Source organism: Gobio gobio, assembly GCF_949357685.1.
Source record: "Gobio gobio genome assembly, chromosome: 1".
NCBI lineage: Eukaryota > Metazoa > Chordata > Actinopteri > Cypriniformes > Gobionidae > Gobio > Gobio gobio.
Genome location: NC_137097.1, coordinates 51,473,058 through 51,544,802, shown reverse-complemented (window position 1 = coordinate 51,544,802; position 71,745 = coordinate 51,473,058). Strand labels below are relative to the sequence as shown.

Genomic DNA, 71,745 nt, shown 5'->3' with positions numbered 1-71,745 from the left:
TGTTGTCTTTCTGTCTGTCTGTCTATCTCTGTCTGTCTGTCTTTCTGTCTATCTCTGTCTGTCTGATTTTTTTAATGCATTTTGGGATTGCGTTGCTGCCTTAAAATTTGGCCAAAATCTTAGGGGGCAGAACAAATTAAGTTTCCTACCATTTTTGAAACAGCCTTCGTGTCTGGACTGCTGTCTACATCTATTTTAAAAGCCCATAAATACATCAATTAATGATATTAAATGTCAGTTATTAAAGTGAAAGAGAAGAATATTACTGTACAAAATGAACTGTGTCAAAGTGTTTTCCAGAGGAGAAAGCCAAGTTAATATTGTCCAAACAAACATATTGAAAGTTTAATGAGCATATTCATCGTTCATCACACTTCTCATATAGTTTGAAGTCAGCACAAATACATAGACTAACAGGTGTACGAATGGAGATGCATTTTTCTCTCATGGATGGATGGAAAAAGTCATTAGTCTAGTTCTACACCAGTTAATATGTACATTCTGTCTGATGGGTGTCTGTGTTTGTACTGCTAAATATTATAAAACAAATAGATTGTGAACCTGGCTACCGCGTGTGTTACTCAGTGCATGTTCGGTGGAAGGTGGTTCTTTGTGCTGTAAGAAAGGTGTATAAACGAATGCAGACAGAAAACGTCAAAAGTTGAAATAAACTGCTGATGACGTTATGGTGGAGGCTTTAAATTGCTGTTCAAATATGACTTCACCGGACTGAGTCTCTGCCAGTGACTGTCCTCCCGTGAAAAACAAACTTTTATAAATGCTTAATGTGGAACTCTGCATCTACACATCCTACACTGGTTTGTATTATTCCCCTTATATATATACAAAGCTTCACTAGCAGGATATTTACACGGTTTGTAATTAAAACAAGTTAATAAAACATAAAACTAACAAGCAGAGCTGTCTGGACTTGGGGTAATTACTTTTTAACCTTATCCACAACAGAGTGTCCCTGTCCTTCCTCCATTGGGCTCTTTTCATCACAGGACACGGGCTGTCTGCTCTCTCCCTCTCACAGGTCTCAACCCTAAATAAGTTAGACTTACTCATTAGACAAATGCCTGCTTAGAAAACAGAACAGTATGAAACTGATTTTTTTTCTGAATCTTTGCCAACAGGAGCTACTGCAGTGACTCACATGGTGTTTTTACTGCTATAAATCATGGCACTTGAATTTCAGTGTGAGGTGGAGCCCTGTCTTGAATGTCAGGCCATGTGTTTAAGCAGAAGCAGACTGGCCTAAACGGATTTTTGGGCCAGTGCTCAGCCCTCATGCAGACACCCGTAAGTAAATTAGTAGCTCTGTTTAGAGAGACCTTTAATAATGTGTGAACCTGTGTGAAAGATGTTCTACTGTGCACAAAAATATAAATCACTTGAGATTTTAATATCCTTATTAACTATACTTTTAAATAATAATAATCATCATCATTTGTGTTTGTGATCTGTGTAGTGATTATGTGTATTATTGCGATATTGTTTCATAAAATTATATTATATTGCATATTTTTCAATAATGACCAACTGACTGTACATTATCCCTTTTTAGATAGCTACCCAATATTCTTTGTACAAATAAATACATGGACATATGATAGTGTTTTAGTATAAATTATTTTATAATATTACCTGTATATTATCTTTCGCTAAGATAAATGGCCACTACAACAAAACAAGCAGCCTACACTCAAAACTCACTTTTTTATGATATACACATTTCAATTAATAGAAAAATTCCATCAGATTGAATTGAATAATCCTTACATATTTTAATTGATTAAGGGTTGTTCAATTATTCCATTAAAATATGTAAGGATTATTCAAAATGTGTAAATCATTAAACATAAAAAAGAAAGAATTGGTGTAAAAACAATAGTAGGCTACTGTAATATTGAAGTCCTTGATGTAATTTTCCATACAACCGATAATGAAGACATCAGATGGTTTTCAGTTACCCGGATGAGCTGATATACATCGATGGTCAATATTAGAAAATGGCAACTTATTTCAATGGTCCACTTTAGACATTTTACTAACTATATGTAACTTTGCACCTACATGTCAATTACCAGCCCTTACTGTATTAGTCTTATTAATATCTGCTAACAGACATTCTGGCTATAAGCAACTACATGACAACTTATTCCACTAACCCGAACACCTAACTCTAACCTAACAGTCTACTAATACTCCAATAAGAGTTAGCTGACATGCAGTTGCAAAGTTACTTATAATTAGTAGAATGTCTAAAATGGACCATCGGAATAAAGTGTACACTATGTGACCACCATAGGCGTTGTCTATAGGGGCATATCACAATAAACATCTGAATGAAGCTGTCTGTCTTCTTCAGGCTTGGTAGAGCATGAGGAAAAGAGCTAGAAGGGGACGAGTAGTGAGAGAAAGGGCAGGTGATTTGGTCAGGGGTGCCCAATAGCACCGCAGAGGGCAGGGCTGGTCAGAGGAAACACGAGGGCTTCCAGAGAATAAATAAAGGCCAGGCGGGCAGATTTGCCAGTGGGGCTGCTTTCAACTCTCACTTCACCTGTGTGCATTTCTGGCTGTTCACCGTCACCAAGTCTGTCTGTCTAACTGCCAACATGCTGGTCCGGGCACTCCTGCAGACCTCACTGGTCCTGTGGCTGGTACAGAACACCATACAAGGAGGTAAGTTAGATGTGTCTTGTTGAAGTGGCTCAAGGGTGGGTGGAAGAATAGACAAATGAGGAGAATTTGTGAATGCAGGAGTGGGAAGAAAGAAATGTAGTGGAATTTTAATGGAAGAGAATCGCTCTGGTATCACAGCGGTTCTACGGTTAATCCCATGGGCTGACTCATGTACTCAAGCCTTTCATTGTGGCTTCAAATGTGATTTGTGGTTTTGGTTTCTGAGAATTTTTTTTATTATTATTTCAACTGGCACTTTATTTTAGATCAATAAGTAGAATTAATATGTTTGTGTCATCAAGGGAAGAGACCTTCATTCAATGCTTTTGCTCTCTGAATATCACTTTGAATGTCTAACAGTCTGGACAAACTGACAGCAGTTTGGTAATTAAATGTAAATATGCATGAATCATATCAATAATATAATAAAAATAAGGAATGGCAACATTTCTATATACATATACTATTTAAGTCTTTTCAACTTAAATTACGTTAAACTGACTTAAAAAAATTTGTTGTATATCTTATCTTAACTTATTTTGATGAGTTAAAACAATATATGAGTAAAAACATATATTGTTATAACTTATTGATCACATATATGTATATACACTGCAGAATTGCATATAATTGATATATGAGAATTGCAATAGCATAGAAATTCACAAGAGGGGTTGGAGAAAATATATATCTAATTAGACTTTAACACCCATTTTTATACGTCTCACCCACCAATGTCAGGCTGTGTTGGTGCAATTCAGGGTAACTGAAATCAGTTTGCATACCATCTGAGACTAAATATTTTAACCAAAACAAAATAGTTGGATCGCTGAACAAAAGTGGCAATAGTACAACCTTTTTTAACCACATATACACTCTAAAAAATGGTGCTATTTGGCACTAAAAGTGGTTCTTGGTTCGTAATCATAGCTATATAGCACCATATCTTAACAGGTTCTGTATATGGTAGCGGTGCTATATAGCACCTCAGTCATCCCAAAGAACCACTTGAAGCACGATTTGGTGCTACACAGCACTTAAAGTGGTTCCCCTATGATTACGAGCCAAAGAACCACTTTTAGTGCTATATAGCACCTTTTTTTTTTTTTAGAGTGAAGCCCCTATATGGACTGGACTTTTTATTAAGATTTATTGTGTGCTAAAACATATTTGAAAATGTAATGCACAAAGTTATATTATAAAACTATTAAAAATGAGGGTTATTGAAACATTGACACGATTTAATTAAACATCATGTACATTTTTGCATATACTATAATGCTACAAATGCACAGGTTTAGAAAAGGTTATCTTTTTCCCCATATAATATTGCCAGTCCTTTGTTGACTATGACATGAAAACGCTTCATTGAGGTGTGAAGAGAGTCAGTATAGTGAATCAAGGCAAGTCTTTCTCTAGTTGATGCCAGGAAGGAAAGTCTGGGCCACTCCTAATAGGACACTAAACCGTTATCTCAGTCAGCATGACACTGGTTATATGATGGTATTATGTCATCGAATTTCCAGCCAACAGTCAAGGATGTTTATACGTCAGACTAAAAGGTGTCTAGAAAATGACGTAATAAAAAGCACACAACGACTATATGTTAAATGTCTGAAAGCTCCGATAAATAGAGAAAAAAACACCTCTGGAAGTGAGTCACAGCTTGGCGTATCTGAGTTTGCCAGGATCCGCTCCAGCCTCCATAGCCAGCTTGAACGCTCGTATTTCATGTCTGAAGATCAAAACCTTGGGCAGGACAGGTGACAGCGGTGGTCAAAATTTGTCGACCTCATGTCAGTGCTGACTTTATACGACCGATACACAGTCAGTCCATTTTGTCCTACATCAATGGAGTCCATAGCATCAATGGAGGCCTGTTCCAAAAATGTGGAGATGGCAGACATTCGCACTGCATCTTTTATTATGTCAGATGGCAACCATGGAAGTTTTATAGGTCGATTCTAAGAATTCAAACAGTCTCACAGAGAAGTCAAAAAGAATCAAGCTTTCTACACACATATTTGAGTTTGTGCATCAGGAAGTGCCAAAATCTATTTGACTACCCTTTTCTTTTAGACCTGCCACTGCTTTACGATGCCCCTGCCCTTAAAAAGCGTATTGTGATAGTACAATAATGTTAACAGATGTGCCGCAAATATGTATTTGCACAGTATACAAAGGTTTGTCAGAAAACATGGTACCATCATGGTAAATGTCCCAAAAAATATGGTATTCTATGGTTATTCTTTACTCTGAATGCATTTACACAGTATATATTCCCCTTGTTTTAAAGGAGTTAGGCCACAGAACGGAGCCCTGGGAAGATTGGCGAGTCGAGGTATATTGCAATCTTTCATTTCTGTATACATGTGGTGTATCTTTGAGATATTACAGAGGGTTAAAGGTCAGAATATTACATCAGATAATGAGTTTCATCACCAACCCTGACTTCTTTGTAGGTCCTGGTATCGGTGCAAAGACCGGAGGTGAGTCTGTCTGCCTGAATCGGATGGATGCTGTTTAATCCGATTAGCAATTTTCTTATGTCAGTACAACAGTTCTCTAATCTCAATTACTTTCATTTTCTGTACTGTCCTATGTCCAGTGGCTGGTATTCTCGGAGCCCGTGGCTATGGGGCAGGCAAGCAAGGAAAGACAGGTGGTAAGTCCATCAACCTCTGACCAAGCTGAGATGAACATAAGAACAATAATACATCAATAAAGACAAGCCAAAATACATAGAACTGACTTTGAAAATGTTTTAATATGCCATGATTGTTAATCTTTTGGATTCTTATACCGTTTTTTTCTTCTCCCAAACAGCTGGCCGTTATCTTGGAGGTGAATTTATCTATTCTTCTCTTTTATTTTGTGTACCCTACCATTCAAAAGTTTGCGGTTAGCATTTTGAAAGAAGCGTACTGCGTACTGACCTTAAACATTTGAACGGTATAGTGCATAATGCATGCAAGCATGTGTGTGTGCAGTAGCCTGTGTTATTATGTGCATATGTGCTCAATGTGTGTGTAGTATGTGTAATGACTATGGTATCTGTTAGGGGCAGCATACAGACCCACTGCGATCAGAGGAGGCCTGAATCAAGGATATGGAGCACTCGGTTATGGAGGAGGTAAAACAGTTGTTCCTAAATTACCATAATGGGCCGCTATCAATTTTTAACGTCTGATTTATTATTCTTGCATCTTGCATCACCATGGTCCGACTGTTTTTGTCTTAGCCGGAAACCTTGGAACCGGCCTTGGAACTGGACTTGGAACTGGACTTGGAACCGGCCTTGGAGCTGCCGGGCTGGGACTCGGAACAGGGTATGGCCTAGGCAACGGGCTTGGAGCAGCCTTTGGTTATCCAGCAGGGAAGTTCGGAGGAAGAGGTGAGAGCTACTCATATGCTTTGTATTCAGGATACATAACTACTCTTGCAGCAGACTAATTCACTGTTTGATTTGGATGTATTCTAGGTTATAACAATAATGGCTATGGAGCACAGCTTGGTGAGTGTGCGCACCATAACGTCCCAAAATCAATAAACGTTATATGACACATTACAGTTTAATGCCACAGTTGTCCGACCCAGAGGTTGTGTAGCAGATTGAATCTGATCTAACCAATCAATCACAATTTGACCTTGCACTGTGATTAAAATCTTTCACACGTGGTGATATATGCTGTCCATTTGCTGTGATTAGGTGTCATATTTTTGATGATTTAGATTGTGTGGGAGTGGGAGTTTTGGTTTCAGCTTCAACTAAACAGGCATTTATTTCTTATTTCTTTAACCTTGACATCTCTCTTGTCTTGTTGCCAGGTTACGGTGCAGGAGGATACCCCGGTGCTGGACGCGGTATGTAAACTCTCCCAGTTGAAAAATGTGTGTGTGTTTGAACTCAGGGGTCTGAACAATATTTCGTCATTTAGGCTGTTACAACCAACTTTATCCACTTTATTTCAGGAAGCGGTTGAATGTTTTTGTTCAAATAATATTTTCTTTATTTCAGATTTCTGCTGTTATGGGACTCTAGTGATAAAGTGAAAATTTGTGCAAAACTCACAATATAGCAGTATGTAGTAGTAATTTACGTGCACCAAATGTGTGTTTATTTAAACCCTTGTGGCATTTCATAACTAAGTATTTTTTTTTAGGATGACCTATGTTATTCTTTTGAAGGGGGGACCTTTAACCCCTCATTGTAGGGAAACCCAAATTATATCTTTGATTAATTCAACTGCTATAATTTTAATTAGCTACATTCAACAAAACTGAAAAAAGAAAAATAGGCCTATAAGTTCATAAATTTAAATAATCAGTAAGAATATTTCAAATGTCATCTTTTCACATTGCATGTTATGAACTCGTTAATCAAATAAATAGGTACTGAATGCAATAAATATTAGGCTACTTTTAGTGCTTTTTAATAAGCTACTGACCTTCATTTTTAAATGCTAAATTAAGTACTTAGTTTTTTTACACGGTTGATGCAGTACCTCTGTGTGCCACTGACAGGCGCTGCAACCCGGTAAAGTCTCAGATGTGCTTGCATCGCTTAATTGTTTTCAGAATCATTTATATACTTTTATCATCGTTTTACTATATGCTTGCATGCATACCCCAACCTCTCAAATACATTTCAGTGCTTTGGAAAAAGTGACGCTGGTCACATGATTAAATGTTGTGGATGTGCTAGTGAGAGAATATGCATAGGGCCTATGTGCTATCAGGTAGGCTATAGGTGGATGTGGTTGTTTCTTTATAATTGCTCATCGTATTTGTCATGGGTGGAGTCGGTTTGTGCATAGTCTAAATGATTGCCCTAAGCAAACATTGCTATGAGAATTTAAGTCACTTTCTTACCTTTGTTTGTTGTTTAATTGCAGTAATCGTATGTGTGCTTAGCATCAAATGAACATTCTGTGTTGAGTCAAAGCTTATTCAGATTTTTATGATATGGCACAGGAGGAGCAGGTGTTTCTGCTGGTCAAGATGTGCGAGCCAATGGTAAATTGTTCACTGTTTTTCTGTTCTTGCTGACTATTAATCAGTGTTGTAATGTATGATTTTACAGTAGCCTATATGTCAGAGAACAAAAAGGCTCATCCCCTTCCAGATTAAAGGGTTAGTTCACACAAAAATTAAAATTAGCCGATGATTTACTCACCCTCAAGCCATCCTAGGTGTATGACATTCTTCTTTCAGATGAATAAAATCGGAGTTGTATTAAAAATGTCCTGGCTCTTCCAAGCTTTATGATGGCAGTGAATTGTTGGGTCATTTTTAAAGTCCATAAAAGTGCATCTATCCATTATATAACTGCGCCACACGGTTAATAAAGGCCTAAGAAAGTCATATACACTTAGGATAGCTTGAGGGGTTAGTAAATCATGGTCTATTTTTTTGGGGGGGTGAACTAACCCTTTAAGTGTTTCAAAGCTGTGTAATTGACAGTAACAGAATGATTTTGTGATCTTCAGGATATGGTGTACAGGTTGGCACACCCATAGGGCAAGGCTCAAAACCAGCAAAACTGGGTAAACCCTCCAGAGTTCCTAACTCGTTCTTCTTGCATTTCTTTTAGGGATGATTGCTGTTCATAGAAAACTCACATTCATACATGCATACACAAAACTGATAATCTCATGAGAGTAATGATGAGAAATTATTTAGAACAGTTTTACCCAAAACAGTAGAGATAAAAAAGGAAGGCCTATACACGCTGCAAGAAATAATTTTCTTCCTTAGTATTTTTGTCTTGTTTTTCTGTTTTGTAATAGGGAGATTCGTCTTCAAGCATATTGTTTTATAGTCCCTGAATGCTCATGTAGGCATGCATGCTATCTTGGCTTGTTGCGTTGTTGACTGCGTCTGTTTGAGCCTGACTACACTGTCTCAGTGCTGCCATTTTTGAAGGTTTAGAAAGTGATAGAGCATAAAAAGGACTCAAACCAGTGGGTCTTCTAGATCCGAGGATTTTTCGACCCTGCTCCTGGAGACTCACTGTCCTGCAGAGTTTAGCTCCAAACAATCAAATACCAGCTAATCGAGGCCTTCAGGACCGCTTGAAAATTACAGGCAGGTGTGTAAGAACACCTGTAAGAGTTGTGTAAACTTGGCAGGAAAGTAGGTTTCCAGGAGCAGGGTAGAAGACCTCTAATCTAGATTCCAGCATGCAGAGGCCTATTATTTTGCCTATGCAAAAAACTATTGGAGGAAACATTAACAGAGATCTTTGAATCGGCTGGTATTGCAGGCATGACTCAAAAGCTTCCCATACAAAACACACACACACACACACACACACACACACACACACATATGTTCTCACTTGCTCATCATCAACAACAAAAAAGTGTAGGTCCTGTAAGCATAGGTTGTTCAACCCTATGGATAAAACTGTTTCAGATAGGACCAGACAAGTGCATAACAAACACTGTAAAAATGGATATGACCAAGAAGTCATGATAACAAAACTCATCACAATAATTTAAGCAATTTCAATTTGTATACGTTATACAAGATTCGACTAAATTTTTCATGTCAGTTTAATATAATTTATGTTGAAATGACTTATACATCCAATCCTTATACATCCTTATAAATAATTTGATTATACTTAAAAATTAAGGCTGCAACTGGGCTGGAAATTTTGTACAGTGTATTAGTGGTACAGACCGATTTGGATGTCAGAAACGTTGCTGTTCTTGTGAAAATCTTGATTTGAAAAGGCCTGCTTTGAGTGGCAGATTTATATGGGGTTATCCACAGCTAATGTCAAAATATCCACCTTATTTTTCAACGCATAAGTAAGCTATTTCCTGTGAATGTACAAGGCTTCCAATTCATTATGGCAAATAACTAGGAATAACAGCTATAATAAGAACAGCCCCAAGAAATAGATGAGGCATTAGGCTTGTGTTCAACAAACCAGTACATTAACTCTTTACAATTAAGTCTCGTTGAGTCTGCGTTTACTAACATAAACTAAAAATGAACAATAAATTGTTGTGTTAATGTTAGTTAATAATAACATTAAACATTAAATTCATTGTTAGTTCATGTTAACTAATGTAGTTAACTAATGTTAACAAAAGAAACAGCTAATATGACAAAAAATAAGGTTGACTAGACCTATAGAAAGCAGTTCCGTTCAGTGCCATTCTTGTGTCTATGTTGTTGTTGTGTTTCTGTTGTGTTATTCCATCATACCGTTCTGTCTCTTATCTCGCGGCCGTGAGTCGTGACACAATAGCGTTATCCTCTTGTACATTAGTGATCTTTGTCAAATCAAGAATCAATATCCTATGGAACTTTCTATAGGTGTTTGAAAAATCAGAAAGCATGCTGCTTCAATACTCAGTTGTGTATTGCAATTGCAATTGCTGCTTTTTATCTTTCTCACCCTTGAAATCATTGCTTCCCGCTGATATGTCTGTATTCACAGGTGTTGGGCCTACAGGTGGCCAGCTCGTGTCACAGGGAGAGAGGGCCAATGGTAAACCTCAGTACTTCCATGTGTGACTTTCATGCTTTTTAAAGCTTTTTAAATGTGCTGTTCTGAATTTTTGTTTACAGTATTTAAGCCATTTACACTGCATGATACCCGAATGTCACACAAAACCATGCAATCCCATGAAAATAAGCACAAATTACCTTTTGGTTGGTATATCGCTCTCTGTTACCTCACTATGCCTATTTTGAAATGTGAAAACAAATATTTGTTTCTTCGATTTCTCTCCTGCAGAGTTCCATTTCTTATGCTCTTGCATCATTGGCAGCTGCTATGTTTATAGTATCTTGTTATCGAACGTTAACTGGTGTTGTGATGTTTAGGTTATGGTCATGGAGGGGTCCCTAATGGTCAGGGTGCTATAACCAATGGTAAACCTCATCCCAGATGTATGTGTGACTTGGTTTTTGCATGATATTAATTATGGTAGCTTCTCTGTTTTAATATGACAGATGTAGTAAATGGTCAAATATGTACAGTATAGTTAGTATAACGTTCAAGCAAGGATACATTTTGAGTAATGTCTGTGGGACTGGTATAGTAACTGTAGCTGCGGTCCATAGGTTTCCCCTCAAGACCAGGAGTGACCAATGGAATGAGGGCTCAAATTATGGGTAAACTCACTCCATCAGCTTATAGCATTTACCTGAATTAATGCCAATCAGAACACATCAGATTTTAGAACATTTAAAATATTTAGTTTCAAATGCTTCTTTTTGTGCCCATGTACACTAACGTTCAAAGTTTTGGGGTTGGTAAGATTTTTTTAAAGTCTCTTAAAGTATCTATTTGATCAAAAATACAGTAAAAAATATTATTAGAATTTAAAATAACACTTTTCTATGCTAATATATTTTAAAACGTAATGTAATGGCAAAGCTGGATTTTCAGCATCATTGCTCCAGTCTTCAGTGTCACATGATCCTTCAGAAATTATTCTAATATGATGATTTGCTGCTCAAGAAACATTTTATTATTATTAGTTGAAAACAGTTTTGCTGCTTAATATTTTTGTTGAAACTGTGACATGTTTTTTTAATCAGAATTCTTTTACGAATAGAGAGTTCAAAAACAGCATTTAATTTTTTTAAAATATTTTGTAACATTATATATGTCTTTACTTTCACTTTAAGATCAATTTAATGTGTATTTACTACATTAAAAAAAAATGAAAACGTAAAACTTCTCTGACCCCAAACTTTTGAACGATAGTGTAGATTTCTATGGATCAAATGATCAAATACAAGATCCTGTACTTTATGTAGGTAACTACTGTTGTAATCTGTAGGCTATGGTCCAACTGCAGATATGACTAATGGACAAGGAGTTATAAACAATGGTAAAGCCTTCACTCTATTTGTCAATAAAGCAAGTTTTTATCTCCTTAGTATCGAAACTGTTTGGTGGCATACACACCACAACTAGAGTATGTGGTCTGGAATCGGTTACAAGTTTCTGTAAATAAACGTTTTACAATGTGCATTGGAAGTAAAGGGATGCATGAAAAAGAAATTGCACAGATAGATGATGGGAACTATGTTGGACTGTCAGTGTTGAGATAAACCACTGTTGTGATACAATACAGGAGCAGTTTTGCCCAGCAGACAGGGCACCAAACCATCAAATAAGGGTAAACGTCTTCCACATTAAAATGTCACCGATTTATGGCCGAATGCATGTCACGAGGTGGTGTTTTCCCCAGTCTAAAATCAATGCAGTACTCAAACCGCCATCAAATGAAATGAAAATATGACCTATGACACATGTGTTAGTGATAGTGGACTGGAAAATCCACCCCTCATCTAGACTCATTGCAGCTGCAGGTCTATGAATAAGTGCTTTTCTCTAGCACAGCTGTTCAGAAGGGTTTGTGTGTGTGTGCTGGACTAATGCCTCATCTATTTCTTGGGGCTGTTCTTTTTTTCTGTTCACTTTTCTTTTTATATGCTTCACCTGAGCCTTTATCTTTATATCTACCTCTGTGCTGATGTGTGTCCAATGCATGCTGCATTATCTTTTCTCCCACAGGCCACATGAATGGACTAGTCACACTGTGAAGTATCTTGCATGATTACTCTGACCCACAGGCCCCTGAATGATCACAGGATTCTGTGACGACCATGATTTTTATTCAAATTAAAATAAATAGTGGCCCAAATTTTACAGTTATCATGTTTTGTCCACAGGGTATGGCCTTGGTGCTGCTGGCTATCTTGGAGCTGGATTTTCTGACGGTTATGGAGCAGGTATGTAGCCAAATATTGTTTAGTTCCCAGAAGACACATTATCATAAATATATGCTATAGCATATTCATACTTTGGTAATAGCTAACTTATTTACTTTATTGCTGATGCAGGTCTTGGGGTAGGTGGATATCCACAGGGAGTTAGAGCGGGAAAGCAAATTGGTAAGTAATGTGTATTTCTTCATTATATAGAGGAGACCGGGCTAGTTGTCACATTGGGAACACAAGGGCTACTGATTATTTGCCACAAGGGCTAGCTACATTAAAATGATCAAAAGTGACAGTAAAGATGTGTAATGTTACCAAAGATATTTATTTCAAACCAGTGCTCTTATTTTGAACTTTTCATCAAAGAATGATGTGAAAAATCACGATTTCCACAAAAATATTAAGCAGCACAACTGTTTTCAACATTGATGATAAGAAATGAGCAGCAAATCATCATGTTAGAATGATTTTTGAAGGATCATGTGACACTGAAGACTGGAGTAATAATACTGAAAATTCAGCTTTGACCACAGGAATAAATTACTTATTTTAAAATATATTCAAATAAACAAAGTTGTTGTGAATGGTGATAATATTTTACAATATCACTGGAAAATGCAGCCTTGGTGAGCATAAGAGAATAGAAGAATTATGGTTTCTAACACCTAGTTCAAAAATTTCATTTTTGTGAATTCTGTCCACCACACAAAAATTCTAATATGTTATTTTTTCTATAGTGTTGAGTAAACAGATCATGTCACATTTGTATTGGGGCAAGTTGTCACGTTTGTGTCACCTTTACATTTTTACTATTTTATGAATGGTTTTACATTTCATTATTTCCCTGTTTAAAATTTACTTTATACAATGTAGGCTTCCATTTGTGACAACTCGTATGCAATCTATAATGCCCTAAAATATTTACTGTAGTAAAAAAATGTGACAACTACTCTAGGCCTGTCCCCCCTATATAGACAATTTAAATAATGTCCAAGTGTTTCTTCTGATAACTGTTTCTGTTAGTCTCTGTTGAAACTATTTGTAATATCATATATTGGTGCACTGATGCATTAAGCACAGAGTGTCGGATCAGCAGCCTGCTGGTTCAGCACAAAGCCAAGAGCCACTCTGGAGGGAAAGTGCTCCTCTAAGACCTCTGCGTTTGGGTGCTTGCAGAAACACGTGCATGCTTTGAGTAAGAACCACCCAAAATTTCACACTCTGGTGTACTCATTTGTTCCGAATCATCTTGGTAGCAAAGTGGTTTACCTTGACTGAGTAAACACAGAGGTGCTTCCTGTGTTACTTTAACACATCACCATTGTTTTCCAGCGCTGAGTGTTGACTTGAGTATTGTTTTCTCAGCAGGCTACAGCAATGGATATGGCAGTGATGTTTATGGCACAGCGGACGGTTACGGGGCAGGTGAGTCGCACTGGATTGTTACGATGGACCGTGTCCTAACATCACACTAACATATAGGCATAATTATAATTGAGTGACAATTATAATTATGTTACAGGACCTGCCTACCCATCAGTGTTAGCTGATAATGTTGGCCTGAACGGTGTAGCTGGTAAGGCTGAAGGTTGTTCGTGTAACCAACAACGTTGCATTCACACTGAAGAGAGATTCAAAACACCTGCAATGCAGCACGTCATCCAGTGTTTAATTCCCTCTGTCCTGTGAATCTTATTAAGTTTAATCTGGGTGACTGAAGTTATCTGAACTGCAGTAGCTTAACCACTAGAGAGAGCAGATGTTGCCTTTGCAAATGTTTGTTATACTAAATACTAAGGTGGTCTGACTAAGACTGTAATTGGCTATTAGAATACTGCTAGCAGGAATGGTAAACCAAGTGTCTTTGTCTACATGAACTAGAAGCAGCATAACTCACAGAGGTCAATGTCTCTTCCAGGTCTTGGAGCTGGAGGCCTTGGAGGTCCCGGGATGATAATGAACCCCGGCCTGGGTGCTGATGCCAAGTCTAGAAAGTACGGTAAGAAAAAGACAACTGAAGACTCAGGGTCCAAAATGAACCAAAATGTACAATGAGATTCATTTAAACGCACTACTATATACATATAGTTTCTGAATCTTTCCAGCTTATATGACCAGTGTTGAGTCATGCTGATGTACATTATGTCCTTCTTAGTGGTTGTGGTTGCTTGATGCTGTCATACCTCTGATTTGTCTAAAGGGGCTGGTGGAGTTCTTGGATCTGCCGGATCCTTGCCTTACGGAGGCCAGCCTGTGGTCTCAGCTGGACTTGGCCCTCAAGGCAAGACTGGTGGTTACGGTGGAACTACATACGGAGGAATTCCAACCCTCGGGCCAGACGCTGGTCTGGGTACGTGCATTGCACATGTTTGTTATTCAAATGCAACATGCAAATCCTGGCTTTCCTGATGCTTTGCCTGAGGATTTGACTTGCACATGAAAATCCCTTGGGAGAAAAAGAAAGAAGAAGATTTAAACAAGCAGATAAAATATATGAATAAACCAAATATGATCATTAAGATCAGATACCTATATATAAAAGAGAAAGTAAAGATGGTCTGTCTCTATTAGGTGGTACAGGTGGAGCAATGGAGCCTTTAGCAGGTAACATTGTGGAGTTTTAGCCAATGTATTTATAAAATTTCATACCAAAGTCACTCTTCCTTTATAACAAATTGCTACTGGCACAGGTGGAGCTGTAGGCCAGATTCCTTACAGCGCACCAGTCATTTCTGCTGGGATTGATGGTAAGTTGGTAAGAGAAAGAGAGAAAGAGAACTGGACTGTCTGATTGTGATACAGGTGTTAATGTGTTGCCTTTCAGGTGATGTTGGTTATCCTTTTGGTGCTGAGCAACTCAATCTGGGCGCTGATGTTACAAAGACAGCTGCCAAATATGGTGAGCATTTTTGTTAGTTAACTTGGAGAGTTGCAGTAACTCAAAATTGCTCTTTTTTTTTTTTACCTCTATGGGTCCATTATTATATGACCACTATGGATTCATCGATTTATTCTATTATGATCATTACTTTTATGTTAAGGCTGATAACTGATCAGTGGCTGATATTAAAACCAAAAACAAAAAGCTAAAATCCTATTTTAAATGTAAATTTAGGCATCTCAAAAAATAATGTACAGAATGAAAAATGGATATTAATTTTGAGATTTTCTAAATATTGGTTTTTAAGTGAGTGTTAGATGACAGGAAAGGTCATTTAACTGTACAAATAAAGAAAATTAGCATGCACTTAAAGGGTTAGTTTACCCGAAAATGAAAATAATGTAATTTATTACTCACCCTCATGCCGTTCCACACCCGTAAGACCTCCGTTCATCTTCGGAACGCAAATGAAGATAGCCTACTTGTGTTGAAATCCAATGGCTCAGTGAGGCCTCCATAGGGGGCAAAGCAATTTACACTCTCAAGATCCATGAATGTACTAAAAACATATTTAAATCAGTCCATGTGAGTACAGTGGTTCAATATTTATATTATAAAGCGACGAAAATATTTTTGGTGCGCCCATAAAACGAAATAACGACTTATATAGTGATAACCGATTTCAAAACACTGCTGCATGAAGCTTCGGAGCGCATCAAATCAGCGAGTTGATTCAGTGGATCGGAGCGCCAAAGTCACGTGATTTCAGCAGTTTGGCGGTTTGACACGCGATCCGAATCATGATTCGACTCGCTGATTTGATACACTCCGAAGCTTCATGCAGCAGTGTTTTGAAATCGGTTACCAAAAATATTATCGTCGCTTTATAATATTAATATTGAACCACTGTACTCACATGGACTGATTTAAATATGTTTTTTAGTACATTAATGGATCTTGAGAGAGGAAATTGCTTTTCCCCCTATGGAGGCTTCACTGAGTCATCAGATTTAAAAAAAAAAAAATTCTTAATTTGTGTTCCGAAGATGAACGGAGGTCTTACGGGTGTGGAACAGCATGAGGGTGAGTAATAAATGACATTATTTTCATTTTTGGGTGAACTAACCCTTTAATATCCATTTAATACACTACTGTTCAAAAGTTTAGGGCCAATACGATTTTTTGTTGTTGTAAGAAATGAATACTTATATTCAGCAAGGATGCATTTAATTGCTCAAAAGTGATAGTAAATACATAATAATGTCAATTATTATTACTAAAGCACCAAAGCATTATATTATAATGAATTATGAATGATCATGTGACACTGAAGACTGGAGTAAAGATGCTGAAAATGCTTTTCCATCACAGAAATAAATTACACTTCCCAATACATTTAAATAGAAAACTGTTCTTTTTTTAATTACAATAATATTCCACAATTTTACTGATTTTACTGTATTTTTATCAAACAAGTTGAGCTTTGGTAAGCATAAGATTAAAACTGAAAAAGCCCTAAGATTTAAGTTGTAGTATATGCATTAAATATCAAATATAGACTGATTAAATAGTTAAATAATGTATAATATGGACCATAACTGACCATCTGTCTGCGTTCTTGTCTTGATCATTTCTCCACAAACATGTTAATAGCTAGCAGACATCATTGACTAAATACATAAAAGCCTTTGACTAATAGCGAGTGTGATGACTAATCATTTCTAGGCACAGGCTATGCAGCAGCGCTAAGTACTGGTGGTCAAGGTTCCTATGGTGGTGAGTAATAAAGCGATTTCAAGTTTAGTTTAGAGATCTAACCTTATTCAATCTAAAATCTGTTCAATCTTTCTTCTACAGGACAGAAGGATGGAAGCAAGCTTAGTGGCATTTATGGGAATGGGTACAAAGGTAGATGATGTATTAGATAATCAGTATTCTGGACTCAGTATATTGTTTCTTCTATCCTTTCTCATTTATCACTTCTCATCTTCTCTGTCTTTTTAGGTTGATTTCCAGGGCCATGCCGTTAACCTCATCAGTGTTTTTTTTGGCCCCTTTTCACCTAGTGTTCCTCACCGTTGTGCAGTTTTGTGACATGTTTTTGTCTGGCATATTGTTTTAGCTCTACTTTTGTGCCCATTTGTGTGGGCATGTGTGTTTTGTGTGAATGTGTGGTTTTGATGTTTATTGTTATGTCCCTTGATGTTTGTGGATGTTCCCCCAGTCTGTTTATTTGTCTCGTCCAGTGGCGTGTTTCATGACCTTGTGTGTCTCTGTATCTAACTAAAACATGCAAAGCATTTCATTGGCTGTTATTTTAATTCTTATGAAACACTAAATATTCCACCTTCTAATCTGACTCCCTAGTGTGTGTTTTTTTTTTGTTGACAACTATGCGATCATTGAGGATGTCATAAAAATGATGGGTGATGATAGGGGTTGAATCTGCGCTATTAGCATCAGAACAACCCAAGAGATGGTTTTAAATTCTATTGTGAGGACATTTCTTTTTGTCTTATCAAATTAAACATTATGTAATGGCTCAAAGCGACAGAGTATAACATAATGATAATCTTGTGAGCTCTCATATGGGTGTACATACTGCTCTCAATTCTCATCCGTCTACAGGAAAACCACACAACAAGCATCCTGTGACACACTGGTGAGACACCACGTAAGAAAAAAGACGAATCAGAGCCGTTGTTTAAGCGAGAAAAATAACGATTCTGTCATCATTTACTCGCACTCATGTCACTCATTCCAAACCCGTTTCACTTTTTCCCCCAAATCTCTCGGTGCTTTTTTGGCCTGTATAATAAACGTCAGTGGGGTCCTGTATTGTTTTGGACCCCATTTATTTTCATTGTATGGACAAAAACAGTTCAAAACCTTCTTCAAATGATCTTTGTGCGCCTTGCAGAAGAAAGAAAGTCAAGGTGTGTATATGGTGACACACTTTTTGTTTCTGGGTGAACTATCCCTTTAAACAAAGCAGATGGTCAGAAAAAGCTAAACAAATACAACTCAAAGCAGATGATGCGTAGCCTTTTGAGCTTTTAATGACACAGAGCATTACGAATATTTGCATACACAATAAAATGAATAATTGTCATAGTGTAGGTTATGAAATCATGCTACTTTCGATAAACATAAAAAATGATGATAAATAATACAGTGTGCAGACTGAAAGAGCATAATAACACAGTACAGTTACAATGTATATGATGTGTTTTTGAAAAGTGCAAGCATGGAAATACTGCAATAAAGCAAGCAGATAATAAATATGTATTGCGCATGGTCTCTAAAATGGAGAAATATTAAATTATATTACGTATGTCTCTCTAATAGTGATATATACAAGAACAAATCAGGTTGTATTTCGAATAGTCGCATAATCAGATCCAAAGCCAAAACTTGCTACAAAATAGTTTTAGCACTGTAATTTGCCTTTTGATAAACGTAAAGTCTGTCCAGAAGCACTCCCTTGCTCATTAGCATTTCTGCTGGCACAGGTCGTGCATTTCGAGACACATATACCTTCTCCAGTTGAAAGTTCATGGGAGAACCCACATACTTTGCGCAATCGGGGCCAGACAAACTTGGGGCGCATGTCACTTCTGTTTTGTAGAACAGCACACCGTGATTTAAATTGCAGAAATTGTCATTCTGACCTGCTTTTATGGGTACTTCACAGGTTCCCAGCAAATCATCATCCCATTTACTATCTTCATCCCACACCTCCAGTCTCACCTTGTCATTCCCTGCCAGGACAACATCACCCAGGTCAAAGGTCCTCCCCCAGTAGGGTGAGTTGTTATTCGTGATCATATCGGTGCGCCCGACCTGCAGGTTATGTTTGTCGAACACTTTAACGTATCCATCTGTCGCTGTGGTTTGGTCACCCCACAGACCTTCAGCCTTCACGATTGTGACCTTTACCCGAGAAAGTCCACGCTTGGATGGGCAGCAATCTGGAGTGACCCCCGGATTGTTGCGACAAGTGCAGGCACATGGATTGTTTGGGTTGGTTTTGACGCCATCCTTGCAAGCATCTGTGCAGTTCCTCCAGAGGGACTTTTCCAAAATGTAGTCATGGATGGCTTGGCGCAAATGCTTGCGCACTGGATCTTTGGTGGGGATCAGCTCGTGTAGCGACTCCAGAGAGTAAGAAATCACATCTGGGTTTTGCGGAAGGGATGCAAGCCATTCTTTGTAAGCTGCCGGGTCTTTTCCTCCAGAGAAAAGGAGCTCGGGCTCTGTGGTGTGACCTCCAGTGACATCTGTCAGCCTTTGAATGGAAAAACAATGATAATTTGGGATCTGCTAATTAGGGATGCACCAATAGGCCTATTCAAATTCTGTCTAGTAATTATTTTTGATGTTCACTGCAAAAAGGGAATTTCTTACTCTGTATTTTTGTCTTGTTTTTCACTACAAATATCTAAACATTATAAAAATCAAGATATATTGAGAAGCAAAATTACATAGTAAGTCTGGTTTTCTGATAAATGTATCAAAATTAAGTGAGTATATGCTTAAACTTTTTTACTTCTTTTTGAAGTTTTCTTCTTTTATTTGTAATTTTGCAGATCTGATAATTACATAACGGTGTTGTTAAATTAGTGTTTTTTAAGGTTAACTAAGTGAGTGTTAGATAACAGCTAATCTAAATATAAGATGCGATATGGTACCAATACATTGTGCATCACTACTGTTGGTTTGAACGAGCAAGGACAATATATGCATTATAAGCTACTAACTACAAAACATAGTGCGGCCTCATTTTAACCCACCTGTCATTAAAGCGGCTGGAGAAGCTGCTTTTGTGCTCTGTTTTGTCCTTGTCTTCACTGCAGTGCTTAGATTCTGCTTTCATATCTACTTTGCCACGAACGTTGGCATTTGCCTCCACGTCCAAGCATATCTTCACTTCATCCGCACTTAGGCCCTGTAGAGCCGCCTCACACTGTCTGATACTGGTCACAGACTGGACGCTTCCACCAAGAGTTACCTGGGAAAATCAAAACATTTAATCTATGCACTTCTAATAAAGGATTTGACTTGAATTATGTTTTACTGTTGAAGCATTTTGAAGCAACACAAGTTGGGTGAAACCAAAATTACCTTAGTGATGTAATGGGTTCCATAGATGTTAATAAACTTGTAGAAACGCGGTTTGAAATCAAGATTGTATGTCTTGGGAAGCTCCTTCACAGAGCGCTTGAACTCGGGATGGAGAACAGGCTTGTTGGAGACCCGGTAGCTGTAGGTAGACATTGAAACCTCACATTACAGGCGATAGAAGAATAATCTATAAAGTATTCAATAGTCAAGGAAGGCATGAATCAGTGAAACCCAATATATCACACCTGTAAAAGGCACAAGAAATAGTTTGACTGGCGAAATTGAACTTGTCCTTTTTGGTCTTCTCCATCGAGTACTCTGCAAGCTTTGATTTAGTTCCAGCCACAATGAGTGAGGCTGTATTTTGGCCAATATCTATCCCCAAAGTTGCACCCCAGTTATTCTCTATAGAGGAGGCGCTGGCGCTGACCAGTTCCTCACTGGACTGGTACAGGGAACTTGATATTTTTATGCTGCACTTTTGGCTGGGTCTCCAGTCCACCACAGATATAGGAAGCTTTTGCTTTGCCCCGTCCATGTAGGGGTTCTTGCAAAGAGTGCATGATTTATCCTTCCGCCTCCAGACATCCGTGTTAATGACAAAGGCTCCCTTGCGCTGCATCTTGGTTACATCGTATCCTTCTCCGGCAAGGTTGGACCCAGGGGCGAAGTTTGCTTCTGCGCATTCATTCGGCTTACCTTTAGTGCATGACTGCACGATGGGCAGAAAGAGGTAAATAACAAGCCCAGCCCACATCTCTGTAAAATGGGTTGAGATAAAGGTGTATGGATAGTCTTCTTTCCTATGAAAAAAATGAAAGTTATCCCTTTTTATTGGAACTTCACAAGGCAATATAAAATTATACATTCAGTGTTGAGTAAAATGACAGATTTAAACCCACCCACTCAAAATTCACAATTATTATAAAGACAATTACTTTTTACATTAATAAAATATAAAGTAAAAAAAAAACCTCCTCTCTTCAAAATGTATCTTATCTCTTCCTATTATGTGTCATTAGAAATCAATTGTGAATCACCACTAGCATCAGGAGAGCAGGGTAATACTTTGATATAGTCTAAAAACATAAGACTATATCAAATAGACTATATATTTTTTTTTAAATGAATATAGTTTATATATATATATATATTCATGTAATGTAATAAAATTAATATTGAGATTAAACTTAATTATCACCACCAAATGGAATTGTAGAGTTTAACTAACACTTCTGAAGTAAATAAAACATGAATTATAAACTGTACTCTCTAAAACATAACTAATGTTGTAATATTAACAGGACTGTCAGGATGGATGCCTTATGCTTCAGGTTTTTTAATAACAGCGGGTTGTGGATGAAAAAGGGTAATCATATTGTGTAGTAGTTAAGATTATGAAATTTTTGAGACAATTTAGTGGATCTTGCCTACAGGGATCAGAAGGAATAATATAAAAAAAAAGAACACATTATAGTTGCTTATTTCTTTTGCATTACATCATAGGCATAACAAGCTTAACCAGCAAGAAAAAGCACTATGTTCTTTTAAAGGTGATGTAAAAGTCTCTTCTTACCTTCAGCTACTCTGTTTTGTCTGACGGGCGTTTGTGTGTAATGTGTGAGAGGGGTTGTGCGACATATAAACCTATGCTTGTGGGTGGGCTTTACCGTTATGTGCAACCAATTAAAAAAAAAGACACACTCATCTGTCGTGGGTAAGTGAGGATATGCTTTTTTAGTTCAGAGGAATTATGCGGTCTCAAATAGCCACTGTAGAGCTGAATGCGTTCTGTGGTGAAATGGGGGCCTAGACAACATGTCATTGGAACATGTGAGCATTCATTCACACAATGACCTGTGCATTGTTAAAACATGGAGCATGTAGACACTGACCGTAACACAAAATTAGTCAGATCAAAACTTTACTAAATGTTAAATGTGCTTTAGTGCTAATGTTAGTCACGTAGTTCCTCTTGTGGTATTAAACCTACCTTCCTACACGCTTTTCACAGTTCAGCAACCAAAAAACCATGCAAGACATGAATCACTTCAGAAGAATCACTTTTTAAGTTTTCATTATTGCTTTATTAGACACACAAATTAGCATGCAAGTAAAAAATCTGAAAATATAGAGTGAAGAAGGTTGCACTTTATTTTAATAGTCTACTTTCGACATTCTACTAACTAGAAGTAACTTTTCAATTACATGTCAACTAATGAACTCAGAGTATTAGTTGACTGTTAGGTTAAGGTTACAGTTAGGATAAGCAGAATAAGTAGACTTTTACTTGCGAAGTTACTTCTTGTCAATAGAATATCTGTTGGGAGACCATCACATTTTAAACAGACATATCAATCAGTATCAAAGATCTGAATAACATAAAGAAAACAAAGAAAATGTCAATTAATGCCAATTATAAAATGCAAATGCTGAGAAGCAAAACACAAATTTGTATACTCTAAAAAATGCTGGGTTAAAAACAACCCAAGTTGGGTTGAAAATGGACAAACCCGGCAATTGGGTTGTTTTAACCCAGCAATTGGGTTGTTTTAACCCAGTGAATGGGTCGTTTTAACCCAGCGGTTGGATTAAATGTTTGCTTAAAACAACCCAATCGCTGGGTTTTTCAACCCAACTTGGGTTGTTTTTAACCCAGCATTTTTTAGAGTGTATTTTTTAAAATCTAATGATTAAAATTATATTTAAAATGTTATTATTTATTAAGCATTATTATATATTAAGCATTATTTTAAGCTTTCACAGAGTCTGAGTTTTTCTTTTAGGATCACTCTGACTGAATTGAAAGCGGCGCTCATCCAAAAGCACCCCCATTTTCATCAGCGCGTCTTTCGGGATGGGCCGGGCATGTCGTGACACGTACATCTTCTCCAGATGGGAAGACATTGGAGAGCCAACGTAATCTGTGCATAAGGGGCCAGCTAAACTAGGAGCACAAGTTACAGCCGTGTTGTAGTACAGCAAACCATGGTTGAGTGAACAGAAGTTGCTTTTTACGCCAGCTGCCAGTTGTATGTTGCACGCCCCCAGGAGGTCATCGTCCCACTTGTTGTCTCTATCCCACACCTCGAGTCTCAGGCCCCCGAACTGAGAGAGAACGAAGCTGCCGAGATCAAACTTCCAGTTCCAGGTTGGTGAGTTTTGTTTCCAAATCACCGGCGTCTCCCCTAGAAAGACCTTTTGATTTCTCAGGACCTTGACATACCCATCAGTCTGCGAGAAGTAATCTCCCCATAGACCTGTCGCCTTTGTCACAGTTACAGTAATTTGAGCAAGTCCGCGCTGTGCGGGGCAGCAGTTTGCTTTTACAGCAGGGTTGTTATGACAGCTGCACACACAAGGTTCCTTGGGGTTAGTTACAATACCAGCCTTGCAAGGTGAGGAGCATTTCCTCCAAAGGGCCCTCTGCAGTATGTAGTCACGAATGGCTCTGCGCAATTGCTCATATTTGGGGTCCTTGACTGGCAGCAACATATGGAGGGGCTTCAGTGAAAAGGAAATCACATCTGGTTTTTCTGGCACTGAGGAGAGCCACTGATTGTAAGCACCAGGGTCATTGCTGGCTGAGAAGAGAAGCGCAGTGTCTTGAGTGTGGCCACCAGTGATTTCAGTCAACCTTGTAAAAAAAGGGGAAAAAATTAAATGTGAACCCCCTCCCCTATTATATTGTATTATAATTATATATTATATTGTATTAATTATATTACATTATAATACAAACCTGTCACTAAAACTGTTAACAAAACTGTGCGTGCTCAATTTTTTGTCTTGGGTCTGTTTACAGTGATTGTATGCTGTGTCTACACTGATCCTCCCCTTTACACTTGCAGATGCCTCGACGTCCAGACATGTTTTGACCTCATCCATACTGACGTCCTGTAGAGTAGCCATGCATTGTTTGACACTGGTCACAGATTGCACAGTTCCACCCAGTTTCACCTTTACAAACACAAAACAGTAACGGATGTGTGATAGATGGAGAGCAATAGTGCGCAAGTGTAAAAATAAAAACATACCATGCAGTATGTATAAGCATTGATATTTCTTTGGATGTACCTGGACAATGTAATGCGTGCCAAACTTTTCAACAAGTGACAAGTAGCTTTCTTTTGTTTGGTTGTCATATGTCTCTGGAAGGTTTGTGAATTCGTGGTTTAGTTCCCGATGTAAAGGAGATCGGCTGGCAATCCTGTAGCTGAAGACAATAGTTTATATTTGCTGCGCATTAAAATCTACATACAGCCAACAATAAACCATGATGCTCGTCACAACAACTGACCTATATATAAGTGGTCCCAATTTATATTACGTGTTTGTAACTACTATGTATTAAGATTTAAATTAATAATTTGATACAAATCACTTATTGTGTAACTTGCTGGTTTATTTTATTTATATTTTTTCACATCGTTTTTGAAGTACATAGTAGCTGTAGTAGTTAAAGACACCTAATATAAAGTGTGACCTATTAAGTCTTACCTGTAGTATCCACAGGACGCAGACTGCTTGATGAAGCTGAACTTGTCCTTTTTGGTCTTCGTCATTGAATACTCGGCAAGTCTGGAGTTAGTTCCAGCCAACATCAGTGACATCTTATTCAACACGTTGCCTATTTCCAGGCCGACTTTCCAGTTGTTCTCTATGGAGGAAGTGCTGGAACTGATCAGGGACTCGCTGGACTCATAAACCGAGCTGGATAATGACCTGCTGCACTTTTGGGTGGCCGTCCAGAAAACCACAGACACCGGGAGCTTCTGCTTCTTGTCCTGCATGAATGGGTTTTTGCACAGATTACACGTGTTGTTCTTGAGCTCCCACTTACTCATGTCGATGACAAAAGTCCCCAGGCGTTGCATCTTAGTTATGTCGAAACCCTCCCCAGCCAAGTCAGATCCTGGTGCAAAATCCGCACTCTGACACTCTGCTGCTTTACCCAGAAAGCAAGCTGGGCTGGTTGGAGGAGGAAGGTGCAGAAAAAGCCCAGACCACAGGATAGCTAGAGGAATCATTGCAAATTTGGGTGTGTGATATTATCCTGCTGTGATGTAGATAAATAAAAGGATGAAGAAATTCACAGATTATTAGAGCATATTAATATTGTTAACCTCATTGTTGCTATTTGCTTACAATACATTCATATAAAATCAGGGTATCTGTTATATACAGTGGCATGAAAAAGTATACCGCTTGCAGAATCTATGAAAATGGGAATAATTTTAACTAAATAAAAGGGATCATATAAAATGCATGTTATTTTTTATTTAGTACTGTCCTGAATAAGATATTTTACATAAAAAATGTTTACATATAGTCCACAAGACAAAAAAATTGCTGAATTTATTCAAATAACCCTGATAAAAAGTTTCTGAACCATTGATTCTCAGTGCTGTGTGTCGTTCCCTGGATGATCCACGGCTGTTTTTTTTGTTTTGTGATGGTTCTTCACGAGTCCCTTGTTTGTCCTGAGCAGTTAAACTGCCCAATGTTCTTCAGAAAAATCCTCCAGGTCCTGCACATTCTTCAGTTTTCCAGCCTCTTTTTCATATTTGAACCCTCTCCAGCAATGACTGTATGATTTTAAGATCCATATTTTCACACTGAGGACAATTGAGGGACTCAAACACAACTACTAAAAAAGGTTCAAACATTCACTGATGCTCCAGAAGGAAACACAATGCATTAAGAGCCGGGGGGTGAAAACCTATTGAATTTGATAATCAAGGTAAATTGTACTTAATTTGTCTTCTGGGAAACTTATTAATTAACTTAAATTATCTTCTGTTGCTTCTGAAGGGCAGTACTAAATGAAAAAAAAATTATATTTAAACAAAATAAGAAAAATTTGGACATCTTCATCCTGTTCAAAAGTTTTCACCCCCGGCTCTTAATGCATTGTGTTTCCTTCTGGAGCATCAGTGAATGTTTGAACCTTTTTTAGTAGTTGTGTTTGAGTCCCTCAATTGTCCTCAATGTGAAAATATGGATCTTAAAATCATACAGTCATTGCTGGAGAGGGTGGAGGCTGGAAAACTGAAGAATGTGCAGGACCTGGAGGATTTTTCTGAAGAACATTGGGCAGTTTAACTGCTCAGGACAAACAAGGGACTTGTGAACAACCATCACAAAACAAAAAAACAGCCGTGGGTCATCCAGGGAACGACACACAGCACTGAGAATCAATGGTTCAGAAACTTTTTATCAGGGTTATTTTAATAAATTCAGCTATTTTTTTTGTCTTGTGGACTATATGTAAACATTTTTTATGTAAAATATCTTATTCAGGAGAGGACTAAATAAAAAATACCATGCATTTTATATGATCCCTCTTATTTAGTTAAAATTATTCCCATTTTCACAGATTCTGCAAGCGGTTCACATACTTTTTCATGCCACTGTATAGACATTCAAGATTTTAGCATTAGATTTTTTATTGCTTGCCAATATGATATCGACTTTCACTATGACATTGTTACCATGCAGAATCAAAAACACTGTTAGAGCTTCATCATTATGATCAAAACTTTTTTTTTTTAACTGGAGAGGTCAGTATCAAAAAATAGCTCATTCACATTGAAGTAAGTTTAGGCTCGTTTTCACTTACCTAGAAGGTCTTTGTAATATAATCTGAGAGCGTCCCGCATGCAGACTAAGAGGTACCTGTGCTGTGCTCATATTTATACCACAAAAAAAACATGTCCAATATGTCCAACAACTGAACAGACATGAGAACATTCACACTTATGGTCACTGACTCATCATGTGAGGAGAATAAGTGTGTAAACTGTTGGAACGTGTGAAAAGGTGTTGCTTGACAGAATGATGTGGTTTAATTAATATCTTTTTCAATTGCCAGAAACAGACACATAATAATATGCAAATTTTAACAACCAAAAAGTATGAGCTCATCCAAATCAAACACTAAACATTGACATTTGACCTGCTGGTTGAGATCTGCAAACAATGCAAATAGTAAGTTCATGCATCTTGCATGTTTTTTGGGATGCTGAAGTTTAAATAAATATAAATGGCAATTTTATATCTTAGGTAATTTAACAGTTTTTTTTTCACTTTTTTAATAACCTGTTTTGTTTTTAGATTTAAGCACAGGCATATGTAGATTAAGATGTTTGTAAAATACACACACTTACATTTATAAATAAGCTTATCCTTTGCCTGTGGTCTGCATGGTTTGGTCTGGGTGGGCTTCATGACTCATAAACAACAGCTTTTCACCTAGTGGTTGGAAATTTTTGATTCTCATGTGGTGTGTGTTCAGCTTGAATGTGTGAATTTTTTAATATATTTTTTTTACATAGGCCTTTTTAGATCTCTAAAATGGCCAGAGAGAGAACAGCACTAAAATCGGTGAACATTGTGTTGCATTAGATACTAAAAATACTAAAGATTTGAAAAGGTTTTGTCCTGCATGCACATTATTGCAGGGCCTTATTGCTAAAATAAACGTGCAATTAAACAATTTAAGTAAACTTAGTAGGCTACAACTTAAGCAACATTGACATAGATTAACATTGAATCTTTTATCCACAAATAAACTTTTATGCATAATGAAGTCGGAGAAAGTATGGTTTCCACTCTAAAGATGCACCACAAATCAATAGCCATTCATGAATGTCAAAATTCCATCTGCCCACCCCTATTTATAGTTAGTGTGCTCAAGTTTTAGACAGGGGTTTTCAGAGCTCCACACGTGTAATTATTTGCTCTACACTTGCTCTTAGCGATGGGACGTTCGACTCATTTCTGTGAATTGTTTGTTTAAAAGAATTTATTTAAAAAAAAACATTTATTTGCCATTATTTTATGTCACAGCGTTGTTATGTCCTCACATGGCTGCTGGCATCCCAGCGAAGTCTAAATTCCAATAAAGCTATTATTGGTATAGACTCGTGTTCATTGCGCTTTATTGACAGTGTTTAATGGAAATTTTAAAGGGTTAATTCACCTAAAAATGAAAGTTCTTTCATTAAACACTCCCTTATGTTGTTCCAAACAAATAAGACTTCTGTGCATCTTCAGTTAGAGTCCACACAAAAATGTGTGTAAATAATACGAGTGTGCTGTGTCGTGGAATGTATGTATGGGGGAGACCGGGGGCAATTGTAACATCTCAAATTACACCAATCAGAAACGAGACAGAACCATGAAACTCATTTTGCATGTGCTCAGTGGAGATCACTCTCTGCCTGCCAAAGGACAAGCTGCTGAGTGATACTTGGTAAAGTTTTTCTACAAAAACTGGCCCCACTTTATATTAGGTGGCCTTAAGTACTGTGTACTTACATCAAAAAATAAGTACAATATACTTACTGTGTTTATATTGTGTTGCAAAACACCATTGCTGATATTGAGGTGGGATACGGGTAGGGTTAGGGACAGGTGTGGTGGTATGGGTAAGTTTAAGGGTAGGGTTAGGTGTAAGGGAAGTGTCAACTGTGTAATTACAAATGTAATTTAATTACAAGCAGGTATTTTTTTTTAAATGTAAGTACAATGTAAAAACATGTATGTACACAATAAGTGCATTGTATCAAATGATTAATTAAAATGTTAGTACATAGAAGGCCACCTAATATAAAGTGGGTCCCAAAAACTCATTTTTGAGGCATGAAAGTAATGTTTCTCATCTACAGTATTTTCCGCATACTGTCTTAAACATTCATGTCTATGAATTTAAATCTATCTTGTTTTCATGACCATTCTCTTGTCTAACATTTGATATCTTTGTCAAACATTAGCTTTATTGTTTCTAGGTAGCAGGGTAGCTTGTCATGGGGTGGTACAATTGCCCCCGACACCATCAAAATAGTGTCCAGCTTAGTAAGGACATCAAAATATTAACATATTTACTATTATTTTTGGCTTGTTATTTTTTTGTGTGTATAGCCTACCATGGAAACTCAATATAGAAAATAGATGATTATTTTTTTCTAATGTCATAACAATAATGTAATAATGTGAAAAGTTTTTTTGTGTTCAGTTTAAATATTTATGTATACGAATGAACTATATCCTGTGTTATCAATATATTTAGTGGCATAGTCCAGAGGTTAAAGGGTTTGCCTCTAAATCTGGATCCATTTTACAGAGTAGGCCCTGTACACTCTCTGTTCACAGCAGCGTTCAGACCAATTAAAACAGTAAGGGGAGTGTCACTGTCCATATTGTAATGGAGATTAATTGGTTTAAACTATATCTATATTCTCTGAAGTTTATTGTGGTCCTTGGTATTTATACAAAGCTAATACATGTGTTATTACAATTGCCCCCGCATGTGGGGGCAGATGTAACATTTGACTTCTAATGTTTCAATCAATATTGTGACTCTAACATTGCTTGTAAAAACATTTGGTGACTGTTAACAAGTAGAACACAGATACAAGTTACCAACATAAAAATGTTATCCAAATATTTCAAAAGGTTTTTGAGCAATGACAACATGACCAAAATGTGTTACAATTGCCCCCGGTCTCAGCTGCCATAGTTGCAGCTCTTCCTCAGAACAGGGTGTTCAACGCAGCACCGTTTCCGTTTAAAAAACTTTTGTCGGGGCTGAACGCAGCCCTGGTCTGACTTCAACGAGGTGGGTAATAATAATTTGGCACAACACCGGGACTTAAATTTTGTCCATCGGGAATCGGATCATTGGATTGTTGGGGTTTGCTATTGCTGTGCATGTGAGTGACAGAATTTGATTAAAGATCACGAGGGTACATGTAGCTATTTTTTTTAAAATGTGCACTGATAAATCATTTATAATAAATACTGCAGTAATCCATTAAAATAATCATTATCAATGCTGATTTTAAGGTGACTTTCAAGTAACATTATAACATAATCGGTCAAATGACTCGCATACTCTCTTGAGTAGGTACTTATTTTGAATAAAGCGCAACTGCTAAAAAGTATGTTCTAATCTAGTGTGTATGAATGTAATCCCTACATTCGCCATGTTGTCATTATCACGTGACCTGCCAGCGTCAATTACGTCGCTTCACTGGCATTCATAAGTGCTCTCCGGTGGCCTCATGGGACAGCATTGTCCATCATATGCACACTTCAGAATCTCTGCGGAGGAAGTAGGTCATCTGAATTCGGACATACTTTTGTCACATACTTCTTTTCGTCTATATAGTATGCGTCTACTATAAAAGATCCGACTTGTTTAGAATCGGACATCGCTACTCTAGAGCTATCATTATAAAATACAATTATTATAAAATAAAATGGGCGTCATTTTATGTCATCTAGCTATTTCATTCTAAGAAAATATATTTTAATGGAAAAATATCTAAAAGACACAAATTGAATCCATCCTGTCCTCGCGCCACCACCGGCTCTTCCCAGTTGGTCCAGACTGGATTAGAGCGCTGCAGCATCATCAGCGGATGATAAGGAGTGAAGGCCGGGCCGCTGCGCCCCTCCACCAGCCGCATGTTCCCGCACACCGGTATCACAGCCCATAAGAAATGAGCCGGGGACTGTAGAGGATAGTAACCCCCTTTTTTTTTTGGCATAACCGCTTAACAGATTCCTCACCAAAGACCTCGTTTAAAACTCAGCTGGCTGAAATCACTGCAGCTAGCAGCAACATCACTTGGCAACACAGGGGAGACGTGTTCCTGTGAGCCGAGCACCACGTACATTCCTCCGGTTGCTGGATGACAAATGCCAAGCCTATGGATACAGCGATTTCTAGCCGGAGGAGGGAGAATTGCAGGAATGCATGTGCCGCTGTTTTGGGAAACCGGCTGTGATGTTTAACCGCTGCTAAAGCAGTGACTGGAGCTCGTGTGTTTTTGCAGTCAGCACAATCAAGGTGACGGCAGCTAGCCCGTTAGCTCTCGAGCTATCCGAGTAGTGTGGGAACCGATAACGCACCGGGCGCGTTTGATATCAAAATATCGTTATTGTTCAATTGAAAGAGGAAAGCACTGATACATGTGTGCACTTTTTTTCTTTGCACCGTGTACTTCCTTATTGGACAATAGTGTTGGAGGAGATGCTTGATATCTGGGCGGGGAGAAAATAACTTGACACATCTATGAGAATTTGATAATACTACATATCAAACTTGCGTGCTTTTTTACAGTAGCCCAATATCTTAATGTTAACCCCTTAAACCCCGTGGGATGTCATATCGATTGTGGCACTGTACTGTATATCTTTTTTTTTATAACGTTACTTATGGTTGGTGCCTAGCAATATTGTCGTATCATCAATTAAACGCATACCGGTATTTGTTTACCGAAAATACACCTGCCTCGGGCTTCATTCAGGGCGAAATGTCCTGCAAATGAGTCTTTTGTATTAGTTAGTTTTTTTTTTTGTTGCAAACACAAATCTCCCAGAGCGCTGGTAGCTTGGATGCCAACGCTCCGGACGGACAGATGATGATTATGATTCACTCTACGGGAATATGAGGAAGTTACCCTGAACCGAGAACACGGCTTCGCGTTCACGAAACCCCTGCGGTTCTCGATGGTGAAATTATCCGGCGGCTGTTTGATGAGTTGCAAACGAAAGCCACCTCTCCTCGGGTCGCCTCTGAAGTCGAGCTGACAGAAGCTGCTGGGATTTGTTTGAAAGACTTAAGCAGGGTGTGACCGCACTTCGTTTAAATGTTACACGCTGCACTGTATATATTAGCGAAGCTCACTATGAACGCAGCCTGGAATCTCTACGTTAACCCTTGTGGATGACGCCGCCGCCGCCGCCGCCGCTCGAAAATAAAGTTGATTTTTAAAATTCTTTCGGCTGAAAGACTGGTCCGTTAGCCATGTAGCTGGCTGCACATGACCGGACTGGACTTCCCCGACTGATGTCTAGAGTATCAACTCTTTATTTAGTGTGTGTTGTACGTGTAAGTGTAGATGTATAGCGTAGTTATTTTAGCGTCGTCGTCGTGACTGTTTCTGGTTGCTATGGCATTTTTAAACGGTCCCAGACTGCTGGACTGGGCAAACTCTCCTCCACATTTACAGTTCAACAAATATGTCCTGACTGGTTATAGACCCATTTCCTCCGTCCAGGAGTGTATCAAGAGTCTCTTCTATCTGCACAATGAGCTGGGCAACATCTACACACATGGTGAGTGAGATATTGCCTCAAAAGAGGAAGCTGACAGTGCCCTCTCTCTTTATCTGCTTCACTTTTTGTGTCATTGTATTACTTTTTTTTAATGAAATGTATAACTTCCATTATGAGCTTTACCCATCCTGGCTGCATAGATCTTACCAGTATTTGCATTTATATTACCCATTCAAAGCTATAGTCTAAACCCTATTTAAATTATCAGTGTTACTATACCACCAGAAACAGGGAATGGTCTATATTACATAAAACTACACGTTAAAAGAATAGTTCACCTGAAAATGAAAAATGTCATTAGTTAGTATGCTCATGTTGGTCTAAACCTGAATGAATTTCTTCTGTCGAACACAAAGGAGAAATTTTGAAGCATGTCCTGATCGGTCTTTTTCATGCAGTGACCTCTTCACTCCTCATTCATTATCAATCCTGAAAAACTGAGCAAGATCAGTGTAAAAGTATAGTCCATTTGACTTGTGTGCTAAATATTTTAAAGTCTTAAGGGCAATCCACAGACAGACACTGAACAACACAGACATATTATACTATTATTATAGTATTATAATATTATAGTAATAATATTATTACCCATCACCATAATATAGTATTATTTCAGACATTCCACCGCCCGGAAAACGTGATCCAGTTCAGTCAGCGAAAACAAGCATGGACCAAGGCTGTGTCCCAAATCGACCCCCTATACCCTCATTCACTAATCCCTACATTAGTCCACTAAAATAGTCCACTTAAAGGAGTAAATTAAAATGAGTGAGTGAATTCGGACAGTGCAGTGCACCGGAAGGGCTGACGCTTTTGCATAGTTTATTTAATTATTTGAAACTTCACAAACTGTCAGCTCCAGTATAAGACGAAAATATTTATCTCGCACTCTGTCATGGAAACTATGTATAAACCTTAATCAAACAATTTAATAATCAATTAAAAGGAATTTATAACCTGTATGATATTACGCTGTAGCCACATTTGACCAGCGGTTTGGAAAATTAATGGGGTAACAGCGGGTGCTGTCTTCTGGCGAAACATGGGATACTGTGTGACTACTCTCACAGTACATTATGGGTCTTCTTTAGCCGTTGAGCGTACATCGGTTGGACACTCGTTATTGCGGTGCATTGTGGGATTGAATGAGTACACTCGATAGCGTCCGTCCACTATGGTTTCGGACACCACAACAAATGGTTGTCCCTGCAAATAGTGCCTTATTTTGCGGTGCAAATTCAGACACAGCCCAAGTATGCTGCACGCGTCCTAAAAACTGAAGCCACAACATTTTTAATCGCCCCCCTGGTGGCTGGCTGAGGTATTGGTCATAAACCCTGCCCTCTCCATGTAATCGAATGGGACGCGAGCCAAACTAAAAAAAATCCAGTTACACCTCGTCATTTTTTTCTAAAGATGGTTTCTGTCATTTTAGTTCTTATCACGCAGGCGTATGTTCAAGTGTTGGTTCTTTTCCTGTAAATTTGGTTTTAGTTAGTTATTTGATGTTATAAAAATGGGGTGAAATGTCATGATTGACAGCTGTGCTTGCGATGGACTCTGCTGGAGTATGGGCGGGACTTTGATACCGCGGCTCAACCTTAGGATCACTTCTGTGTCGACTGGGCTCCAAATGACGTAATCGGCAATGACCGTTTCTGGGATATTTTGTTTTCATTTTTCTACAGTGTAAGGAAGTAGAGGTTTGCACACCGCAAGGCCACCGCAAACATGGGGTTGTACTGTCCTAAGGATGGCCCTGACTGGTTCTGTTGTGTTTGGTCAGAGTTGGAGCTGAACTGTGCAGGAAGGTACATCTCCAGGAACAGGATTGGGCACCCCTGGGGTAGACCAATGCCACCAGATGCCAACAAACTGATCTTACAAAGTGTCTGTTGCCAATTGTTGGTGTCTGTCGGTGCAGTGTTAATTGGCCTGTGGTCACAGTGAAATTTCGACAATTTTGTGGGCAAATACAGTTTATATTCTAACAATGGTAAATGTGATCACATCATAGTCTTTTTGTAATGAACATATTGAAATGCAAGTTGATACTTGTTAATAGTCTTTAACTTAAGTGACTGGATCATTGAGTGCATTGTATTCATCTATTAAGTACTAAGTTAACTGATGCACTATTCAGATTATTTTGTGAATTGCATCAGCTTATTCTCTGAAACGATCAGATTCAAATGAATTATTCGCTCATTAAGCAAAAGCAACTGTTACTTCTCTCATGAACTTGAAAAACTTGAAATATAGTGTATGAGTCTTGTGGATTACTTTTGTAATACTTTGTAATTTTGTGTCCTTTTTGAACCTTGACATCTTCAAACACCATTGAATGGAAAAGACAGCCCTGTACAGGCTTCAAAATATCTCATTTTCTTTTCCACAAAAGAAAAAAAGTCATACAGGGTCAGGGTTGGAACGACATGAGGGTAAAGAAATAAATTTTTTTTGGGTGAAATATCCCTTCACAGGTGCAGTGTGTAGTATTTATGAGGACCTATTGACAGAAATGCGATATAATATACATAACTATGTTTTCAGTGGTGTATAAAGACCTTATATAATGTAACGTTATTTTTATTACCTTAGAATGAGCCATTTCTATCTACATACACCACGGGTCCCTTTACAGTGAAATTGCCATTTTGCACCGCCATGTTTCTACAGTAGCCCTAAATGGACAAACTGCTCTAAAGAGCGCTAGCTACTCTCTGCTGTTTTAGATGTGTCGGCCTCCGTAGTTTCGAAAGGGAGGGGTGAGCGGTGGGCAGTTGCAATTCGCAACCTCACCACTAGATGCCGCTAAAATATACACAGTGCACTTTTAAATGATTCTACAGCTACACCATAAAATGCAAAGGCCGACATCTCTCCATCCCACTCTGTTGCTGTGTATTTCACTATACAGTGTATATGCTGCAGTTTTGCTATAGGGATGTCCCGATTTAAGCATTTTTAAAAACGAATCGGTATTGGCTGTCCTAAACCCGATCCTTTATTTTACAAAAGCTGTCACGCATGTGTCATGCAGTAGGTTGCGGACGCTGCTCCTTCAAGTGGGTTTGCCAACCACCATTAAAAGGAAAAGAAGACGCTTAAATGTGTGTGCGTGCGAGAACCAATGAGGTCTGATCTAGCATGTCACACATGCACGTTTGAGATTCCGTGTTTAGCATATTTGATGTGCACTTTTGTAAAGTCATTTATTTACTGTTTATTTTTTGTCCTAAGACTGACTGAGTCGTTGCTATGGGTTGCAGACTTGACTGACAGACTGGCATTCCGGTACTGCAAGCTTAATGCTTTCTAACCTTATCTCCACTTTTTTTCTTTTTGTTGCAATTAAGGCCCTGATATACTTCAAGCGAAATCGAAGAACGAACTGATGTGACGTCATTTCGAACAAAATCAGGGCAAAACAAAGTTCGTTTGGAGTGTTCGTTTTGGGAGTTTGAAACCGCTTGTCAAAGCGAACCTTACGGAAAAGTTTGCTCCGGCTGGTAAACACCTTCGTACTACCATTGGTCCATGGCGATAACATAATAAGTAGGTGTGCGAGGAGGCTCCGTCGCCTTTCAAATGGATCTCTTCTCCAGATAATTTCTTCTGCGAGTAAAAACAAGAACACACACAAAAGCCACTTTATTGTAGAAAATTTAAACAGGAGTTTAAATCAAGTTTAAATATTTAAATCAAGTTGTACTTCTGATGAAATGAGAGACTGACACTGTTTTTCATGTTTAATAATGTAAAGCTGCATACTTTTAACCAATCTATTGTATAAAGTGCTTTATAAATAAACGTGACCTGACAACTAGAGTGCCGAATTGCAGAGCTTGTGCAAACGTCGTCCATGTTGCCATGATCAGATGATTCTCTCATGCTTTCTTAAAAAAATGCTTGCTGTTTTCTTTATATTTTGTTATTGAGAGGAAAGTGCGCAGCACATATTTACCTAGTCATCTAAACCCCACTCTGAGCAGTGTGGGCGGCGCTGGGATGTTTGCTAATAGTATACCACTGCTCACGTATTTCGAACTTCTTTTTACCCCTAAGCGAAGAATGAAAAAGAACTTTGCTGTGAATATATCGGGGGCCTTTATTTTTTTCAGAATCAGAAAGAGCTTTATTGCCATGTATGCTTACTCATACAAGGAATTTGTCTTGGTGACAGAAGCTTCCAGTGCACCGAAAGAACAAGACAAGACAAGACAGATAAAATAAAATGAAAAAAAAAAAAAAACACAATATACAAATGTGTACAGGTATGTTATACAATACAATGCAAGGGAATGTAAATGAGAAATGGTATGCTACATAAATATGAGTGTAAATACACTGTAAAAAATTAATCATGGGTCTGGTAATTTTCACAAAATAAATTGTGTATATTTTCTTAATAAAATTGTGGTGCAGTGTTGTATAGAAAATAGTGAGAACATTTAACTAATAAAACCAAGAGAAACATTTTCCAATTTTTTTTAAAGGAAGTTTAAACCATTTTGAGGCTTGAATTGAGGAACCAATTAAGCTGATAAAATGAAGAGAAAAAAGGCTACACATTTATTTTAAGAGAATTAGCTCAATTGTGCAGTTTTATTTAGAGACACAATTGTTCATTCCCAGAATGCTTTGCATATGGCTGGAAATGGAGAGTTAATATCGAAATTAAGTGTTATTTGATGTGTTTTTGAGTGAAGGGAAACATCTGTTAATGTTTAATGTTCAGTTATGTTTGACATTTGAAAGAGTTTCTTTATGTTGAAGTTTTAAAATAAATAAGCACATTTCACTAAAAAATATTACACTAATTGTTTCATAGACTAGAGATTTTACATGATTTATTCAGGTAGATTCCATTAAAAATAAGCCTTTAAAACTACTCAAAAATATTATGTGATTGTTACCATACATTTTTTTAAGCACATAACATTTTTTACAGTGAAGTGTTCTGTATTGCATATGTTTTATTTATATATAATTGTTCATAAGGGAAGAAACTTTTCTTGTGCCTGGCTGTTCTGGTGCTCTGTAGCGCTGACCAGACAGCAAAAAGTTCAAAGAGGAAGTGGCCTGGATTAAAATACACCTTTATATCAGTATAGTCCCATATCCATAATTGTGATCACACAGTCTGTTTACAATGTCTACCATTGTATAAGATGTTTACACCTCCCAATGTCTTTATAAAGTGTGTGTGTGTGTGTGTGTGTGTGTGTGTGTGTGTGTGTGTGTGTGTGTGTGTGTGTGTGTGTGTGTGTGTGTGTGTGTGTGTGTGTGTGTGTGTGTGTGTGTGTGTGTGTGTGTGTGTGTGTGTGTGTGTGTGTGTGTGTGTGAGAGAGAGAGAGAGAGAGAGAGAGAGAGAGAGAGGTATTCTATCTTACTATAGATGAGTATCGTTCTTTGTGGTTTCTCTGTTTGTACGAATATGCATTTGAATCTGAATCAGAATCTTAATCTGTGGTTTGTCTCATTTGCAACTGAATTGCTTCTCATAAAATATCTAATGGGAAGACAAATTAAAAAGCACTTACCAAAAACATTGCCAGAAGTCGTATTAATGGTAATTAGTGTTAAATTTACTCAATTGTATCAATACAATTGTAATCAATGGATTCCTTTGTGATGAAGCTATCGTAGTTGGTTAAATGTAGTCCATGTGCCACCTACAGGCCTATTAGCTGAAATCTAGGCTAATATGATAATTATGATTTCATAATCTGATTAATGAATCTGTAGACCCCCGCCCCTGAGAAACTCTCTGCACAGCCCTGTATACATTCATTGGATTGGTTTTTGATAACTTGAATGTACTTGAAGTGTGCACCAAGCACTAGGAAAATACAAGTATTGGACCGGGACTCTGCTGACTATCAGCAGATACTCAATATTCAATGACTCGGATCGGGGGCACAAAAAACTTGATCGAGACATCCCACAGTTTGCTATATATAATTGTTTGTCAATAACAAAAGGAGTTATTATCTTAAGTAATGTGTGTTGAATTTTTGTTTTGCAGTGTGCAGTGTCTAGATTAGCATTCTATTGGTTGCTGAGAGGAAATATAAAACATTTATAAAAGGTCAGCTCCAAAGGAATCATCCAGAGTAGTTATTTTTTTCTTTTATGTATACAGTATATGTAATAAAAGTCTTATTATTATATTGTTTTATGATGAAGAGTGACACTAATGTACATTACTGAAAACCTGAGAAAAACACGTCATTTGTGCACACTCTCAAAGTCGCTGTGTGTTCTCAAGCCAATGCTGTTTCAGGGTATATTTTAGACAGAGAGTTCTGGCCTACTGTAGTCGGGTAAGCAGAAATTAGAGATTTAAATTGAGTGACACAGCTTAACTTGACCCAAGAGATGACTTTGCTGTGTAGGGAGTTGCACCTGGTTGTCCTGAAATATAGGATCATTTGTTCTGTCTCTACTGGTATAAATACCTCCAGTTAGAGTTTGTAAAGAAGCATTGGCAATATTGAAGACAGAGGAATGAAGATTCCTTGTAGATATCCTCTTTTCTTTTTTTACATAGGCCGATTTCCATCCTTGCATTTGAACACAGTCGAGGTGTTTTCTTTGTATTGAAGGATTTGTGTTTTACTTTGCATGATTCGTATGCACAATTTCTTCCCATGGTTTGCACGCCATGTCTTCACAGCAACATTTGATGTGTTCTAGGTTTCTATTTCTAAAATCTGCTGTTTAAAAGAGAGATTCAGATCTCAGCCTGACACTTCACTATGACTAATAATCGTTTCTGATCTGTTCCTGGTCTTACCACATTTGCTGAAGTTGTTTAGGTCTGTGGGTTCCTCTAACCCATATGCTTTTTGTCTGGCCACTGATGTAGGGCTATGATCTGCAGGCTTCTGCATAAATTGATTGACACTTGCACATACACCACAAAACTAAAGGCATAGTTCACTCAAAAGGCATGGTTCACCGTTTCTTTCTTTTGTGGAATACAAGAGGTTTTTTTTAATTAATTCCTCCATGTTTTTTTAAGTGTCCACACAATAAATTGTTCATTTGAAGGAAGAAAAATGTATATTTAAACATACATCTGTGTGATAAGAACTACCTAAAATGACAGAAACTTTGAACATCTTTGGAACTGGATTTTTTTTAGTGTGGCTCACTAACCCGTAAGACTTTTGTTCAAAATGATATTTTAATAAAATCTGAGAGATGTCTGTCCCTCCATTGACAGTCCATGCAACGACCACTTTGATGGCTCAAAAAGTACATTTTTGGGTGAACGAACCCTTTAAAAGTGTTCATCAACTATCCAACTACTATAACAATCATGCTTTGTTAAATAGTTATGAAATAAAAAGTTGGAATTTTGGAAAGACAATTTTGAATTATGATAGTTATGATTTACTAAAGAATTACATGTGAAAACGTTGCTTCAGTTTGTTGAGGTGTGTGGGCATTTGTTAATGCACAGCTCTTGCCACAGTATTTCAGTCAGGATGAGGTCTGGACTTCGACTGGGCCATTGCAACTTTTGCATCTTTTTCAGCCATTCTGTTGTAGATTTACTGGTGAAATTCGGATCATTGTCCGGTTGCATGACCCAATTTTGGCCAAGCTTTAGCTGTCAGACAGATGGTCTCACATTTGACTCTAGAATACTTTGGTATTGACTCAATGACTGTGAGGCGCCCAGGTCCAGTGGCTCCAAAACAAGCCCAAAATCATCACCCCTCCACCAGCATACTTGTCTTTTTGTATGAGGTGTTTGTGCTGATCTGCTCTTTTGGTTTTCACCAAACTTGGCGCTGTGCATTATGGCCAAACACCTCCACTTTGTTCTCGTCTGTCTGTTGGACATGGTTCTAGAAGTCGTATGTTTGTTCAGATGCAACTTTGCAAACCTAAGCCGTGCTGCCATGTTTTTTTTAGAGAGAAGAGGCTTTCTCCTGGCAACCCTTCCAAACATGCCCTACTTGACCCGTCTTTTTCTAATTGTACTGTCATGAACTTTAACATCTAACGGAGGCCAGTAGAGTGTGAGGTTGTCTGCAGTTTTTCTGAGCATTACACAGTCTGATCTTGGGGTGAATTTGCTGGGACGTCCACTCATGGGAAGATTGGGGTCTGTTTTGAATGTCTTCCACTTGTGAATAATCTTCCTCACTGTATAATGATGGACTTCAAATTGTTTGGAAAAGGCTTTTTAACCCTTCTCAGATTGATGGCAGCAACAATTGCTTCTCTAAAATCCTTGCTGATGTCTTTTCTCCTTGGCATTGTGTTAATACGCACCTGAATGCTCCAGACCAGCAAACTGCCAGGACCCTTATCAACAGTGCGTAGAAAAGGTTCTATATTTTGTCCTACGAATGAAATTTTGAATGTACAAGAAAATCCGTATTTATCGCACACAGTTCTTACACACGAGTAAGCAATCATTGTTGTTAAATCCCACGTGCGTAAGTACCATGCTCGTTCACGGTCATTAGCATTCGTAAACGCCTCCAATAAACCATATGTGGTGACAACACTTCGCTTTAAAAATCACGTGATTGTGTTTTTTCCTCACCGCAATAATGGCAAAGAAGTGGAACTTCACAAACATAGAATGAGTCCCGCAACGACATTTAACAACAACAACAAATTTGCATCACAAATGATTTGCACATTAACAGAATGAAACCCTTTTCTATTTACATCATTAAATTAGTTGGTTGGTGCTTTTATGGCGATGTGGGTGCCGTCTTTGGCTCCAATTATGTTTGGGAATCTGGCGATAGCATAAAAGCCCCATTTTATTTTGGCTTGTTGAGAATTTCGGGAAGGGAACTGGATGTAGGTTGGGGCCAAGGAATTAATTGCATCCAACATTTGTCACAGCTGTCTTTTTATAGGGTTTGACACCAATTACGCATCATGTTTAAGGGTGTGTCTCAATCAGCTCCCTAGTTCAGTAGTCAGGGCACTGATCAGGGAGTCAGCCCATTGACTTATGTCCTGATCAGTGTCCTGACTACTGAACTAGGGAGCTGATTGAGACGCACCCTAAAACTACAAAAATTATAAATTGAGTGTTTTATAATTAAAGGAAACACAGGAGATATGTGATTTGCTTAATGTGTACTGTAACACTCTTAAATGTTTTTTTATGTGTAGTGTCACTATTCTACCACTAGATTCTCTGCGTTAGCATGCTCAGAGGTGTGCTTGTACTTATACGTAGAAATGTGTGTAAATATAAGTTGGTAGATCCCACATTTTGTGTGGAACTATTCTTACGCACAAATCTGTGCGTACGCACCGTTGATAAATGAGAGCCCAAAACTTCTGCTTTTATATAGGTGATCACATTTGATTTAGCAGTGCCTGGCCGTTACTTACCCTCTTAAATCCTATGTTAAAGGGATAGTTCACCCAAAAAGGAACATTCTGTCATCATTTACTCACCCTCAAGTTGTTCCAAACCATACCTGTCAAGTATCCCGTTTTTGCCGGGAAAGTCCCGTATTTTACCCTTCTTTCCCGCCGTCCTCCCGTATTAGTATTTTCCTGTAAATCTCCCGTATTTTAACCTGCGTTATTAAAAAACAATAATACCGGAGTAGAAAAACAAAAACATTTCCAATCTGAGCTCTGTAACTAGCCTCGCGATAACTGCCATCTGCTGTAGCCTACAGTATAGGTGTCAGTTGTCGCAAGGTTAGTGTGTGAGGTCAGATGACGAGTGACAACGCGGGAAAAAAACAAAACAGAGACGGATGATGGACGTAACGATAGAGACGGATTAAGGCACTCCTGCCAAAAAACGAAACAAAAAAAACCCTCGTGTAAATACCGTGATCATTGGGACAGCAAATTTAATTATAAAATGTAAGTGACTTAATGTTAATTAATTGTTTATGGAACTGGCGTATGAAATCAGTGTCATTTCCGGTCGTGATGGTATTCAGGAAAACAACACTCTTGTTAGTGTAATGTTGCTTAACTGTATCATATGTTATACATATAATAACTACACCATTTTAACCATGTATGTTAACTGAGTTTCTTTGTATGAGCGGCGCTCATTTGTTTTCGATTTTCTTCTCGAGAGGCTTCGCGAGCCTCAACAGCACAACCTTGTTAACGTCAGTTCGTTTGATATTATTATCCACTATCGATCTCCACTTACACTAACTGAATGCAGAATCATTATTGCACTTTGGTGATTCCCTAGTTATTTTTTGTTTTGACATTTTACTCAGGATACTTGTCCGTTGGGCAAGTAAAATTATTTTTCACTTGCCCCTTCAAAAAATCGGACAAGCGGACAAGCGTTCATGTCGAGCCCTGCCCATAGCAATGCAAGTTCAGAAAGGGTATTTAGCATGGTACGAAAGATTGTTACAGAGAATAGGATGACATTAGACAACAGAACTGTTTGTGCTCTACTCTCATGTAAAATGAACCACTTTGGCCCAGCCCACAAATACACTCCTTCCAAAACAGTCTTAAAGAATGCAAAGTCTGCAACAAATTTGTACAATAACTCACTAAAAGAGTAAAGAAAAGTTATGTGAAATGAAAAGAAAAACTGTAAAAGAAAAACAATATGAAATTAAAAGAATGTGTGGAATGAAAATAAAATGTAAAGACAAGCAATGTTAAATGAACAGAAAATATGCAAATAAGCCTTTAAATAAATGCTCATCATATATACCCTTTTGTGTTTTCATTTGGGCTATAACACCTGTCTTAAAATGTAAGGGATACTGGAGCTTGGTTGGGGTGGTGGGACTGCTTGCGGTGGGTGCCGAAAAATGTCCCTTATTTTCAAATCCAAAACTCGACAGGTATGTTCCAAACCTGTATGAGGTTCTTTGTTCTGCTGAACACAAAAGAAGATATTTTGAATAATGTTTGTAATAAAGCAGATAGAGCAACCATTGACTATTTTTTGTTAGTATTTTTTTCCCTACTATGGTAGTCAATAGTTGCTCTATCTGCTTGGTTACAAACATTCTTCTAAATATCTTCTTTTGTGTTCAGCAGAACAAAGAAACTCATGCAGGTTTGGAGCAACTTGAGGGTGAGTAAATGATGACAGAATTTTTTTTTTGGGGTGAACTATCCCTTTAACAGTAAGGGTGTCCTAACTTTGTCACCCATGGTTTTTCCATTTTGGCTTTATTTTTGCTAAATAAATAATGACAGTGTGATATGTCATTTGTTGTTGTTCGTCTGAGGTTTTATTTTACAAATTAAGACCTGCCAAGGACCAGATGATTTTTTTAAATGATGTCCTGATACAGAAAACCATGGAATTCAATAGGGTTGAATTTTCACATGACTATATAGATATATATATAATTTATTTATCTATTTATTTTTCTTTCACATTTACAGTATATACAAAGCATACATGCCGCTTTTCTAGGGTAAAGTGCATGTTCTCTAACAATAGTGTCTTTGTCAAAGCGAGAGTTAAGCCAACAGAGATAACTCACTCAAAATAGAAGTGCTAGAAGGCATTGGTGCTTTTACCTGACCAGGGTAAATCATTTGACATTGGGGGAATGACAGGGGCTTAGAGAGAAAGAGAGATTCACAAAAAAACAGAAGATTGTTTAAGATTGTCTTTTCATGTTGTTCGAGTCCCAATTATAAAGCCACTAACTGTTGTTTACTGCTGAAGACTTTTAAAGATCTTTGTTTTAGCATGTAGTTTGTAATTTTAGCAGCTGCTGCTAAAATTAGCACAGCAAAGCCGCTGAGACCCTCATTGTACTGGTCCGTACCCTGGGCCTCCATAAATCCATGTGTTGTTTAGGCTGCAGCGATTCAACTCAAGAGACACGATAAAACACTGCTGGGCCTGTCTGAGCATAATGTCCAATAACAACTTTCTCGCTTTCTTCATGGGCCTTGCGTGTTTTAACAGCACTTTACACGTCTTCAGTACACAATGACTCTCCTGAGCCTCGTTGTCTCATTGTTTCCTTTTCTTCACTCAGGAATCCCTCTGCTCTGCTTCCTGGTGCTGCTCCCGCTCAACATCCCCTGGTCGCAGATCAGCGTGACATGGCTCGGCGTGGTGCACTTCCTGGCCTGCTTGTCGCCGCAGCTGGGCTCAGTGGTCTACCACCTCTTCATGAACCATGAGGGCGGCGAGCCCGTCTATAAAACCCTGCTCACGCTAGATATGTGCGGAATCTGCATGATCAACACGCTAGGTCAGCATCTCAAACCGCTGTCAGATCAATCCGAGCTCTCCATTACATTATCTCTCAATACATCTTTTCAATTCTGTTCTCTATTTTCTTCTGCTGATTACATTTTTTTCCCACTGACACCTCACATTTGATAATTTTGTACATGTTATCTGGTGAGGTCAAAACTGTCTGTGTTTGATGGAGACCTCCCAATATATGTCCCAATATATGAATGATCACTATATTAAATTATATGACGGTATATTTGAAAATATACTGAATAATATATTGTTTTAGTATATTCAAATATATTGAATACATAAGGAATTGCCGCTTTTCATATATTGAAAAATATGTGACTATATATTTACTAATATATCATAATGTATGTAATTTTATTTTCAGTAATACACTTCATATTATATAGATGTACATGTGATAAGATATGGTACTGCATGTGTATAATATATTGCAGATATATTTAAACACACATATACAGAGAAATATATTGTGTCATTTTTTTCTTATATTTACTTACATTATAAATGTTTCATATGCAAAGAGACTATTACTGTGCTGAAGAGGACACAGCCATTACTTGCTTAATATTGAAATATAGTCTTAAAGGTGTTTCGGCCAATCGTCAAACTAACCACAGGCTCTACTCTTCAGCACTATGGTAACCCCAAAAACTCAGACATACCAGAAACCCTTTTAAATTCCAAAATAATTCAACTTTAAACACTAACAAATCTCCTTCTATATTAATATTGAGCAAAACACTTAATTTTAACATTTACTCTCCCTTAACAGTCAGAAGCAAAGCATGCTGGGAACTAGATATCTGCTGCAACTCATTCTGTGAATGTGTGTACAATACATTCACATTTATATGGGAACATGTTTGTGCAATATATGTGCACAATAAAGGATAACACTTTAAGTTGGCTGGTAAAGTGGATAACATTTTATAAATATTACATGTCTTCATTTCTAAATATTTTATATGTATCAATATATAGCCTTACATGGTCAATGCATACATTGCAGTATATTGAATATATATAAATATATATTGCTAAATATAAGCACTAGTAGTTTCCCATATATGGAAATATATTATGTAATATATCGCATTATATTTTGCAGTACATTTCTATATAGTTTTGTTTTCCCGTAAAGGCTGTCACAGCAGCCCAATGAATAAGTAAATTGTGTTTCCCCTTATCTGTGTGTACTCAGGCTGTTATACCATTGAAAACAGTTGCTCAACATGCTGTAAGAGAGGAAATAAAGAAACAGAGAAAACAAAAGGAATCCTTTGAAGTGCCTTACAACAAGACCGTTTTCTCTGCCGTGTGTAAAGCAGCAGTGACAAGGCACTTTCACAGCACTTCCATTGTCTCCTGCTCTGTTTATTTGATGAAGATCTCATTCATTTTAAAGTGCCTTCTCTTAGTTTTTATAATTATCGACAAATTTAGTTAGGAAACAAAGGAACATTTTGTAGAAAGTTGACGAATGATTTACTGTAAGAATGATTTATGCTTGATAAGACAGAATAGCATTAAATAAATGATAAAAATTGACTTAATGTTCTAGTTTGCAGTGCAAAGATTCGATTATTCTCATAAATATGTTCATGATTTTAAAGGATAGAATGTAAAAAAATGACACAGTAAACACCCACGCTTGAATGATGTGAACGATACAGTAGTATGTTAGTTAACAAGAGCTTGTCACGTTAGTAACACTCTGTTTTGGTTCACAGGAGCTCTGCCCATCGTGTACAGCACTCTTCTCTGCTACCCCTTCACCCGCACATTGGCTCTGCTGATGTACATCCTGCTATCCAGTTACGCCATCTACTGTGCCATCACAGCACGCAGCAGAGTGCGGCGTCTGCGTTCTTTTGCCTGGCAGCTGCTTTACCGCTTCTCGTTTTTCCTTCTGCGCTGGGTAGGTGTGGGCGGAGGGAGTCCCACCTCACTGCGTCACTTTTTCACCATGGATGCACTAGCCGTGTTGGGCGGGGTCATCAATATCACACGAATCCCCGAGCGGTTCTGCCCGGGCCTCTTTGACTACTGGTGCAACAGCCATCAGATCATGCATGTGCTGGTGGTGGTCTCCATAATGTACCTACACTGGGGGGTGCTGGATGACTTACTGTGGATCAACACCTATCACTGTCCCTCAGACTGACAGTGGCCCCTGCTAGTCTGGAATTGTGGGTAATAGGGCGTGAGGACCTCTTTTAGTAACGAGATGTTTGGGAATGCGACGTAATTGGGCAAAGAACGGTATGGGGTGGGGGGTGACTCTTGTGCTTTGTATATAAATGTGTGCACGAAAGTCCATAAGAAGTGTTTTACATGTTTTTTAGGAGACACCAGTGCCAGCTTCGACACACATGCTTGTTTGTGCTGTCAGTAGCCAGAATGTACATACCCGTGTTTGTATAAACATTGTCTGTGCATGGCACTGTTTAGACCTACTAGCTCAAACAAAGGCAATTTTTTTTTTTTTTGGTTCGGTTCGAGACCTACACATTCTATAGGCGTATATGTACACACACACACACACACACAGGATCTGACATTATTTGATGTCATATATTCACCAGCGTATAAAGCATTTATTAAATAGCCTCTAAATTTAGTTTTAGCTGAACAACAAAATATAAAATTGAGCCCTGAAATGATTGTCTCTCGAAAAGCGAGATTTAACATATCGGAATCTAAATCTCGTTGCTCAAAATAGCATGGCTTTTGTGAAAACTAATTACGGTTTGTCGCGATTCTCAATTTAGCTGGTGACACAAACAAAGATCGCTGGTGCGGAAATGTATCCACCTCCTCCAACTTTCAACTTGCTACTCTATTGCAGACTATGCAGCATATCAGATGTTATATCAATGCTAACACTACACACACACACATACACATACACACACAAGATGTACTGTAAGCTCTGTCTCACAGCAACATTTACTGGAAATACTTGAGTTTATTTTAGCTGTTTTATCATGCTCGTGTCTTTTTTCGCGACGTCTCATTGTTCAGGTCCATATTTTTCGCATTCACACCAGTTAGCTGTAAGTGAAGGGTGAAGGGGTCATTCCTTGGGTTGGAGCCTTGCCGTTTATATTTTTACTAGGTGGTTATAGTTGCTGAGAGCTCATTTTAATTTTTTGATTGCTCTCTGTGACTTTGTTCATGTTTGTTAGCATCTAAGGGGCATTTATTTAATTTTCTGCTGGAGCACGACTTTAATAACACCCTGGGAAGCATTTCACATCACCTGCAGAAGATATTTTCTCTGTTGTGCCACTCAACAGTCGATTCAACCTTGTACACTCGTGGTTTTAATATCCTAATCTGTAGTTTGCAAGATTGGATTTTGTACTGCTCTAAATTAGATTTAATTTCTTTCTGACCTTTAACGTCAATTATCCTTTAAGTAACCTTGGATTCAAGACGTGGCAAATTATTTTCTTAACGGCATGCTGTTTGCACAAAGGCTTTAATTCTCTCCTGGCTATCCTCGACCAACGCACACCTGATGTTCCCGCTCATCAGATGTGGCAGAGGAATATATTAGACTCCAGAATGCAGAAATATTACACTTGCCGATACACTATGAATTCCCTAATGAAGACTAGGGGAATATTGGTACTGCTCACTTGTGCCAAATTAATGCTATATGTATATAAGGTTTATCTAAGTCTTTAGAAATGGAATGAATTTGATTGGATATAATTCATAATGGCTCCTCTGATTTAAGACAAGTTGCCAAAAAGACGTCAAGAGCTGAAAAAGAGTCTCATCTATATCTTCTTTAGAATGCGATTTAAAGTGGGAAAAAAATCGGTTCTAATAGCAGATTGCACTACAGAGATGTTGACATTGATCCAAATGGGCTATATTATGCGTCTGCATTTTTTGCACATTTGAAATTGTTACCTTAGTTAGCATGCTTATGCACTACTGAGCGGAACGAACCAGGAATGACCCTTCCAACCTCACAAACAAATGACACAACTGTGATAACTTCATTGACACAATCACATTGTAGCTTTCAGAATGAACATCAGTGAGGCCTGCCATAAATTTCAATTCAATTACCTCCGATATCCGTATCACTGGCATTTTATTTATCATATTTATGACGATGTTTTACTGTTTGGAAATGTTTGACTATAATTTATTTGAATGCAACTACTACTGTCTTTTTTATATTATTATTTTACCAGTTGGGGATCACATACATAACCACAGAACTCTGATAGTCCTATAGCAGAGGTCAGACCTATTAGTGTAGAATCGGTGCATGTTAGGTAGAATGTTGCTCAGATGTATCTGACAAAACACTTAACACACTCTATGCCAAATTATCTGTTTTTGGGGCTTCAGGTGTCACACATGATGGTCCTGATTTTAGCAGACCAGCATGGTTTTAAATACAAGCCACAAATACAGTCCCTCAGAACAGGGCCGATTTACCCCAACCCCTTTAAATTAGACTCTGAAATCAAGTGGTGCATGTAAATACTAGTAAACCAATCCACTTAAAACACAACATTCGATTTCCTAATGCTTGGCCAATGCAGCCACTGACATGTGTGCTTAATGTTCAGTAACAGAGCTAATGCATCAAATATATCTGTCTATAGAAAGGGAATGAAATCAATAGAGCAGCCCAGAGGCAATACAACCATATCAAGTAATTAACTGCACTGTTTATTTGTTTTTTTTACCAAAAGGGCTTTGGATCAAAGTGAAAACCAATTCAGAACTTAAAAAGTCCATATGGGTAACGTAAATACCTGTGTGCAGACTATATGCATAAAATGCAAGTGGCATACTTACTGACGTTTTTATATATTAATATTTAAAGCAACAATGTTGGAAGAAAATATATTGAATGTTAATGTATTTCATCTCAGAGGGCGACACGTAATATGAATTGTCTGATTTCATTTCAAAGACAGCAGCGATTTGATCTATCGTACGTGTGAAAACCGGGCGGCAGAGCTAACAATGCTGTTACATTTATGTAGTAGGGTTAACGTCATCATAATATGTCTGTGCTACTATGATGTCATCAACACGGTCTTTGGTTTTTGAAACGGTTTAGAAGGGATTGTATTATAGTTTGCTTGGCAAAATCTCTTTTTTTACATTATGAAAAGTAAGGAGAGGCTGCAATACAGATGTTTTGGTTTTGAAACACAGGGGTCCTGATATGTTATTACCTCTGAAACCCACTGGATAACTATGCATAATTAAAATATGTACATATATATACATGAACATGTTTGTACATGTGAATTCCAAAAACACGATGTTTTACCAGTCCTGAAAAGAAACAGATTCGTGTATTCACACCAACTTGTTTTGCTCAGACCATGCCATCCTGGGGTTTCCTCTTCTCAGGGTGCCCTGTCAGTGCTCACTTAACTGAGTGACCTCAACAACTGATTTCGGGCCAGTTTTCTTTTCATCCTGTCATGTGTTCTTTGCCTGTTCTGGTTAAAATTGAAGACTGACAACAACAAAAAAGAAGAAAGAACGATGACAGTTCTATGTTTTAAGGGCAAAGATCACGATGGCTTGTCAGTCATCAAGCATTTGGACCATGCATCCTTCTTGATGCATATTGCCTTTGTGGGGCCGAATGTGTCCATAAATGCTGATCAAGAATGTGTTTATTTATGTAGTTAGGTGATGTGAGAATGTGCAGAGCATGTCATTGAGCCCTAAAGGAAATGGATTGCATCATAACCCATGTTTTAGAGGAACAAGGATGATATTCTCATGGATAATGTTCTCCTGTCTGTATATTCTAATGTCCTGTGGTAAAAAAAAAATAATAATGACATGATGATGTATGAAACTATAATAACTTTTTTTGTTTCTTAGTATGCAGGTGCTGGATAGCCTGTTAATGATAATTTAAAAACGACTCAGTTACATCTCGCATTATTATGATAATGGATATATTGTTATTACTACTATTATTCTGAGATGGATTACCACTATCAATGATAATCTTAATTTAAGTACAAAGGCTGAGAATACTAACGCACATAGGCTGACAGGAGGTCTCTGAAAGATCTGTCGGGGGGAGTTTTCCACTCTTGCTTGTATGTTTCTGTTGATTTTTGGTTGTTTGGCACCATCTGGTGGCCACAGCACTCTATCGGCTCTATATGTCGGTAACCGCATAAATGATGTTCAGTTGAACCGTGTTGACATTCTGGATAAAGTCAGTCACGTAGGTCGCTCGCTGAGCCATGACGGCCATTTATCTTTCTTTCTGCTTGTTTCAGTGGGTCTCCTAAACTAATTTATTGCAAAATTTGCTTTAACTTTTTTGTTTTACACACTAATTTCTTGTTGTAAATGGGTTTATCTACAAACGTATGTCTGTTGGTTTATTATATGGGCCTATTTCTCTCAGTCTATTTGTGTCCACGGTTACATTTGTTCACACAGACAGATCTTCCAAACCCCATGGTCTCCTGCAGCGATTGTGCAATAAATTGAGGTTTATATTTTTATATTGTCTCTTTTGACTTTCTTTGAAAAAGGGCTGTTGATTTGATTTGTTTTGACCTTCACTTCAGGTTATTCATATTTTCCATGTTTATTCTCGCAGGTGTCATGGTTTGCTTGTGTGACAGTTAAAGTCACTCTTTAAAATTGTTTTTTATTTATATTATTATATTGCTCTATATATTAAATCGGTCACCTTTGATCTTAACCCTAACCTGCATCTAACTTTTCCCCCTGGGTCAAAAAGGGATATAATTACACTGAACCAAATTATAAACACAACACTTTTTTTTTACCCCATTTTTCATGAGCTGAACTCAAAGACCTAAGACTTTAGCCACGTTTCCACCACGGGAACTTTCCCCAGGAACTATGGACTTTGGGGTGGTAGCCTACTCGGTGTGTTTCGACCGCAGGAACGGGGGTCTTAATAAAGTTCCGGGTAAAGATTTCCCCCTCAAAATGGCCCTGCTTGCGAGGTAGTACTTTTTCAAAGTTCAGGAACTTTCAGGGGTGGGATTTGGGCGCTGAATATGCTGATTGGTTGAGCTCACGCAGCATTTTATTTAAACCTAAAAGTCTGTTGCGGTGCGTGCAGTAAGAGTTGTTTACTATTCGAATCAACAATGGAGTTTAAAAATACGACCGATGGACTGACGACGAGGTTCAGGCTTTATTAAGTTTATTTGTGGAGGAAGAAATCCAGTGGGCTCTGGAAAGTCGCACGCAGTCCTACGTCACTGGACTAATCTTCACGGTACTTTAGATCGCTTTGGAAACGCAGACAGCAGCAGGTCTGGGGGAAAAAGAAAAAGTTCCTGGGACAAATTGTTCTGGGTAATTTCGGTGGAAACGGGGCTTTTTTCTATGTACACAAAAGGCATATTTCTCTCAAATATTGTCTAAATCTGTGTTAGTGAGCACTTCTCCTTTTCCGAGATAATCCATCCACCTCACAGGTGTGGCATATCAAGATGCTGATTACACAGCATGATTATTATAGCACAGGTGTGCCTTAGGCTGGCCACAATAAAAGGCCGCTCTAAAATGTGCAGTTTTACTGTATTGGGGGGGTCTAGAAACCAGTCAGTATCTGGTGTGACCACCATTTGCCTCACGCAGTGCAACACATCTCCTTCGCATAGAGTTGATCAGGTTGTTGATTGTGGCCTGTGGAATGTTGGTCCACTCCTCTTCAATGGCTGTGTGAAGTTGCTGGATATTGGCAGGAACTGGAACACGCTGCTCAATGCTCAATGGGTGACATGTCCGGTGAGTATGCTGGCCATGCAAGAACTGGGATGTTTTCAGCTTTCAGGAATTGTGTACAGATCCTTGCAACATGGGGCCGTGCATTGTCATGCTGCAACATGAGGTGATGGTCGCGGATGAATGGCCAACAATGGGCCTCAGGATCTCGTCACGGTATCTCTGTGCATTCAAAATTCCATCAAAATGCACGTGTGTTCGTTGTCCATAACATACGCCTGCCCATACCATAACCCCACCGCCACCAGGGGCCACTCAATCCACAACGTTGACATCAGAAAACCGCTCACCCACACGATGCCATTCACGCTGTCTGCCATCTGCCCTGTACAGTGAAAACCGGGATTCATCCGTGAAGAGAACACCTCTCCAAAGTGCCAGATGCCATCGAATGTGATTTGCCCTCTCAAGTCAGTTACGACAACGAACTGCAGTCAGGTCGAGACCCCAGTGAGGACGACGAGCATGCAGATGAGCTTCCCTGAGGCGGTTTCTGACAGTTTATATAAAAATTCTTTGGTTATGCAAACCGATTGTTGCAGCAGCTGTCCGGGTGGCTGGTCTCAGATAATCTTGGAGGGTGAAGATGCTGGATGTGGAGGTCCTGGGCTGGTGTGCTTACATGTGGTCTGCGGTTGTGAGGCCGGTTGGATGTACGGCCAAATTCTTTGAAACGCCTTTGGAGAAGGCTTATGGTAATGAAATGAAAATTCAATTGACAGGCAACAGCTCTGGTGGACATTCCTGCAATCAGCATGCCAATTGAACGCTCCCTCAAAACTTGCAACATCTGTGGCATTGTGCTGTGTTATAAAATTGTGCACATTTTAGAGCGGCCTTTTATTGTGGCCAGCCTAAGGCACACCTGTGCAATAATGATGCTGTCTAATCAGCATCTTGATATGCCACACCTGTGAGGTGGATGGATTATATCGGCAAAGGAGAAGTGCTCACTAACACAGTGACTAACACTCACTAATATTTGAGAGAAATAGGCATTTTGTGTAATATTTGTTCCCTATTTAAAAAAAACAACATTACAAAAAAAATATGGTCACACTTTAGTTTATATTTAAACAAACTTTTAACTACGACTTTTGCCTCAATAAACTCCTAATTGCTTATTAATAGTTAGTAAGCTAGGCCTAGTTGTTAAGTTTAGGTGTAGAATATGGTCATGCAGAATAAGGCATTAATAAGTACTTTATACACTGATCAGGCGTAACATTATGACAGGTGAAGTGAATAATTGATTATCTCTTCATCACGGCACCTGTTAGTGGGTGTGATATATTAGGTAGCAAGTGAACATTTTATCCTCAAAGTTGATGTGTTAGAAGCAGGAAAAATGGGCAAACGTGAGGATTTGAGCGAGTTTCGCAAGGGCCAAATTGTGATGGCTAGAGGACTGGGTCAGAGCATCTCCAAAACTGCAGCTCTTGTGGGATGTTCCAGGTCTGCAGTGGTCAGTATCTATCAAAAGTGATCCAAGTGTTGAACCGGCGACAGGGTCATGGGCGGCCAAGGCTCATTGATGCACATGAGGAGCGAAGGCTGGCCTGTGTGGTCCAATCAAACAGACAAGCTGCTGAAGCTCAAATTGCTCAAGTTAATGCTGGTTCTGATAGAAAGGTGTCAGAATACACAGTGCATCTCAGTTTGTTGTGTAGGCTATGGGGCTGCATAGCTGCAGACCAGTCAGCAGAGGTGGACAAAGTACACAACTCTATTACTTGAGTAAGACTAAAAGTACTACTGGTCAAATATTACAAGTGAAAGTTCTAAAAACAGATTTTTACTTAAGTAAAAGTACAGAAGTATTTGTTTTTTAAGTATCAAAAGTAAATTTCATTTTTTTATGTCAATGCATTATTTTATTATTGTTGCATTGTTGTATAAATGCACATTATGCCACCATGGTGGTTTAAGCTAGTCAGTGATGCTCCATCCGACATGCTAGCATACCTTAAACTCATTTCAATACTTGTATAAAAGTTACAAAGCTCTTTACAAAGCTGCTGTCACTTTAAGGCCGAATGCACAGATCCATACACTGATACACATCCGATGTTCTCCCAACTGTTTACTCTTCTCTTTCTCCCAGACGTTTACATTTTTGAACATTTTATGAGACATGCATCAAGTTTATGCCTTAAACTAATCTTTAATCTTTTCGGAAAACTGAAATATCCTCTCTAAGTATGGCCATGTGAGCACATGCGCAGAGGCCTTCTTCCATTTTGCTATAAACTAATCAGTGTTCAAAAAATGTGGGGAAACTTCACATGACCCTACAAAAGTGATTACTGATAGGCTGTCTGCAAAAAAAAAAAAAAAAACACCTTTAAAGAAGAAAAAATCATCCACTCACTTTCAAAGCTGCTACAGAACTGACTTTCTAATTTGAGGACCTTGATAGAAATGTAGTGGAGTAAAAAGTACAATATTTCTCTTTCAACTTTAGTGAAGTTAAAGTCAAAGTTTCCTGAAAAAATAATACTTAAGTAAAGGACAGATACAAGTAAAATGTACTTAAGTACAGTACTCAAGTAAATGTACTTAGTCACTGTCGACCTCTGCCAGTCAGGGTACCCATGCTGACCCCTGTCCACCGAAAGCACCAACAGTGGGCACGTGAGCATCAGAACTGGACCACAGAGCAATGGAAGAAGGTGGCCTGGTCAGATGAATCACGTTTTCTTTTACATCACATGGATGGCCGGGTGCGTTGCTTCCCTGGGGAACACATGGCACCAGGATGCACTATGGGAAGAAGGCAAGCCGGCGGAGGCAGTGTGATGCTTTGGGCAATGTTCTTCTGGGAAACCACAGCACACCTTCAGGGGTCTAGTGGAGTCCATGCCTCGACGGGTCAGGGCTGTTTTGGCAGCAAAAGGGGAACCAGCACAATATTAGGAAGGTGGTCATAATGTTATGCCTAATCGGTGTAAGTACTAATAAAACAACATCCTAGTAATATGCATGCTAATAAGCAACTTAATTGGACCCTAAACTAAAGTGTTACCAAAAAGATTTATGATTTCTTATTGGACTTTCTATTCATAGAAAATAAATTAAAAAGTCATTTTAGAGTAGGCTAAGGTTATAATGGTTATTATGCTGTACAAAAAAAAAAAAAAAAAAAAAAAAAAAAACAACCGGTGCAAAACAAATCGATCTCTTTCAAACAGTGCAAGATGCTTTCGCAATATTTATTTGTTTATGGCGAAAATATGGTGCATGCAAATGTTTGTAAGGGCATTTAGGCTAAGTTAATGCTGCATTTAACTACTTTGCTGTTTAGTTATTGTTAGAAAACAAAGCGTATGAAAATGTGAGCGTGACAACGGTTCGATAAAGAGATAAACATCGACAAAACCGCAAACTTTATGCCAGCGCACGTCACTTTTGTGTTGCTATGACCACGACAAAGTCTGAGATCAAGCGGGGTTCAGCTTCATGCAACGTAAATCACTTTAAAAGGAAACATAAAGCGAGGACACCTCCCATTCTCATCTACATCTTAACTCTCACTTCCTCCACGATTTAGAGTGAGATCTGGCCATAACTGCTGGCATTCATCCGCTTCTCTCCATCTGTCAAACGAGCCCAGGCTTCATCCTCTCGCCTCAGGAGCCAGAGTCCCTCCCCAGCCACAGTTCTCAGGTACAGTGCCCCGTCCCATCATATTGTGTGTTGTGCTCCTGTCCGGTGTTATTAGTAACCGTGCAGAACTTTGCATCTTTGCACGCCTCTCAAAACCTAGTATGCCGACTATCTAGACAACATGTTGGGCGCGCCTAAACGCTATACGGTCTAAAATGTTGTTTAGCTAAGTAGGATTTGAGACGCAGCCCTGCTCTGTGGATCGTTCCTAATACATTCAGTCTTTTTGCTCGGTTCGGTTCTGTTCCTTAATAGTTTCAATGAGAATTTCCATTGCTAAATGTGGCTGTGCCTTTCTGAACTGTGGTAAGGCACGGTTGAACATTTGAGGAAGTTTTGTAAGAGAACTAAACAGTATTTCCAGATAAAGGTGAAGCTGATATGACTGAGTTCATCACTCATTCTCACAGATTTTTGCATAAAAGACAATAGAGTAGCCTACATGAGTTTGCTCAATACGAGCTAGGAAGAAATAGATAAAGAAAACATAAAAAATAATCATTATTATTTTTTATTAATTAAAATAATGATTTCAAAAACTCCTTAAAGGCATAGTTACCACATTTAAAAATGTTTTTGAATATAATAATTATTGTGAGAAGTAAAATGAATGGAAAAATTTGTACAGCCTTTCTGAAGCATCATGTTTGTGTGGAAGGATGTGGTGTAACTGAAGTTCTGAACATCTCCTGCGCTCCCACAGTTGCTGTGGTGTTAGTCCAGTTACAAGTTTCCTCTCGCAGTCTATCTAATGCTCACTTTCTTTTGCATCTTTCATTTTTCAGTTTACCGAGTTCTGTGAGCATACAGGGCTTCAGTGATGCATTGCATATGAGAGTGGCATTTGCTAGTCAACTAGTTAAGCATATGCACACAAGACTGCGTTTGATATATTGATGAGAAATGAACAGGGGGAACAGAAAGAGAGAGAGAGATATATAGATGAGAAGTTATACATTACTAAAAACCTGCAAACAACGTGGCATCAGACTTTGAGAAGCAAACAGAGCATTTCCTTCTCATTAACTTCACACTTGTTCCTCTTTCCTTCCTCTTTCTTGGGGCTTGTTGCCTACACACTTTTTAAACATAGAAAGATGAAGAAGAAAAAAAAATCTCTATTCATTTACAGGAATTCAATTCAAATTCAAGAGAATTTAGTTATTAAAACAAAAATACAACTCAAATGCAAGCATACTGACCACAGCGAAGAGTTCAAATCACCATCAAATGCAAGAATTGGGGTCAGCCATTTTCACTACAAATCACAAATGCAGAAACACCTAAACAAAAAAACATTACATTGCATTGAAGGTATGCAAATGATCAATTCATGCATTCCCTTGGAATCAAAACCACCTCAGCATTGCGAACGCCTTGCTCTACTGTTTGAGCTACTGGAATGTTTGAAAGTAATGACGAAAGCCATCATACTTCATTTACTTTTCCAGTTGTTTCTCATGTTAACGTGTTTTCTCTTTCCATCCCTGTGTCTCCCGCTCCTCACTTTTCTCAGGTCATCATGTCTAGGAAGGTGGTCAGGACCAGTAAGTTCCGCCACGTCTTTGGCCAGGCGGTGAAGGCAGACCAGTGCTATGATGACATCAGGATCTCCCAGATGACCTGGGACAGCAACTTCTGCTCCGTCAACCCCAAGTTTGTGGCCATGATTGTGGATGCCAGTGGTGGAGGAGCTTTTATTGTTTTGCCCCTGAACAAGGTGCACCCAGATAGCATTCATTAAGCTCAAATTAATTGTCAAATTAATTGCAGTGTTCATATTGAAGTGTTCATATTCATATATATTCATATATATATATATATATATATATATATATATATATATATATATATATATATATATATATATATATATATATATATATATATATATATATATATATATATATATATATATATATATATATATATATATATATATATATATGGGGAGAGAGAGAGATGGATAAAGATTAAGATAAAGACATTTAGTGAGTTGGACTGTATTGGGACTTGATTTATTGGGACTTGTTTTAGGTCCAACTGTAGTTTTAACCCGTTACCTGTTTCAAATGATCTTCTGAGGTCTTCGAATTTTGAACTCTAGATATGTCATGTAGTGTTTGTCTAAATAAGGAAGTTCAAGGTTGAGTTTCGTATGTACGTGTCACTAGACCTAGCATCTCTTCTCTTTCTGCTCTCTTGCATCTGGTTTTTGCCATATTTGGAGTGCACTGCTGTCAACCCTGCACAGGATGTGGTGACAGCTTGCAGATTGAGTGAGTGACAAAAACTTTGAGAAAAGGACAGCTGCCACTTAGACTTGATGTGCCTGCTTTTTTTCACGTGATCAGCTCGGTTCAAAATTTGATGTGCTTTTTACTTCATAAAGCTTTCTGATATTTTCAAAATGCCCTTCAAAAATTAGCAGAAGATGATTGCACCTCTGACAGAAATATGGTGGAAACTATTTTCTGTCTTCCTCTTTTTGTCGTCGAGTTGATTTCATATGTCATTTCTTTCTCTTTTTCATCTCCTCAGTCCATCATCTCAGGTCCTCTGCTTCTGTATGTTACACTGTCTGCACTCCTGGGTCTTGTACTAGAGAATGAATGGGAGTTCTGTCATATTCAATCTGCTGTGCATCTTTACACTCAGTGCTTCGCTCAATGGCAGCCATTGTTTCCTGGCGAACACGAGAATTCGAGTCAAGCCCTTTCATTTCGTTTGGGTGGCTTGAGGAAGTTTTGAAAGCTCAGTTTTGAGACTGATAACACGATCATCAGGTTTTGTACACACTCGTGAAGTTCACGCATGTCATTAAAGGAGGCAATAATGCGTGTAAAAATATGTATTAATTAATATTTTGTATTAAATTAAATATTAATGTAGAACTAGTGGTTTTAGACGTTTGGACCCCATTGCACCAGGAGTTAGACTCTAGGAAAAGATGATTTTGTTGCAATTGGAACTTATCTAGTCACTTTCTCTGACAATTAATTTAAATTATCTTAAGTCTAGTGTTATTCAGTAATATTAATAATATAAGAAATAGTATCAGTGATATTTTATACTAGTATAGTATTTATGAATATTGTTATTTGTTCACTTTTCATCTTAATTCATTAAATTAAATGTGCTTTTGTCATTTCTATTAGTTTATATATATATATATATATATATATATATATATATATATATATATATATATATATATATATATATATATATATATATATATATATATATATATATATATATATATATATATATATATATATATATATATATATATATATATATAGCTTTAATTCATTTCAGTTTCAAGTTTTAGTATTTTTTTTTCGAACTTCAACTTTTCTTGCAATTACTTGCCAAGACATCATTTCTAATTTTCATCTAATATCATCTAATATTTATATTTTAACAATAACAACACTGCTTTAGTCCACCTAGAACTTGCTAAATCACAATGATTTCTTTCTTACTGCAGCCCCTGTGAAAGTGTAATAATTTATAGACTTTATACATGGACTTGCACACAACACTCACATTTAACAATAAGATTTTTGCAGAGTGAATGTGCTCTCCGTGTGCATGATGGGAACTCCTGCACGGTGCTGTCCTCTCTAAACGGGTTAGTAGTTATTAGGTGTAATTGAAGGCATAGCTGTAAAATTGAGATCAGCTGACATAGGCCTCCTCATCTGTCTGAGATTTCTCCTGCTCTTTTTCTGCTCTGTTCGTCAGTTTTAAAGAGTTCCCATTCTGTATTTAGTTATTTTGAAGGACTTCAATTTACTAAATTTGTATTTGTGTACGTTTGTGTTTCCGCTCCTTCATACCAAGGTTTCCCCTAACCTTTTTGTCCCTTCTGGGTCTCTGATTTGTGTTTTAGACGGGTCGCATCGACATGTCCCAGCCCACTGTCTGTGGTCACACTGGACCCGTATTGGACATTGAGTTCTGCCCACATAATGATAACATCATTGCCAGTGGCTCTGAAGACTGTAGTGTCATGGTGAGTGACATGTGCCTTTTGCTTAATGGTTTGATCAAATGACATTTATGCACCGTAACAGTTAATCAATATTTTATCAATATAATCCATAATTATCGGACCAGTGCCATCCACTTCTACCGATTATTATCAGTCGATCAAATAAATAAATTAATAATAAAAAGATGTTTACAAAACTGCTCATACTAGGCTTGCTACTATATACACAGGTTATGTGGGATGATGTCTGTGTGAAAATATATACCGGTTTAAAGGGAGAACATTATGAATGAATCTTACTTGTCAACAACAGTGCCTATATCAATCATAATGAATGTTAAATAAATTATCTTTCCAAAAACGGGTTACAGAGTTGGGAAAAGTTTGCGCATATGAAGGAATGGTATACAGATTACTTGGGGGGGAAATGAGGTTTACAGGAGAATAGGCAGATTCCTAGATTTACAGGATGATGACCTGGTAGGGAGACGCAATATAAGAGTCTCTTTAATGTATCTGGTGAAAACTATTAATTATTTCATTATTCTTTTTTTGCACATTTGTTTATTTTTAAATAGTTTGTTTCTTGCTTCTGTATTCTAGCAATCTCAATGCAATTGTAAATGACACGTGTTGGATGGGTGGGTCAATCTGAAAGGAAAAAGGGAAAAAAAATCATGAAAAAAAGTACTTTTCATAGACAACAAGCATCTTTTAACTGTGTAAATTTAATAATTAAATGTTTCTTTATTTTTTTGTACTATTTAAATTTTGTGTTAAAACAAATGAAAATAAAATGCAAAGTTTCATTATATCAAACACAAACTGCTTTGCGTTATTGTGAAAGCAATTGCAAAGTGAAAATTACCACATGGTATCATCTAGCATCCAACCAGCTGTAATGCCGGAATAACAAATTTGAACGTGGTGTGAAAATTATGATAAATTACGACCTAATTCACACTACTTATTATAACATTGGGTTAATGTTGTTGTGTAATAGATCTGGGAGATTCCAGATGGAGGTCTCGTATCGCCCCTGAAGGACCCAGTTGTGAAGCTGGATGGGCACTCTAAACGTGTGGGCATCCTCAGCTGGCACCCCACTGCCCACAATGTGCTAATGAGTGCAGGTAAACCAACATCAGACATCCACCCAACAGCCAAAAGTGCATTTATATATAGTCTTGAACTATGTATGCATGGCTAAGCACACATGCACTCATGGGTTTCTCAGAGCGGAAGTCGTCATAGTTGGGTAAAATTTTATAGCGGTGAATGAGAGAATGCATTAAATATATTTTTTGTGTCCCCATTTGCTCAAATAGCAAAAGAAAAACTCCACAATAGGGATTTCACAACTTTCAAAAAGAGGGAAAAAATAGAGTAAGATTGATAACGGCAGTGAAAAGGGAGAAATATGTTAATTTTTACCATCACTCCCATAGACGCTGTATTAGAAACACCCTCACAGCAGTGGTAACTTGTTTTTTGTAATTTGATGCAAAAGTAATATAATACAAAGTATTAGTGTCATAAATATACATACATAAAAAAAACCCGCATCATCACAGTCTGTGAAAAGAGTCTCTATAGAGGCCACATACAGTTGAAATGGAATGATGGCGCCCTCTGCTGATTCTTCACACACTGTTCTTTAGGTTTATCATAAATTTGACGTTTTTGCTTCCTTTCCTCTCTTTCTCCCTGCTTCCCCCTGCCCTATACACTTGATGTACCCCGTCTTTCTTTCTCTCTTGGTTTCTGTCTGCAGGCTGTGATAACGTGGTCATCCTGTGGAACGTGGCTTGTGGAGCGGCAATGGTGCGCATTGACTCAGTGCACACTGATCTGATCTACAGCGCCGCCTGGAACAGAAACGGCTCTCAGATCCTTACTGCCTGCAAGGACAAGAAACTACGAGTGTTCGACCCCCGCGAGGGCTCCGTCATCTATGTGCGTGCATGCCTTCAATGGAAAAAATGATAAAATAATGCTAACCAAAGTGAATAATGAGAAAAAAAAGAATGCATTGGGGTATAAATAAGTAATATATTTGCATTGTTTACCGTTTGCCACAATGATTTTGTTGTCACATCTAGTAAGTTGTTGTCTTGTGGTGTTCACGATTGCATGAATTCCTTTTGAAATTACTTAGATTTCGCCCCTTGAAAATTCAAACAACAGTTAATGTGACCGCATTTTTGGTCTTTTAACATTTTACATTCGGTGAATGCATTTAAAGTAATTATTCGAATAAATTTAACTACGCCTTTATTTTTTCCAAGTTGCAATCTGAACATTTTTATAGTGTTCCTTTTATAGCTTATTCATCTCTTTCTTACACCTTCCTTTCTGCCAGCTTATTCCCTGCTCATGTGACCTTATGTGTGTTTCAGGAGAAGGACAAGGCTCATGAAGGTTCCAGGCCAATCAGAGCTGTGTTTGTGTCTGATGGCAAGATCCTGACCACCGGTTTCAGCCGTATGAGTGAGCGACAGGTGGCGCTGTGGGATCCTGTGAGTAGATCATGTGATTCAGAAACTCTCTTTTTCAGTTGTACAATCAGTGGACTCACAAAAGTGTGTTGTTTGTGTTTTCAGAACAACCTCAGTGAGCCCTTGACTCTGCAGGAGCTGGACACCAGCAGTGGAGTGCTCTTACCTTTCTTTGACCCTGACACTGGTGTAGTCTACCTTTGTGGCAAGGCAAGGAACTAACACAAGTTTTATGACCATGAAGAGTCATGAAGTTGTATGTGTTAAACAGTGTATATGGTTTGACAGGGTGATAGCAGCATCAGATACTTTGAGGTGACAGACGAGGCTCCATACGTCCACTATCTCTCCATGTACAGCAGTAAAGAGAGCCAGAAGGGCATGGGCTACATGCCTAAGAGAGGTCTGGAAGTCAACAAGTGTGAGATTGCAAGGTAAACGCACCCAATGCCCATAGTGTAGTTGCTTTGTCCCACAAAAACATTTAAAAAGATCAGCATTTTAAATTCTGATTATTTTATATTTATTTCAGGTTCTATAAACTCCACGAGAGAAAGTGTGAACCTATTGTTATGACTGTGCCCCGTAAGGTAAGTTTGGATTTGAAGTCAAAGATCAGCTTAAATGTTGTCAAAAGTTTGGGGTCAGTAAGATTTTTGTTTGTTTGAAAGAAATAGTTTTATTCAGCAAGGCTGCATTAAAGCTATACTGTGTAACTTCTGATAAAAAATAACCACGTTCCAAACCATGTCTTTACCCAAATACTGTCTCAATCATTCATTCGCCTGTGCATGTCAGCTAAAATCCAACTGTGGTTTGCGTGCAACAAAAAACGCTTTCAAACGAACAAGAAAAATTTACCATTTATCGATTAAAATGGCACGCCTCCAGAGAACCACCGGTTGTAACAAAAATATGTATTTGTCCATCCGCTCTGTATCCATGTGTATACATTCATACATTCTTACGCAAGATGCATGTCATTTTCTTTTTTAACCACTAGATGGCCGAATGTTATATAGTGTAGCTTTAAACTGATTGAAAAAGACAGTAAGGTTCATCTGATTTTGTGATTATGGATCTATTTTGTATATGCAGAAATTCTGAAACAATAAAAATTTTGATTACAAAAAAAGATAGTAAGAACATTTATAATGTTACAACATTTTGTAATAAATGCTGTCCACAAAAATATTAAGCAGCATAATTGTTTTCAACATTGATAATAATAAGACATTTTCTTGAGAAAGCAGCATAGAATGGTTTCTGAAGGATCATGTGACACTGAAGACTGAAAATTCAGCTTTCAAAAGCATAACAAATTAGCCTGACAAGCCAGACCCACATCAAGATGTTGGGCCTGGGAACTCACCATTGGCAGGGCTCAATCCGAGGGGCGGGATAAACGGTTGTCTTTCAAACTCCCTCTGCACGCAATAGGATCGCGCTTCAACCAACCAGAGCAACGAAGAAGGTGAAGGGAAGCTAGTTGATAGATTTAACTTTCGCCGTATCCGGTCGGCAAAACTCTGAACACATCTTCCTTTCTTAAGAATCACTTCAGTGCCGTTCTTTGTTCTTTTCTCAAAGAAAAGCTTAACTCCCAAGTCTTCCAGAGTCGTGGCCAAAGCCGCTTCGAAAGACCGCTGTTCGCCAGCTTCTTTGTTTACGAGTAGCACGCGGAACCTCCGCAACTCTGCCGTCATTATGTTAAGCTCGCCCACCGACTCTAGACACGATGTGATTGGCCTGACCAAAGTTTGGTTTTTCCAGCTCGCAAGCCAATGGAGAGTTGCGAGACGACCCTGGCTGCAAATTACATTTGCTGCCACTAGGGTGCGTCTAGATTTTTAGGCTAATAACAAATCATATCAGCCCCAAATTTTGAATAGTGGTGTATGAATGCCACACTTATGATTTCAGTGCAGCTTATTTGTTTTACTGTCTTAATCCAACATTTTTATTTCCTTTCTTTAGTCTGACTTGTTTCAAGAGGACCTTTACCCTGACACGATTGGTCCAGAGCCATCGGTGGAGGCAGATGATTGGTTTGCTGGTAAAGATGGGGAACCAATCCTGATCTCTTTGAAAGACGGTTTTGTGGCTACCACCAAAAACAAAGAGTTCAAAGTCATCAAGAGCTTGATGGCCACAACATCCTCTTCCTCGAGCAACCGACAATCTGACAGTGCGGTACGAGTACAGAAAATGACCCTGGTCTTTTTAATGCATTTTATTTAGCCCTAAACACAGCGAGTTTCTGTCACAAATAAACTCATTCTGCCTTTCTTTCACATACAGGACGTGCAGGCTTTGCAGAATGAGGTGAAGGAGCTGAAAGAGATGGTTGAGCAATTGACCAAGCGAGTGAGCGAACTGGAGAGCAAGTAGCTGAAGAGACACCCCAGTAGAGATTTAAAATAAATATGCAAATAGCATAGGCCTATACAAGATGCGTGAATAATGAAAGTGTAAAAGGTGAAGATTTGTAGAAGTATGTGATAAGTTTTCATGTGATACCATGTTGCAGTCCATTGCAGACCAAATTTCGCTCTTCAGGGATTTCACTTTTTTTTTTTAAAGATTTTTTAAATGTGATTAGATTTGTTTGAAGCCCATTTTAATATATGTTTTATAGGATTTGAAATAAATGTCAGTGTTATTTTAACAAAAATGTACGTGTCAAAAATTAATTGTTCATTCTGCACACACACAAATGTCTTAAATCAGTCAGTTTTATTGAAAATACATGAATGGCAACAGAAATGATTATGACCAAATACACAAAAATTGTGTAGCAACTGTACAGCATTTGCAGTAGATTCCCGTATCCTAAAAAGTCCTTGAAAAGAACGCATTTATTATTTATATTTATAATATAGCATTTTTGAAATGCCTAGGACTGGCACAGATGCAATGACCTGAAAGTATTTTGGACACAAGCTTGGCCCATCCCTGAAATGTAATAAACAAGTGCATAGTTTATTAGCTGCACTTAGAAATTGCAGCAGTAAATTGTAAAAGATAATGCTAATTCATTAAAAAGCTTATAGTCTGTATTTCTACGAACGCTCCAATCAAGTAATATTTACATTTTTCGAGATCTTGACCATTTCCAAAGTTTTTCTCATTTCCTACCAACTACTAAAGACTACTAACATTAACCCATTTTAGACTACAGATATAATTATTGTGACTACTTAATAGTTTAACCATTTGTATTTATCTACACATAATTCTTGCTTGGTGCAGAGGCGCTATTGCTGTAGTATTTGGCGGTTCCGCTCGATCCTCCAGAGCGGGGTCTGCTGAAGCAACACAGCAGGCCTCCGGCCAGCAGGAGCAGGACTCCTCCTCCCCAGCCCACGAAGATACACGCACCCAACTCTCTCTTCTGAGACGGAGCGACCATTGGATTGTTGAAATCGCGAATGACATTATTAGCCATCCAGCTGACAGGGATGATCAGCAACAAGCCCGCGAGGATCAGCCCAATAGCGGACACCAGACTCACTTTGGGTTTGACTTCTTCGTTTTCAATACAGGTGGTGAAGTCGGCTCCGGCGCACAGAATGAGCAGGGACAGGACAGCGAGCATACAGCTGATGATGGTCATGGCACGGGACGCCTGAATGTCAGAGCTCAGGATGAGCAGCGAGTCGTATTTTTTACACTGCTGTTGTCCGGTACTCTGAACCACACACTGCATCCACAAGCCCTCCTCCTGAACCTGTGAGGAGAGAAACAATTATCTAGGGTTATTTACACAGGTTATTAATGGAAAATATAGTTTTAGGTAGCCTACACAAATCTTCAAAGAAGAAGAAAAAAGAGATATAGCTACCCTCCCATCCAAATTATTTTCTCTCTCCCATGGAACACAAAAGGGGTTATTTATAACCGAATGTTGCTCCATACAATTAGTAGCCTACACTGGTGAAAAAAAACGGTGCTATATGGCACTAAAAGTGGTTCTTGGCTCGTAATCATATAGGGGAACCACTTTTGGTATAAAGCACCATATCTTAACAGGTTCTGGATATGGTAGCGGTTCTATATAGCACCTCAGTCATCCCAAAGAACCGCTGAAGAACCACTGAAGCACCAAGATTTGGTGCTACACAGCACTTAAAGTGCTTCCCCTATGATTACAAGCCAAATAACCACTTTTAGTGCTATATAGCACCATTTTTTTTAGAGTGTAGACTAAATTTACGTGTGTAGTAGGCCTAATCATCAAACTATAGTCTCCCTGTAGATTACACATTATGTAATCGAATATATTGCTTTATTTAATATACATGATTTAAAAAAATAAATAAATAATCAATTCCCCTGCCCTCGTGATCACTAATCAAAATAACTTCCCCTAGCTCAATGCATCTTGCATTGCTTAAACATTGACGTGTTTACTGGCGTGAGGGCGGGACAACCTGTCACTCACATGACATCACAGCAATAGCAAACTACAACCATCCAATCAATTCACAATTCACAAAATGAAGTCCTGTCCTACATTTTTTACTTGTTTGTAGTCGTTCACTTGGATATACATCACAATAGGGAAGAAAATACTTTAAATACACGTCACGCCTCACTTCTGTTTAGTGGGGGGTACACACAACCTCTAGGACAATTTTAAATGTGTATGCCTATACATGCTGGGCGAAGCTACGCTATATTCGCATTGTCTAGGTATTTTAATAATTTTGTAATGGGTTTTTTGTCATTTCTATTTTTTTTATATATATATTTCGGTCACACTTTAGATTATGGTCCAATTCTCACTATTAACTATATTAACTACGACTTTTGCCTAAAAAAAAAAAAAAAACTAATTACTGCTTATTAATAGTTAGTAAGGTAGTTGTTAAGTTTAGGTATTGTGTAAGATTAAGGGATGTAGAATGTGGTCATGCAGAATAATGCATTTGTAACGATTCACCAGTGTGAGTGTCCCTGATCCCCACCAGAGGGCACCCGGACTGTCATTCCATCATAGACTACATCACCCATAACCCTTTGCCCGGACTCATCGGCCCTCACTGTTTACACCTGTGTCTCATTTACCTCATTATCTCTGCCTATATTTAGCCTGTTCACCCTGTCATACATTGCAAGGTTTTGTATGTGTTACTACTGCATCTCTGAGCGATTGTCCCTGGTTCTTGGATTTCTTGCCTGTTCTTTGGATTACCCGTTTGCGTTGTTCCCAGCCTTGTGTGTTTTGTTAGTTTGGACTGCCTGCCTGTTTTTGACCCTTTGCCTGTATTTTGGATTACGTGTCTGGATTGTCCCTCTATTAAAGCTGCACTTAGATCTCCAACCCAAAGTCTCGGAGCGGTTCGTAACAGCATTTATATGTGCTTTATAATAAACAGCCAATATCCTAGTAATATGCATGCTTATAAGCAACTAGTTAATAGTGAGAATTGGACCCTAAACTAAAGTGTTATCAATATTTCTGTTTAGCTTTTACTTATTTTGGTTTCAGTTAATTGCCAAAGCAACATTTCTCATTTTCATTTATTTATTTTTCTTCTACCATATAGATTCCCATAGATCATTTTAGGGTGCTTTTGTGTCATTTTTTTTTGTGCTTGACAAGACCTAATCTTCAGACCTCTTAAAGATCTCTTTATAATAAATGAAATTATTAAGAAATAATATAACCAAAATGTTTACCTGTGCAGTGATAATGTTATCACCAATAAAGGCAGAAACCTTCCATCTTGGAATAGCAATGGTCACGACCGCAGCAATGAGACCTAAAATTCCCAGTGCCAAACACACGATCTGTACACCAGAGGAGCCCATTCTGAAAGAGTGAGTGAAGGAGATGGTTAAAACTGAAAGACCAAAAAAAAGGCATGATAAAGGTACACTCTGCAAATCCAGTAGTGAAGATATAGGTCTTAACTTCTTCCTGCTTGCGTCAATGATAAGTGGTATGTTTTTTAAGACATATTCTAGTATAGTGCTTATGTATTTTCACAGAAACCCAATGGCTCCTCCCTTTAGACAGGCCTATACAAGAATTTGTATCTTAGGGCTGTAGCAGAAAAAAAACATCATCTCTTAGGAAACCTACATCATGAAGCAAAAGCCTCAAGTCTCAACAGGTTCTCACCATCTTGATCTGTTCTTAGTGAACTGCCACTCCCTGAGAGGGGTCTCAGATCCCGCTCAGTCTTTTCTATTCTATTTGGATGCACGAAAAAACAACAACATTGTGTACCTTTTTAGTGAACGGCTCTTATTTTTGCACACCCGCTATCCAAATGTCTGTAGCTTTTTATTCATGTCAACTTCTCTTACATCCCCTCAGGGTTTGCTCTTGGCTGATTCATAAAACTACTGTTAGAATGTGTGGACTGTGGTTCAGACCCCGTAGTTCACTATAGTGCACTTTATTATCTTCCTACGCCAGGGATCGGTGAGAAGTATAGAAGGATGGATAGAAGGGGTGACCAGGTGGTGCGTGGGCACCAGCAAAATGATGGTAATTGTGGCTGTTTTTAGTTGACTGTGAATCATTCAACAGCTCTCTGAGCGATTAACATGCTCTTCGCCTCCTTCAGAATTGTATTCTTTCAATCTAAACAATGATAATTCTGCTCTTAACTGAGCTAAAATCATGAATGAGTGAGGAATTTTGGTTTTCATGTATTCAATTTCTGTCCAGTTTTCAGGTCAATTACATATATTACAATATCAACAGAAAGATAAGTCCTTTGTGAAACTTTGTGCTTTAAGTAATTTTGTAATATGTTTTATGTATGATGTTACATACAAAAAAAACTTGATAAGTTTATGTTAACAATGTCATCATTTTTTTTTTTTGAATCTATCTAAACGTGTATATCTGCCAGGTCTTACTCAAAATACGTTGATAACACAATACACAAAAGCACCAACCTATATAAAATAATTTATCCTTCTTTTTAAAAAATGTATGTAATCTTGCAAAGAGGAAATAAGTTTGAACATTACCTTTTTATCGTAGCTCTTTGAAGAAAATTTCTTTCCGCTTCGTCTTTACCAAACGGTGACCTGTAATGAAGGTGTTGGGATATGGGGCTGCTTTTGTAGAGGAATGCAATGGGTGGGGTATGAGACAGAGGCGGGTTGATAAAGAGGAAAAGGCCAGACTGGACTTGTTCTTTTTCCCTCTACTGCTTTGTTTATCCCTTCTTATATCACCTTCCTTAAGTTTTATATAGAGATGGTCCATGTTTTATATTTTTGTCTTAAAAAAAAAAAAAAAAAAAGCATTTATGAATACCATTTTTTCCCCCCGATGTTCATCATGTTACCATGCAACTAAATGAAAACATGTGTTCATGAGGGTCCAGCATCGTGATACTATGAATCATAGCCTTTGAATCTTCTGTCATAATGACGTCTCAAAAACAACCGCATACCCTCTCCTCATACGCTCTGCCTAGTCACTGTTGAAACCACACATGACGAATAGAAACTGTCACACGTTAGAGTGGGTGGGCTTTAAATTGTGAAACATCAGGGTTGGGAGATGCATCATAATAACACAGCTGGGTTAGGCAAGAATGGATTATAAATAAGATGTAAATAAGAGATTGGGAAAAAAGGCAGAACGTTTAAGGAACAAAAATAGAGCCAGAAGTAGGGCTATCAGGAAGATTACAACATGACTGGTCTCTCTCTCGTCAGGTTTTTTGGGAACTTTTTTACTGATGAGGCACTGATATGTAATAAACTGCTATTCTGATGCTGGACAAGAAAAATATATTGAGGAAAAATCCAATGACACCAATTATTAAACTTTTCCAATTATTTGACCTTTATTTCATTATTGTGTCTGTTTCTTTTTTTTTGTGAAAATAAACCAAAAAATTAAGAAGATGTAACAGGATAAACGGTTTGAGATTTGGATGTTCTGGGTTCATTCGGACACCGGTGAACCCAAGGTGCTTCATGTTTTGTCACTGCTATACTGCAATAAACTTCATTTTTGAGATCTTCAACGTCCTCAATATGTTTTGTTTTTTTCCCCCAGTGAGGGATTTCCGGAAAAAGAAAAAAAGAAAAGCGGGGAAAGGTAAGAAAATCAGTTTTATTTCTTTTATGCTGTTTTTTGTCAGGGAATCCCCTCGTTAAAAACAATTCTAGAAAATAAAATTAAGGACAGAAGAGAATTTAGTTTATTCAGTATTTGCAGGAGGAGTTCTTAAGCCTATATATTCTATATATAGCCTATATTCCTACTACTATTTTGTTTAATATTTATAATTATAATTATAATTATTATAATTTATATAATTATATAACTCTTATAATTCTATCTAAAGTAATTGAATCAACCCGACGAAGTGGTGACAGTTGTACTATTACATCAGTTGTTTCTAAAGTAAATTGAAACAAAGGTAACTAAGATTCTAAAATTGAAACTGATTGTGAAGCTGTTATAGTTCTGAGGAATTTCTAAAGTAAATGAATAGACACGTTTTATTCAAACTCAAACTTCCTGGGGAAATGTTTTTAGATAAAAACTGAAAGAGTTTTCAGAAGCTGAGTGATGGTGTAGTCCGTTTATAGCCTACCTTTAGCTTTATACTTCAGACGACTGCATTTAGGCTTCAGAATGAATAAAAGTTGTGTTCATCTGACAATTATCTTGATGGACAAAAGTTGCAAGTATCATAAACTTATGTTGATCGCAGAGCTTGTTTTTTGGGGGGGGTTTTTTGATAATCCAAAAGCCTATGGGAAAATCCTATTGGGCTTTTCTCGAGAGAACCAGTGCAATGCTAACTGCCGGTTGGCCTACAAAGTGACGTACCTGCGCCACTTTATTGTGGTTTATTTTAACCTATATTTCCCATGAATGTGTGTCTATTGTGGTCATGATAACATGCACTCTTCACCTCTGTTACAGATATTTAAGGAAATTAGAAGTTGTGCAAAATGGCGCATGCCAGGACGACTATGACAAGTGACC

At 38.0% G+C, this 71,745-nt stretch overlaps 5 protein-coding genes and 1 long non-coding RNA gene across 9 annotated transcripts in view; 4 read left to right on the top strand and 2 right to left on the bottom strand.

Annotated features, from left to right (window-relative positions):
• LOC307131715 overlaps window positions 1–1,268 on the top strand; it is a 13,686-nt gene extending 12,418 nt beyond the window's left edge. The window contains exons 2-3 of the long non-coding RNA XR_013817206.1: window positions 967–1,039; window positions 1,140–1,268. This is a non-coding gene — a long non-coding RNA (uncharacterized lncRNA). The remainder of the gene's footprint in view (window positions 1–966; window positions 1,040–1,139) is intronic.
• A 1,205-nt stretch (window positions 1,269–2,473) lies between these two features.
• LOC307131698 (uncharacterized protein) lies at window positions 2,474–17,683 on the top strand. Of its 4 annotated transcripts, XM_079825496.1 has the most exons (26): window positions 2,474–2,688; window positions 4,985–5,029; window positions 5,151–5,177; window positions 5,297–5,353; window positions 5,515–5,532; window positions 5,750–5,821; window positions 5,930–6,082; window positions 6,170–6,202; window positions 6,517–6,552; window positions 10,145–10,195; window positions 10,534–10,581; window positions 10,774–10,824; window positions 11,499–11,549; window positions 11,796–11,840; window positions 12,397–12,456; window positions 12,568–12,618; window positions 13,810–13,869; window positions 13,967–14,020; window positions 14,363–14,443; window positions 14,645–14,794; window positions 15,016–15,048; window positions 15,135–15,191; window positions 15,269–15,343; window positions 17,051–17,101; window positions 17,183–17,233; window positions 17,330–17,683. In XM_079825496.1, exons 1-26 carry the CDS (start codon window positions 2,622–2,624, stop codon window positions 17,332–17,334), a joined length of 1,482 nt encoding a protein of 493 aa, XP_079681622.1. In that variant the 5' UTR covers window positions 2,474–2,621; the 3' UTR covers window positions 17,335–17,683. The 4 variants fall into 4 exon arrangements, with proteins under 4 accessions (XP_079681622.1, XP_079681624.1, XP_079681625.1 ...); XM_079825498.1 differs by lacking the exons at window positions 15,016–15,048; window positions 15,135–15,191 and adding an exon at window positions 8,178–8,234; XM_079825497.1 differs by lacking the exon at window positions 6,170–6,202 and having other exon boundaries at window positions 2,544–2,688.
• A 918-nt stretch (window positions 17,684–18,601) lies between these two features.
• On the bottom strand, window positions 18,602–25,479 carry prf1.9 (perforin 1.9; the record flags this gene model as incomplete). Its single annotated transcript, XM_079810674.1, has 8 exons — window positions 18,602–19,613; window positions 20,119–20,336; window positions 20,450–20,588; window positions 20,695–21,252; window positions 23,214–24,086; window positions 24,192–24,409; window positions 24,527–24,665; window positions 24,950–25,479. 8 exons carry the CDS (start codon window positions 25,477–25,479, stop codon window positions 18,743–18,745), a joined length of 3,546 nt encoding a protein of 1,181 aa, XP_079666800.1. The 3' UTR covers window positions 18,602–18,742.
• A 5,556-nt stretch (window positions 25,480–31,035) lies between these two features.
• paqr4a (progestin and adipoQ receptor family member IVa) lies at window positions 31,036–47,180 on the top strand. The gene is made up of 3 exons (XM_079812789.1): window positions 31,036–32,578; window positions 44,575–44,793; window positions 46,544–47,180. The coding sequence occupies exons 1-3, from the start codon at window positions 32,413–32,415 to the stop codon at window positions 46,975–46,977; spliced, it is 819 nt and encodes a 272-aa protein (XP_079668915.1). The 5' UTR covers window positions 31,036–32,412; the 3' UTR covers window positions 46,978–47,180.
• Window positions 47,181–56,027: 8,847 nt separating this feature from the next.
• coro1a (coronin, actin binding protein, 1A) lies at window positions 56,028–65,435 on the top strand. The gene is made up of 11 exons (XM_079829037.1): window positions 56,028–56,267; window positions 57,784–57,987; window positions 60,166–60,288; window positions 61,271–61,400; window positions 62,042–62,223; window positions 62,667–62,786; window positions 62,871–62,975; window positions 63,054–63,199; window positions 63,298–63,355; window positions 64,743–64,958; window positions 65,067–65,435. Exons 2-11 carry the CDS (start codon window positions 57,790–57,792, stop codon window positions 65,154–65,156), a joined length of 1,368 nt encoding a protein of 455 aa, XP_079685163.1. The 5' UTR covers window positions 56,028–56,267; window positions 57,784–57,789; the 3' UTR covers window positions 65,157–65,435.
• cldni (claudin i) lies at window positions 65,360–69,862 on the bottom strand. The gene is made up of 3 exons (XM_079829043.1): window positions 69,759–69,862; window positions 68,451–68,583; window positions 65,360–66,495 (listed from the first exon to the last, which is right to left on the bottom strand). The coding sequence occupies exons 2-3, from the start codon at window positions 68,580–68,582 to the stop codon at window positions 65,992–65,994; spliced, it is 636 nt and encodes a 211-aa protein (XP_079685169.1). The 5' UTR covers window position 68,583; window positions 69,759–69,862; the 3' UTR covers window positions 65,360–65,991.
• Window positions 69,863–71,745: the final 1,883 nt, after the last annotated feature.

Bases quoted from the DNA above. Each gene is read 5' to 3' on its own strand.
- LOC307131698 (XM_079825496.1), top strand. From the start codon at position 2,622: ATGCTGGTCCGGGCACTCCTGCAGACCTCACTGGTCCTGTGGCTGGTA. The intron at 6,083-6,169 runs GTGAGAGCTACT...GATGTATTCTAG, and splicing joins AGGGAAGTTCGGAGGAAGAG to GTTATAACAATAATGGCTAT. The intron at 14,795-15,015 runs GTACGTGCATTG...TGTCTCTATTAG, and splicing joins CGGGCCAGACGCTGGTCTGG to GTGGTACAGGTGGAGCAATG.
- paqr4a (XM_079812789.1), top strand. From the start codon at position 32,413: ATGGCATTTTTAAACGGTCCCAGACTGCTGGACTGGGCAAACTCTCCT. The intron at 32,579-44,574 runs GTGAGTGAGATA...TTCTTCACTCAG, and splicing joins GGGCAACATCTACACACATG to GAATCCCTCTGCTCTGCTTC. The intron at 44,794-46,543 runs GTCAGCATCTCA...TTTGGTTCACAG, and splicing joins CTGCATGATCAACACGCTAG to GAGCTCTGCCCATCGTGTAC.
- coro1a (XM_079829037.1), top strand. From the start codon at position 57,790: ATGTCTAGGAAGGTGGTCAGGACCAGTAAGTTCCGCCACGTCTTTGGC. The intron at 57,988-60,165 runs GTGCACCCAGAT...TTTGTGTTTTAG, and splicing joins TTGTTTTGCCCCTGAACAAG to ACGGGTCGCATCGACATGTC. The intron at 63,356-64,742 runs GTAAGTTTGGAT...TCCTTTCTTTAG, and splicing joins TTATGACTGTGCCCCGTAAG to TCTGACTTGTTTCAAGAGGA.
- cldni (XM_079829043.1), bottom strand. From the start codon at position 68,582: ATGGGCTCCTCTGGTGTACAGATCGTGTGTTTGGCACTGGGAATTTTA. The intron at 66,496-68,450 runs GTAAACATTTTG...CTCTCCTCACAG, and splicing joins ATAACATTATCACTGCACAG to GTTCAGGAGGAGGGCTTGTG.